The sequence below is a fragment of the Trifolium pratense genome, linkage group LG7 (assembly GCF_020283565.1).
Source record: "Trifolium pratense cultivar HEN17-A07 linkage group LG7, ARS_RC_1.1, whole genome shotgun sequence".
Lineage (NCBI taxonomy): Eukaryota > Viridiplantae > Streptophyta > Magnoliopsida > Fabales > Fabaceae > Trifolium > Trifolium pratense.
The window spans coordinates 24,234,160-24,306,248 of NC_060065.1; the positions used below are offsets into that span (position 1 = coordinate 24,234,160).

The 72,089-nt window shown below is 33.6% G+C and overlaps 2 protein-coding genes and 1 pseudogene across 8 annotated transcripts; 1 reads left to right on the forward strand and 2 right to left on the reverse strand.

Moving 5' to 3' along the window:
* Nucleotides 1-13,465: 13,465 nt before the first annotated feature.
* LOC123895554 (amino acid transporter AVT1I-like) lies at nucleotides 13,466-16,402 on the forward strand. Its single transcript, XM_045945971.1, has 3 exons — nucleotides 13,466-13,592; nucleotides 14,173-14,780; nucleotides 15,663-16,402. Exons 1-3 carry the CDS (start codon nucleotides 13,490-13,492, stop codon nucleotides 16,179-16,181), a joined length of 1,230 nt encoding a protein of 409 aa, XP_045801927.1. The 5' UTR covers nucleotides 13,466-13,489; the 3' UTR covers nucleotides 16,182-16,402.
* Nucleotides 16,010-48,067, reverse strand: LOC123895553 (uncharacterized protein Cbei_0202). Of its 7 annotated transcripts, none has more exons than XM_045945968.1 (15): nucleotides 47,683-48,050; nucleotides 47,537-47,599; nucleotides 46,220-46,654; nucleotides 45,669-45,740; nucleotides 43,189-43,314; nucleotides 42,845-43,057; nucleotides 38,246-38,293; nucleotides 26,729-26,890; nucleotides 26,370-26,531; nucleotides 18,639-18,732; nucleotides 18,432-18,550; nucleotides 18,266-18,310; nucleotides 17,730-18,054; nucleotides 17,408-17,592; nucleotides 16,010-16,148 (listed from the first exon to the last, which is right to left on the reverse strand). In XM_045945968.1, the coding sequence occupies exons 1-13, from the start codon at nucleotides 48,010-48,012 to the stop codon at nucleotides 17,821-17,823; spliced, it is 2,103 nt and encodes a 700-aa protein (XP_045801924.1). In that variant the 5' UTR covers nucleotides 48,013-48,050; the 3' UTR covers nucleotides 16,010-16,148; nucleotides 17,408-17,592; nucleotides 17,730-17,820. The 7 variants fall into 7 exon arrangements, with proteins under 7 accessions (XP_045801924.1, XP_045801920.1, XP_045801923.1 ...); XM_045945964.1 differs by having other exon boundaries at nucleotides 38,246-38,296; XM_045945967.1 differs by lacking the exon at nucleotides 16,010-16,148 and having other exon boundaries at nucleotides 17,254-17,592; nucleotides 47,683-48,067.
* Nucleotides 48,068-54,864: 6,797 nt separating this feature from the next.
* On the reverse strand, nucleotides 54,865-62,793 carry LOC123896102 (annotated as a pseudogene).
* Between the last annotated feature and the right edge of the window lie 9,296 nt (nucleotides 62,794-72,089).

Consider the following 72,089-nt stretch of genomic DNA (forward strand, 5'->3'; position numbering starts at 1 on the left):
ACTTTATTCGTATGCATGAGTATGCCGTTTGATGCTATTAACTTGGATGTTGTGAATTTGTTCACATATGCATCCTTTTTATTTTTAACTTTATTGAATTTGTACTTGAATCTTATGTACTCTATTAATTTGAATAAATGAATATCTTTTCTTTTTGTCAATTTTTTTTTTAAAATAATAATTTCTAAAAGATGGGGTGTTACATCATTTCCACTGGCCAAAAGGCTCATTTCCTTTCACTCTCTATTGTCTTTCTATCTTATACCCTTTTCCTGCAATTACTTACTATACACCCTCTTCACCACATTTTATCCTAATTCTTTATTTCCTCCGTAAGGCCATTTTCTCTCATCTCTTTTCTTATTTTTAATTTCTAAAATTAACTAAAAATCCATCTAGCTATTCCCCCCTGTTACCTCGCTACTCCTACCCCACAAATCAAATAACACATAAACATACTAAAAATCAAATATATTAAAGTAACTACTATTTCCTTCCCGTGAGTTTAACTTAGGTGACAAAGACATTAAATTATATATACAGGGGACCGGGGTTCGAACCCCAATCATGCCACTTATCCAACTTAAGTAGTGTGAAATTTCTAGCTACTATGCTGCTTAACCAAAAAAAAAAAAGTAACTACTATTTCTAAATTTGGCGGTGATACACATGCAACCATCAAAATTTAAGGATCATGTAGAAAGAATGAGACTTGACTCCTATATCTGATTTTCGTTGTAAGAACAGTCTTAGTTTTATGAAACTATATATACTAGTATTTCTGCCCGTGTGATGCACGGGGCAAAAATTGTATTTTTATTGCAAATTTATGAAAAAAAAATTAACAAATTATGAATTTGAATATAATGTTTTTTTAAAATAGTTTAGTTATACTTTTATGTGACATTGATATATAGATAAATTATATATCAAAATAACATATGAATTACTTTAGAATAAATCAATCCAAAACTCGATCCAACAGTTTTCACAAAAGAAAATCCAAACAATCCAAAATATTCAATTTTTTGCAGACATCAGTTTTTTTGAATCGTTTATTTTTTTTTTCTGAACAAATTTGCTGTTTTTATTTGAATCGGTTTGAATTTAAACACCCCTAACAATGTTCAGGTGAGATTTTGCATTTCCATAGCAAAAACAACAAAGCAAATAAAAGAAACAATATCTTCCGATAAAAATACACAACAAACATTGTGAAAAATTAAAATATTGAAAAAAATTGTAATATTTATTAAGCTAAAATCTTTACATGAATTTTTAGGTTTCAAGTTGGTCTCTTATGTTTATTTTAGGTTTCAAGTTGGTCACTTATGTTTATTTTATTTTTTTAATTAAAACCAAATGACATGGAACATGACCGAGACCAAACTTGAGAGACCAATTTGAAACTTTTAACTTGAAACTTAAAGAAAAGATGATGGACCAACATGAAACTTTTAAAATCTAAAATAAAGATAAGGGACCAAAAGTATAATTAAGCCGAATCTTTACATGAATTTTTAAGTTACTGAAAATCACTATTTTAATTTGTGAAAAATGAATTTAAAATAAATTTTACTATTTTTAATTAAAATATTTTTAAAAATATAAAGAAAAATAATTTTTTTAAAGATAAAATAAACATGTCTTGAATGATGTGAAAAAATTAAATTGTATTTTTTTTAACAGAAAATCAAATTGACCTATGAAGTTATAATTATATATATATATATATATATATATAGGGGTTTTCTAACTTAGACCCTAGTTAGGTCTAAGTTAGCAAGGTGCACCTTTTCAATTGGACCAAAATACCCATTCTTTTAATTTTTGAAAGAATAGAGCAACAGGGGCATTTCTGTAAGTTTACATAAAAAAAAAAACATAACAATACGCGCCCCACCTTCTTAAACAATTAATAGACGTGGATCCAGTGTCGCACGCGTACGGAAGGACCATGGTTACAGACCGTTGATTTCCATCAGACAGCCAAGATGTGATCTCATTAAGACTGTCTGATCAATCAGACAGCCCAGATCATCCTGATCTATCAGATCATCCTGTCTGCGCCACACTAGATTATAAGCTGGAGAGAGAAAATTTTGCTTTTGAAAAAGGCAGCCACGTGTCAGCATATGAATGGGTCTGCGTGATTTTTTTCATTTTATACTTTAAACTCGATTATTTCGTCGTAAATTAATTTTTTATTTTTTATACCAAAATTCATAATTTTTTTTTTCTCTACAAATAGAGACTTGGTTCGTTTGATTTGGACACCGAAAAAAAACGCAATTTTTCACTACTTTAAACTCGATTATTTCGTCGTAAATTAATTTTTTATTTTTTATTTTTTATACCAAAATTCATAATTTTTTTTTCCTACAAATAGAGACTTGGTTCGTTTGATTTGGACACCGAAATCCTTCTGAAACCATTTATATGGTAGAATGGTTTCAGAGAGTTGTAATCTGAAACCATTTTGCTGGTAGAATGGTTTCAGTAAGTTGATTATTAGTTATTTGCTTCTGAAACCATTTAGCTTGTAGAATGGTTGCACATAGTTGTATTCTGAAACCATTTTACTGGTAGAATGGTTTCAGTGAGTAATTTATTAATTGTGTTTGCTTCTGAAACCATTTATCTGGTAGAATGGTTTCAGAGAGTTGTAATCTGAAACCATTTTGCTGGTAGAATGGTTTCAGTAAGTTGATTATTAGTTATTTGCTTCTGAAACCATTTAGCTTGTAGAATGGTTGCACATAGTTGTATTCTGAAACCATTTTACTGGTAGAATGGTTTCAGTGAGTAATTTATTAATTGTGTTTGCTTCTGAAACCATTTATCTGGTAGAATGGTTTCAGAGAGTTGTAATCTGAAACCATTTTGCTGGTAAAATGGTTTCAGTAAGTTGATTATTAGTTATTTGCTTCTGAAACCATTTAGCTTGTAGAATGGTTTCAGAGATTTGTACTCCGAAACCATTTTTCTGGTAGAATGGTTTCAGTGAGTTGATGTAAGGTAGTGAAAAATGAGATTAAGGTAGTGAAAAATTGGGTTTTTTTTTCTGTGTCCAAATCAAACGAACCAAGTCTCTATTTGTAGAGAAAAAAAAATTATGAATTTTGGTATAAAAAATAAAAAATTAATTTACGACGAAATAATCGAGTTTAAAGTAGTGAAAAATTGCGTTTTTTTTTTCGGTGTCCAAATCAAACGAACCAAGTCTCTATTTGTAGAGAAAAAAAAATTATGAATTTTGGTATAAAAAATAAAAAATAAAAAATTAATTTACGACGAAATAATCGAGTTTAAAGTATAAAATGGAAAAAAATCACGCAGACCCATTCATATGCTGACACGTGGCTGCCTTTTTCAAAAGGCTTTCTCTCTCCTCCCATCCTTCACACCACGCGCTCTTGTCGGCGCGTGTGATGCACGCGCGCTGATTTTGTCCACTAATAGCGTGACACGTGTCCTGGGGGGGGGGAAAAAGAAGTGGGGGGCGCGTGTAAAATTGCAGAAAATTACAGAAATGCCCCTGTTGCTCTATTCTTTCAAAAATTAAAAAAATGGGTATTTTTGTCCAACTCAAAAGGTGCACCTTGCTAACTTAGACCCAACTGGGTCTAAGTTAGCAGCCCCCATATATATATATATATAAAGTGCTTATTCTTGTTGTCAATGGTTACAATTAATTAGTAGAAAACGATTAGGCAAGTGAAGGCTTGATAGGTTGGTTAAGGGTGGCTAACTCATTTTGGGACTCATTAAACATTGGAGAAAAGAATAAATTGGCATAAATAGGCAACTGAAAGGTTTGATGATCTGGACGGATGATAAGCTAGGCGGGAGGATGGAAGGATTAGGCGGCAAGTTGTATCTTGCCTTAATATATTAAGGATGATTTGTTCTCATATTTTAACTTCCAAAGTGTACATACGCATTTGATTTTGAGAAATATCGTTTAAGTTTGGAACCAGAATAAACTATATGATTTGGTTAGAGACATTTTACATTGCGATACACAAAAGATAATACTCAATATTATAGAGTACATGTCGCTATGATCCATGTATTTTGTTTCTTATTTTTGTGAGTAAAAGAATATGTCAACCAAGTGGAGAATGTTGTATTTTTTCATTTAGATTTATTTACTAATTTAAATAAGTGGTAATTACTTACTAAATGTACATTGTAGTAATTTCTCATTAAGCATGTGACATTTTATCCTTTCCCTCAATTATAGAAACTACCCCATTAACAGATAGTATGCCGTTAATATGTTGCACGTTAAATTATTTCTGTGATGGACAAAAATTATAAAAGGAAGTGTAGTGGTTTGTTTTGGTTCCCTAAGCCTAACAATCTTCTTCAGAAAACTTATATGTGAGACAATGGAATATTTAGAAGAGTAACATCCTCAAGCAAGAGCACTCAAGCAAGAATAATTTTCAAACAAGAGCAATGACTGAAGGTATTTTGGCTATTAAATTCCAGTTTCGTTGCCGCTGTTTTAAGATAGAATTTAACGTATTGTTTTATCGTATGATGTCTTATATATATGAAGGTCATGGAAGTAGAGGAGGAAATAGTTGAGGGAGTATGTGAGATGATGTAGGAAGTTGTGGGATAATGATGGAGTAAATGTAGGGAGTAGTGGACGGAAGAGCAGTTTAGCTTCGGCTTAAGCTCACTATGTGTCTCATGTGCTCCTATCTTTTCGGGCTTATTTCGCCCTCGACATGACTGAATCTCATCCCTATCTGATAAGATAGACAGACTTAATCCTCAGTGGCGGATCCAGGAACCTGGGTCAGGGGTTCAAACTTTTTTATTTCATTAACAATAATAATAATAATAATAATAATAATAATAATAATAATAATAATTGTTATTATTATATTTAAATAAAAATATTTAAGATATCAATTTCATATGCAGCATTTTTTTTCTTCTTATTTTATTGTTTATTTAAACCGTTAAATTTTTATTCTTTGTTATTTTTTTACCGATCAAATAATTCAAGTGTTTTAAAGTAATAATAAAATTTTGAAAAGCCACCAAGATATTGAACTTAAAGCCAACAATAAAAACAAATAATTTAATTTATATATACGGTCGATGTAAAGTTATATTACACATGAATCTAATAATATATTAGATGTATATGACAAATATAGTATTAGATGTATGTGTAATACATAACTTTACATTGAAAATGCACAACAATTAAACTCTAATGGTGTGTTTGGTAGGAGAGAAAAAGGGAAGAGAGAAATAAAAACACGGAAACCAATGCATGTACTTGGAGTCCTGCTTTGCTTTAACCTAGAACATTGACCGGCCTCATTAATTCTTTGTTGCACCGATTCGTATCAGACCCTGATGTTACTACAGTGGTCATATGCATCTGACCCTACCGGTTACTGATCTAGGGTTGTGGTATATGCAATGTCATTAAAATTTGCAATATAGTTTGAGTGCACATGCCTTCCATAAAGCAGCACCCAATGAATACCTTAAGGACTGCTCTTTACTTTACTGTCCTTAACCAGCCAATTAGTTCATATTCTTAATCAGGACATTTTCGTAAGGCAATAAATAAATAGGATGAGAATCCCAATTTAACAATCTATCCTTAAATGCAAATTATCCCGTTCCGTTGCAATTTCGTTGGAACGGTTATACTATTGAGTTTATTTCAGACTGCAATGTGGTTGCGATGCTATCTGCGTCTGCAATATTGTGGCCCTATCCAGTAATGTGCTGCAATTTCAAACCACGCGCTTAAATACTCCCTCAACAATAAAATATAAACAAAATTTCGACTTTTTAGATTCATTACATAAATAATATCAGTATATGTGGTATAAAGGATATTATAAACTAAATATAAATCATATACATTAATTATGTAATAAATTTAAAAATGTGATGCATATTCTACCTCTTCATAATTTATGGTATTTACTCATCGATCAATGAGAACAAACCACGAAAAGATTTGTAATCAACTTTTATTTTACACATGCATATGAGTTTTTCTGATTGAATGATAGGTAATACTCCAAATTGTGAAAGAGTATTTTATAAAATACCATTTAAAAAATGGTTTTTATTTTTATTTTTAGATTTTATCACGGAGAGTAATATATACATATACTAATGGAGGCATATACATAACTTGAAGAAGACAAATATACTACTATTAGAAGGTTTATTTATTTTAACAACCTCCTAACAGAAGTTTAAACTCTTAACGTTTCCATTTTATCCATAAAAGCTTAGTTTCCACTAATAATGAAGTTTTCCTATTTTTTGTTTGTTTTTGTTTTCACCACCAGTATTCGGTTTATTGGACTGCCTAATTTGATTCGAAGTCCGTTTTGGTATTAAGTGGTTTCATTTCCTTTTCGATCGCAATTGCGGAGATCAAAACGTGGTCCTCCTTACAAAGTTCAGCGACAATCATCACTTGAGCAACTAACGATTGATAATAATAATAATGAAGTTTTCGAATCCATTTTCCGAATTTAAACTTTTCTTTTTTCCATCATTTTTTAAAAAATTTCACATATTTCAATATTAATCAATTGGTCAAGATTCAACGCAAGTGACCCAAATATCATAAACAATCCATATATGCACTATATTAAAGGTTAAAAAAATTAAGAAGAAAATGAAGAACATAAACTTAAGTGGACAACCATAAATAAATAGAAATTGTGATTAATTCTGCCATTCAGATTTATCGAAAAATAGGGTTAACATATTATGATTCTTAACTTTAATCACAATTGAAGCACATGCTCTAGTGTTTGAAAGATTTTATTATAAGCAAATGTTCCGCAAAAAGAGAGAGGAAAAATGAGAGAAAAAAAAAATTAAGTTTAATGTTAGTTTTTTTTTTTAAGAGAGAGTTACCTTATGTTAGCAAACTTATAATCAATGTTTTAAAAACCGGACCAGACCGACCGGTTCGACCAGGAACCGGACACAGCAGCGATCTGGATGAGTGCTAAGAACCGGTAGTCTGTAGAACCGAAAAAAACCGTTAGGAATCGCTCAAACCGTCGAACTGGGGGGCTGTTTTAAAAAACCGGCTGGTTCGGAATCTAGCTTTAAAAAAAATAATTTAAATTTCCCCTATTTTTCGTTTCGTTTCTTTTCACGCTCTTTTTTTGTCAAGATTTTTTTTTCCTTTTATCCATTGATTAAGATTTGCCTTTGTCTTTTACGGTAATTAATTAACAGAGTTGTAAAAAGATCCGGACATAGAAATACATAGACCAGAAGGATTCAATTTTCTTTTCCTTTGCTTTTATACAAATAAAAGTAATTGATTTGTTTAAAAAAGTAAACGAAAAGAGAGAGATTTGCTTGAAAAAGAGAAAGAAAAGAGAGAAAAAGAACAAGATTGAGCTTGAAGAAGAGATATAAGAAAGGATGTGCCAATAAAAAATAAGGAAGAAAAAGAAAGAAAGAAAAAATCCCAAGTGATTGAGAAGAGAAAGATGAACAGTGACGGCTGATTACATTTACATATTGTTTGTATTGTGTACTAAGACTATAGATTAGATATTTATATTTAGGTTTTAGTAAATGGGCTTGGGTCTATGTTCTTTTTTCACTAATAAATTGGGCTTATTATTGAGCTAAGTATTATTCTTTTTATTTTATTAAATATTTATTTATTTGTTACTTTCTTAAGTTGTGTTTTGTTAGTTTGTTATAGAGAAAAAAAATTCTATTATATTTTGTTATTATAGTAAAATTATATGAATGGTTCAATATAAACGGTTCAATAACGGTTGAACCAGTCCGACCGGTTGAACCTTGAACCGATGGTTACAACGGTTCGACTTCCGATCAGATTCTTAAAACATTGCTTATAATATAAAGAGATATTAAAATGTTTATGCACTAACACTATTTATTGAGGTGTATGACTCTTTTTTCTCTCGTATATAAGTAAAATTGACTTTTTAAATTTATTAAAATAGTGGTATATCTAATTTATATTATAAATTAAATAGATAAAATGAATTTAAAAAATCAAATTTGCTTTTATCGGACATCGAAGGGAGTAGATTTATATATATATGAAAACAGGCTATAAAAAGGTACTTTATTTCATCCTGCATGTATTTATTATCGTGAAAGAAGAAAAAAAAGTGAACATGACACATGTGAGAACTTCTGTGTATTGTGCTTGCTTACCTCTTAAAACAGATAGAACCGAACACTATTGATAATTGAGATGGAAATTCCCGTGCATTAATAAACTCCACTATTATACACATTGATTTATTTCCACAATTTTTTCTAGAGATTAAAGGGTATAAGTAAATAGAGTAAAACAATGTTACACAAACAAATAATAATGTTTTATTTTTCTACCACATTATCCCACTCATATATGGTTATTGGATGCCTGTGTAAACTTTCATTACAGTGACTGCTTACCATCTTTAAACTCTTTTTTTAAAGTAAAAATGGTGTCAAAGAGATCAGATTAGTTAAAAAAAGAAAAATTCAATCATTTATTTAAGAGATTAAAAATATTTATTATTTAGACAAATTGATTTTTTTTTTTTAATCTTAGCAAGTTTTATCCTGCTAAGTAGAGTCAACCGGACTCTCTCGTACCACTATACCACTATTATAAGTAAAAAATTTCTTTTTTAAATTTATTCAATAAATAATATATATTTTTTATAATATAAATTAGATACATCAATTTTTTCTAATAAACCGATCAGTATTTTTGCATATAATAATGAAAGGAGAGTATAAATCAAACTAATAATGTTCATTTGTTTATTTTTTTGACTAAAGTTATTTATATGAGTATATATTGTGTATATTTATTTAATTTATTGATTCCTAGATTTTTTTTTTATTATGTTCTCTTATAAACTTAAGTTATTTATTTGTAAAATAGTTTGTAACAAAATTCTCACCCCTTAAAGGTAGACAAATAGGAAAGCTTCTAATTAATGTACATTGATAAATTAAAGTGTGGTATATTTAATTTCTAATTCAATAAATTAATGATATTTTTTATGAATCAAAAAGTTATTTGTTAATTATTATATATTGGAAAAAATCAATTCGTAAAAAAAAAGACAATTTAATTGTTTATGAGCATTATACTATTTTATTAAAAAAAATTATTAAAGATAATCAATTTTAACTATTATGATTAAAAAAATATATCTTACCGACCTATTTGGTAAATAATATTTAATTATTAATTTAAAAATTTAATGTAGCAAAAAATTTGAAATTTTCAATGTAGAGTAAATTACAATCCCCTCCTTTGAAAGAAACTTGAATTACACATCCCTTTTGTTTTTTTTTTAGTCAAGTAGTCTAGTGGCTAAAGTCTCACACGTTTAAATGTGGATAATTGTGGAATTCAGGGTTCGAACCCCGACCACTCCAATAATGTCTCTAGTAGCTACCATTTGAGCTACACATCCCTTCTTTCTTATGTTAAAAGATATACAGTTTAGTCCATATTAACATAATTAAATATTTTTATTTATTTATCGTAAGAAGATTTTTATGATAACAATTAACTTTAAACTATTATTTTACGTCAAAAAATTTAAGTCATCATTAAAGAAATTAATTTTGCTTTCTTTGAAAGTTTAATTATTAATCTAATTATTTTAGAATACAAAATTTAATATATAATAATTTTTTAATCAACTTTAATAATTTATCCTTGTATTTTATTTTGTATAGTTTAATAATTTATAACAAATATGTTAATAATGTGAGACAAATGTGGGTTTTAATATAAGAGAAGAGAAGAATGAAATTCAAGCTTTTTTCAAATACCGGTGGTGTAATTTTCTCTAATATATTTTTGATGAACTAAATATAATAAATAAATCTTGAAACTTGGGTATTTTACTTTTTAAAAATATAAATAATGTTTATTTCAACATTAAAATTACTTCTTTTAAGTTCCTTAACTTGTGTCTCGTGACAATAGTTAGGATGACTCTAAAGAAAAAAGAGATGACACGACTGTTACTTTTTTTTTTTATCATGCAACATGACTTTTACTAAATTATCTTTATAAGTATTTGTTTTAAATGTTACTCCCTTCAATCCTTGTTACGAAGAAAAACTGAAGCCGCTCTCTCTCTCTCTCTCTCTCTCTCTATATATATATATATATATATATATATATATATATATATATATATATATATATATATATATATATATATATATGGGGAGGAATCAAATTACACCAATGTAATTTTTAAAAAATTACACTCATTAACAACCCTTGATTTTATTTTGATCTAGTGGCTATTAAAGAGTAGTTTATAAACTCACATGACTCAATTAATAAGTGAAAGAATTTTCTTTTTTAGTTTCTTACTTTCCTTTTTTACTTGACTAATCATTATTTTCAAATTTCATTTTAGGTTAACCTAGATAGAAGCTAAACAACAGAAGAAGAAACATCAACCCTAATCATTATTTTCAACCCTTGATTTTATTTTGATCTAGTGAATGAAAACCTAGATAGAAGCTAAACAACAAAAGAAACATCAAAATTGAAGAAATCAAAAACCTAAATAGTTCAAGTGAGATTCAGTGAATGAAAACCTAAACAACAGAAATTGAAATTAGTGAAATCGAAATGCAAATCGGCGAAATCGAAGAAATCAAAATTGATGAGAAATAGTGAAAGTGAGAGATCGAAATTTAAATCGGCGAAATTGGTGAAACTGAATGAGATTAGTAATCGAAACATTACCTGTTGTGAGATTAGAAATCGGTGAAATTGACGAAGGCAGATAAGCGGAGAAGCGGCGAACTGTTTTCACGGCGGCGGAAGCTTTTGCAGCGGCGGAAGCTTTTGCGGCGGCGGAAGCGGTGAAACTGAATGAGTTCACGGAGGCTTTTGCGTTTTCATTGCTTCTGCGTTCTCCCCAAACAACTTTTGCGTTTTCACTTCTCTTTTATTTTTTTTATATGAAATTTGAAATAAATTGAAAAGATGAAGAAAAAAAAAAAAGCGCCAAAAAATTTAATAAAAATCAAAGTGCCAAATTGAAACAAGAATGGAAAAATATTACTTAATTTTCGGGGGTTTATAATCCCTCAAATCTAAAGGATCGTTAATTATTTAATATATTTTTTATAAAAAACTTTGTGAGTTTTATCAAACCCCCGCTAAAAACCCCCCATTAAATGGCATATTTTTTGTAGTGGTTTTGTAATGATGAATTTAAACACTATGAATTTTTCTGACGTGATGATAGAGGTTGTTTCTGATGCTTTTTTTTTTTAAATGGTGATCCGGCGAGCATAAGAAATGTTAGTATCACCAAAAGATGCAAGGAACGGAGCATGGAACTCTAAACAACCGTAATAATAGAGTAACACAACAGAAAAATACAACAGAGGAATACAAAAATGATGAAAAATTAAGGAAACAAAACACAACAATGTTGTTTCTACTAATTGGTAACCTCTTATGATATTATGGTGTGAGCCACAAATTACTACTGTATGTTGCTGAAGAGAAATATATCAAGCCTCAAGTTAGAATGAAATTTAATTCATTGGAAGAGACTACAAAATTTTATAAATTATTTGCTAAGACAAAAGAATTTGTGATTCAATTCGTATACGTTCTAAAAAGCCAAATTGATACATGATAGGGAAGGTTACCTGAGAGAAGTAAATAGGTTAAACCGTCACTCATTTATTGTAACGAAAATGAAAGTAAGAAAATAGAAAAGGAGATTCTTTTATTTATTAATTGAGTCATGTGAGTCTATAAACTACTCTTTAATAGCTACTAGATCAAAATAAAATCAAGGTTTAAAATTACACTGGTGTAATTTGATCCATATATATATATATATATATATATATATAGTTTATAGTAAGGAATGAAGAGAGTAATGTTAAAGATGTTGATTTAAAATTTATAAAGGTAATAATGATTAGAGATGGTGTTATTATTGTAAATTATTAGGAAAATTTTCTTTGACAAATATATAGCTCACAGCTCACTTAATACAGGACGGAATGAGTAAGAGAAAGTGACATGGTGGTGAGTCTGATTACTCATCTTTATCTTTATTTTCCTATTTTCTTGTAAGCACTTTCTTTCTTGTAAGCACTTTCTTTATTATCTTTATTACGGTGGTGAGTTTGATTAGATAATTACAGTATCATTTTTTTCTTTATTTTAGTATTTTCTTTTAAGCACTTTTATTTTAGCCCACAAATTTTAAGAGATGCTTAAATTTTCAGTTGAGATACTCTATTTGTCGGCAATTTCTATCATACATTGACAGTAAATTACACTCCTATGTTAAAGATATGCTTAATAGTGTCCCCAAAAGGCAAAAACTACTTAACGGTCTCCGTCCTAAATTATAAGAGAAAAAAAATTAATTTCTTTGTTACAAATTATAGTTGAAAAAAATATCAACATTTCTCTTTTCCAAGAATTGTTATTCTCATAAAATTATTTTTACATACTCCTATGAAATTTATTTAGAGAAAAACACAAAAAATATATACTACAAATTGTCATGTTTTAATTTTTCTTAATACGTGTAATTTTTATTTTTCCTTTATAATTTAATACGGAAGATATGAAATACTTTAAGGAAGTATTCTATCTTCTATCGAAGTGCATGATGAATCATTATTTAAGAATCATCTACGGAATCTATACCACTTAACACTATAATCACCAATTATTTTTTTTGAAGAAGCTAAATTAGCCCACTCAAATTAGCGTCAGAGAGAATCGAACCTCAGACCTCAAGAGGAACACACTCTCAGGTCCCAAGTCAATACCAATGCACCAACCCAAGTGGATATAATCACCAATTATTAACTACTATGTTCTACTACAGAAGTACAAGAATTAAAAAAGAAAATAGTTTTTTTTTTTTTTTATAATTTTTTTGAAGAAGTTAAAATGAGATATATATTAACTAAAAACAGTCTCTTAGCACAAGGTGTGCCGAGATAGACTACCAGAGTTTACAAAGAGACAAAAAAGAAAATACAGTATAAAGATCAAAATCATACAAGACTCAAACATAATAAAGGACTAGACCACCAACTATGGTAGTTTAAAGACAAAGTAACATTCTTCGACTTCAACCACCTATATGAAAATAGCTTACCTTATCCACTAACTGGTGAGAAGTACTCGTTGAGTCTCCGAACAATATGTGATTTTTTAATTAAATTTGTCAACCTTTCTATTTTCAAAATTACTATTCAATTATTAAAAAAAAAAAGAAATAATGGTCTTATAAATGCACCTTATACTTTAAATAATGCACCTTATACTTTAAAAAAGTCTTATAAAATGAGACAACAAATTTTTTATAAAAAGATGTTATATATTGCAACGGATGTAATATATATATATATATATAGAGGCAACAAGGATTTGCTTATTGCCTAATTAGCTTGAGAGAATATGGAGACAGAAAGCCAGCTCCAAGTTTCATCAAACTCAGGACAACCCAAAGAAGGAACCTCTTTTTTCAAAGCTTGTTTCAATGGTATCAACACTTTGGCAGGTCTCACATTTTCTCATTCCAAACTGTTTTATTAAAAGTTAGTCACAAATCACATGCATCATCACCCACTATATCATCTTTAGCAAAATGGAAAAAAGGAAATAACTATTTAATAAATAGTTCAGCAATGCATGTTAGTTAGTAAAACTAAAACATGTTTGGGAAAAACTTTCTTTGAATATATTTGCAGTGTCAAAAACAATGATTATTAAAATATAATTTTTTAGTGAAAAATTGCATATTTACATGCCTTTTGTTAGTTGCAATCTAATTCAAATCAATGTTTTAAAAATCGAATCGGACATCACATTCACTTGAACCAGGGCAAAACCGCTGTTGAACCGCTCAAATAACTAGTTGAATCATCTAGTTTGATTGAGCTTTTAAACCATTTCAAAGGAAATGACTTCTAAAACATATACTCCCACTTTTCTTCGCTAAAAAGGAGTTTTTTTTTATTTTTTTTAATTTATACTGACTCTGATTCAGATTAGGCAGTTAAGTGGGTGGGCAGAGTTTTTTTTATCTATAAATGGTTATGTGCTTATAATATTCTGATCAAGATATTATAATTTTTCAGGAATTGGGATGCTCTCAATGCCATATGCAGTTTCTGAAGGAGGGTGGTTGAGTTTTATGATGCTATTTATTTTTGCCATGATATGTTGGTACACTGCTTTACTTCTAGAAAGGTGTATGAATGAACAACCATTAATCAAATCCTATGTTGATATAGGTCAGGTTGCTTTTGGTTACAAAGGAAGAGCTGTGATAGCAAGTTTTATATATTTAGAGTTATTTTTAATTGCTGTTGAGCTTCTTATATTAGAAGGTGACAATTTGGAGAAGTTGTTTCCAAATATGAGCCTTACAATTATTGGATTTAAAATTGGAAGTAAAACAGGTTTTGTGTTAATCACAGCTTTGGTAGTATTACCAACAACTTGGTTGAGAAGTTTAGGAGCTTTGGCCTACATATCTGTTGGTGGTATATTTGCTTCTGTTATTTTAATTGGTTGTGTTTTGTGGGTGGGAGAAGTTGATGGTGTTGGATTTCATGAAAGAGGGAAATTAGTAAATTTGGAAGGATTATCTACTGCTATGAGCCTTTTTGCTTTTTGTTACTGTGCTCATGCATTATTGCCAACAATATGCAATTCTATGAAAGATAGAAAGCAATTCTCCAAGGTAAGTTTTCTCCTAATCCCATTTTTTTTTAAGGTTAAATAAGTTTTTAATTCCTAAAAATTTATTAAAATTTTAACATAAAAGACTAAAAGTAGTAACAAGCTTTAATTGCTGAATTGACACCTATTTTTATTATAAGAAAAAGTTATATACGTTTTTAGTCACTACATTTTACCCTATAGTCAAGAATAGTCCATACATTTTTTTTATGATGAAATAAAAATTCTACAAATTTTAAAGTTACTACTTTAAATCCTCGTTAAAATTTTAACAGAAAAATAAATTTAATTTATCTATAAACACAAAAAAAAAAAAAATTGTAAAGAACTTTTTATAAAGAACTTTTTGTAAAGAATACTAACTAAAATTTTGTAAAGAACTTTTTATAGTATTTTAAAAACATGCCTGAAAATATTATTCATAAATTTCAAAGTTTAAGGATAATTAAGAGGTAAATGCTTGTTGTGAAATTGTAGGCATTGAATAATTTGATACCTAAAATTCACTTAATTTTAAAATGACACGTCCTTCTCAATCATAAGCAAAATTTTACTCTATAAATTTATTGAATAATTGATATATTTGATCTATGCAAAAATCCACTTTTTAGGTTTATCGAAAAACTAATGTATCTAGTTAATTTATATTAGTCAATTTAATCCCTAAAACTTTCTCAAGAAAGATTGAAGATTTTAAATTTTAGGGATCATTTTGAAATTGTTATTTGCAGAGACTAAATTCTCTTTCTATAATTTTAGTGTTTAACCATTTTTTTAATTGTCCAAATTCACCGATAGCAAAACTGGTCCTGGTCCAAGTGATAAAGCCATTTTACCTACTTTCCTGACTTTTCTTATAGAAATGATATTATGCCTGTTGCAGGTTTTGCTGGTTTGTTTTGTTGCAAGCACAATTATCTATGGAACTGTAGCAGTTTTAGGCTACAGGATGTTTGGAGATCATTTGAAGTCTCAGATCACATTAAATCTACCAACAAATACAATAAGTACAAAAATAGCTATATATACCACAGTAATTAATCCTTTCACTAAGTATCCTATTGTAATCACTCCAATAACCAATGCCATAGAGGAAAAATGGCATCTATGCAAGAGCAGACCAATTAGCATTCTCTTTAGAACAACCATTGTGGTCAGCAGTGTACTTGTGGCACTATTTGTTCCATTTTTTGGGTACATTATGGCGTTTATTGGTGCTTTCTTGAGTGTGGCAATCTCATTGTTGTTTCCTTGCCTTTGCTACTTAAAGATTCACAAAGCTGCTAGGCGATTTGGGTTAGAGTTGATCATTATCATAGGAATTCTGATCATTGGTACACTTATTGGAATACATGGTACCTACATTTCACTTGTGAAAATAGCAAAAAATATAAAGTCATGATGAAGGTTATATATGCTTACAGTGTCTGAAAAACTATTTTGGTAACTCTATTACTGATGTACAATGGCAACTAATGAAATACATTTGTCGTTAATTTACTTTTTGTTGATGAAATAAAAGAGATAAAGGGAGTCTGCTTGTGCCATTTGATGCATATAATATCATCTTAGTTCCAATGTGACTTGCAATGTAAGCATTTTTTCTTTATTTATCATATAATAAATGGCTAGACTAAACAAATCCAAGCAAGTTGGTGTGGTATTTCAGAACAAGTACTTGTATTATAACTCCAATTGTGTATCAAATTAAAACAGTAATATAAAACCTTTTTACATATATATCTAATTAAATCATATCAGAATACCTTGTACCAAACAACAACAAAAAAAACTCATATAATACCACTTGATTGATTCTCTCCCTATTGATTCTTCTGTTTGATTCTCCTTTCCCTATTGACCGACTCTTCGTTTTGGTTGTTTCTCTTAGTTGTTTTCATTTGGTTTATTTGGTTTTGATTTGATTTGGTTTTGTTTGGTATGTTGGTTTGGTTTGATTTGGTTCTTTTATCTGATGATTTCTCTCTTTGGCTTCTACTCCTCTCTATGAAGGTTTCTCACTTCGGGTGCTCTCCATTGGTTATGATAATAATTGGTTTGAAAGAACAACAAAAAAAAAAAAACAAGAAAATATATCAGTTTGTTTGGTTTTTTTTTTTTTTTCAGGGTTAATTTTGTAACAAGCTTAAAGCTTAAGTAAGCTTTAGCTTGAGGGGTAGTGTCAGAATATTAGATTTTATGGAATATTTTTTTGTTTGACAAACTCTCGATGCATCGAGAGTTTGAGGGGGAGGTGTTAGATAATAATAATATATTGGGCTTCTATTTTTATAAGTTAGTGGTATAGTCTTTTAGGTTTTACTATATATTCTTTGTGTAATCCTTATTTTCATAAGTAAGTTATGATGATATTCACATTACTGGAACCCTAGCCTCTTTGTCATTCCCCTATTTTTGTAATCTCTATTGTTCTTTTCATCCTTCACAGTTGTAAATACTGGACTAAATAGAGCTGAAAGAGTTCTAAGCATTTCTTGTCAATTTAAAAAATGAATGTGCTTTACAGAAAACATTACCATGCAATTAGGGTTTAGTGTTGCCACAGTCCCCAAATACATTTTAGCAAGTTCTACTTTCTATTTCCAGATAGTATCGGTAGCTACATACATGTTTCTCATCATCATCCAAAATTGCAGCTGCCAGATTTAGAGGTCCTTACTTCAACCTCGAAAAGCAGCATCTGGATCTGGTATGCTATTCTGTGATCATAGGGGAAAAGGCAGCAACAGGAATGAAGTTTGAAAGTGCTCAAGCCAGTCTCAGAGCATCACCCTAGAAGACAACTTTGTTAGCTGCACAATTTCAACAGAGAGATACTAGTTAGCAATAGCATTTCTTCCTAGAAATGCTGATGCTGGTAACTTTTGTTGAAAGAGCAACTACAACTTTGTGGTGTGATAGAATAACAAGAGCAGAAAAATAGCATTACCTCAAATATTCTGCAGTGTAACTGGGATGCAAAATCTCTTCACTATCTACTGATTTTCGTACCTGTGAAACTATGAAGAAAACTGATTTTACTAGTACTTGACGAGTCCAGCATTATGAGCCTTGCCCAGAACAGACTTAATATCTTCATGAAATAAGTTGAATTTCTTTGCCACAGCAAAACCGGCATGCATTCCATCTACTGCGGCACTAATTATACCACCAGCATAACCTGCTCCTTCGCCAACTGGATATAGTCCTTTTACAGAAGTGCTTTCATAAGAGTCAGCATCACGAGGAATCTGGATTGGGGAACTGGTCCTAGTCTGGAACAAAACATTGCTTAGGGAAACGAATAATAGTTGAGACGCAAAGCCACGATAATCAATAGCTTCATACAGGTCTAATTTATGACTGCAAACTAAACCAGGAGCTGGGGAATAATACTACAGGGTGTTTTAGTGAACATGTAAACACAATGGAGTATTATTTATAATTATAATAGACCAAATTGAGAAAAGAAAAAACTTTAATTACCTCTACACCATGAAGGAGAGCCTCGTTGCAGATAAACCCTGGTAACTGAAAAGTTTCGAAGTTTTAATTTAAAACAGAAAAAAAGAAGAAATGATTAGATAAACTTTACCAGAAAATTTTATGAAAACTGAAGTAGTCTAATTTGTAGGACATAGAAACTGCAAACCTCCTTGTCAAACGTTACAAGTGAATGCTTCAGAGCTTCAATTATGTGTGTAGGAAATAACTCATTAAGATTTGATGCTTTCACACCCAAACGATAACTTGACAGTGGAACCGATGTACCTGGCACGAATGAGTTAAGCTATGTTCATCTACAGAGAGCCTGAGAGTAACATACAAATGGTATTATGGTAATGATCCATAATTTTACCTGACAACTTATTCTCAAGAAAGTCTGGAACCGTCTGAACAGGCACTACAAAATTTCCTCCTCCCATCGTAGCAGCTCTTCGTTCAAACTCTCTCTAAATAATAGTAGAAATAATAGACAAAAACAGATAACGTCAAATGTATAAAATTTAGGACTGTATATGGCCATCAAGGACAATGTTGTTGCAAATAATCTCATAAGATGCAACACTAATCCATTTCTAAATCACTTATGCCTAAATGGCCAATAAACATAATATGAACTTATATATTCTATTTGATAATTAAATAGGTAAATATCACTCTAAGTAATGAAAGTTAGATTTTTTATTATGGAAAAACCTGAACAATGAAGTCCGCTACATTTTCACTTCACAGTTTGCTTTGGATAAATATAAAGATGAAATTGGGAATAAAATAAAAAGACATTTATATCCAAATTTTAAATTAAAAGTCTCAGAATTGGGTATTGGGCCTAACTCAACCCAACAAAACCGCCTTGTAAGGTGAGGATTGCCTCTTGCTTATAAACACACATTCATAGTGAAATTCTGGTACACAGTAGACAAGTGTTTTCCACGATGTTCAGACACTTGTCGTAACATTTGTCTAAGCAGTAAGAACAATAAAGCAGGGCATTAAAAACATATACCGAAAAGCATAAACAACACACCAGAATTGTTAACCCAGTTCAGCATAACAGCCTACTCTAGGGGCATACCAAGCCAGGGATATAGTCCACTAAATAGTATCAATTCAGAGCTAAACTCCCTTGTTTACAACTCCTCACTTAATCACTACCCGTGCTATACTTTCTACCTAAGACTCACCTAGGTATGAGGCCCTCCTTAACTCCCTCTTCAATTACAGACAACGATTGGATCAACAGAACAATTCTGAATAAACTAGAAGACAAACTTCCATGACAAATACCTAGCCAACAACTAAGTTCACAATTTGGAGTTGCTTCAAAGCTTCCTCTAAGTACACTACTCAACTCGTTACCTGCAGGTTTCTGAGTGAGGACACGTGACCATCTCATAACCCGAGTGGTTCACTTACACCAACTCTCCTAGAGAGTGGCTTAAAGACACGAAACCCTAAAAGACTACATCTTTGATATTCTATATTGATTCTAGTTTCGATATTTAAAACAGGGTTAGCAGCACCCTTTATATAGCAAAAGAATAGCTTGAGCTCCAAGACAGAATTAGGTCTTCAAAACCTTGTGGCAGCAACAGACATATTTTTTAATCAAATAATATATTTTCTAAAAGTTATTTTATTCCTTTAGAAAATAGAACTAGGGTTCGGCTGCCTTCAGAAACTACTTGACCACGTGCATCTTGTTGTATAAGAAACCACGAAATAATTCTTCAATCAAATCTTCGAAAGATTGCACATAAAATATAAACGCAAGCTGGCGCGCAGTCAGACTACACAGGTGTTGTTCCAATGTGTACGTACATCTGTCTCAACACTTGATGTATGCACATATGTCTCAACACTTGGCTAAAAGATGTTTTTGCAAAATGTAGCCAATATACAAAAACCCAACAATCTCCCCCTTTGGCAAATTTTGGCTAAAACAAAATTAGACCATTATTAAGAGAGATACAGTATCACCTTTCCTTCGAGTCAACATGATCACACAACTAAGAAAGAAAGTAACACATAGTAAGACTACTTCCAAGTAGTATCAGAGGCAATGCAACAGCGGAAATAAACACATCTAGCCTCATGGAACAACACAAGGGAGAAGTAAACTCCCATAGTGGATTCAAAGATAGGAGAAATAAACTCCTATTAGTTAGAGCGCATCCATTCAACATAAGATCATCAGGAAAAAATAAATTCAAGAGAAACTAGGAAAATAAATTCCTATATACAGTATATCCGAGAAAAATAAATTCTCACTCACAGTGAATAGTGGATTCATAATCAGATGCCATCACACTTGGCATGACACTTGTCATCTAACATATTCAGGCGATCAAGAGATACAATCACTCACACTCCCCCTGAATTCATGCAGACTAAAATCATATAAAGAAAGAATAATTTTCTACTCTCCCTCAACACATGCATATAACTCACACTCCCCCTCAATACGAGCATAGAAGCATAAGCACAAACTACTTACACCAGATGTAAGCACATTTGTCAACACACACACACTACTCCCCCTTTTTAGCCATAATTTTGACAAACATCATACATATCAGAACATAGAGTAGCAGAAACAGAAATTCCAGAGTGCATATATTACAGACCATAATGCACACAGAGGTGCTAGAAACTCCAACAATATAGCATGAATATCATAAGTCATAAGGGATAAACCTATACTATCTTCATCACATCAACCACATCGTGCCCGGAGCTACTACAACCGAAGATAACACCATGGGATACATACCTCATCATATATAAATCAGTAGTGGAGGAACCATATCATATCCACCACATCAAAAATCATAGTCAACACGCATAAAATAGACATTTTCTTCAAAATGAATGAAACAATTTCAAAGAGGACAGAATAGACATTTACATGTCAACTTTCTTCCTGTCAAGTGACATGATGCCCAAAACATCATCCTCAACATTTGGCTCATAGTTACACCCAATATGGCATGCTGGTGACAGATGTTGTACACAATGTTGGAACACTTGAGTATTATTCAGTTTCAATCTCAAGAGACATATACCAAAAGCATCTTCAACAATAGATATATTGTCATCACATAAGAACATCAAACTAGAGGTTTCAGAAACAGGTCTGAAACAGTCACATACAGTAGTAGTAATCACCTCTGATCATCACATATTTGATCATTATCGCATCTGATCATAACACATCTGAACACATATAGTACTTCTTAGCATAATGCACATTCACACAAACAATGATACCATGCTAGTTTTCTTTCAGTCACACTTTGAGCAACAACTTTGGTCAAGTGGAAGATCATCAGTGTCTTCATTTTCCTGACTTCAAGAGTTCTGCTAGACTCAGACACTTCTTCAACACTCCTCTCCAGATATTGATCGATAAGAGTTGGAGAGAAATTTATACACTTGCCACACACATATACCTGCATATATTCAGCATTTACAGGATCATCACAATTCTCAGCAATATTGATTATAAACTCTTTAACAAGTCTGTCATAATATTTGCCTAGATAAGAAACTGTCTTCGTTAAACCTGCAACCTTTATACCATCAACAACATCTTGACATTTAAGAATGTCCTCTTTGAGATTCTTCTCAAGCGCCAATCTCCTGTGGAACACAAACTTCCATCTTACAAACCCATTCTTCAAATGAAAAGAAACATTATCCAGAGGAGCCGGGGAAACAAACAAAGGAATTTTCTTCCTTCCTACACTCTTCCTAGATGTGCCACCAGATGCAGCTACATCTGTCTCCAGTTCAAACTCAGAATCACTTGTAGGATGATCTTTTCTTTTCAGACTCTTTTTCTTCTCCTCAGTAATAGATACAGTCTTACTATTTATCCTTGGTGGACCATACAAAGGTTTCTTCCCAGCAAGATCTTGTCACCTTTCATGATTTAGATTTCTTGACAAGTGTACTGACAGTTGTCACATTCTTACCAGTCCTACTTCTGATTCTTCCTGCAACATTAGCACTAGGTGTCTTCTCTAGTAACTTGTCACCAGTCACTATGTCATTCACAATGACAACATCAGGGTCATCACCCACACTTTTGTCAACAAAAGGTACTTTATCAGCAGACAAAGACTTAATACTCTCATCAGAGTCAGAATAACCCACAACATTATTACCAGAGTTATTGTCAGTCCTTACTACTACTGGAATTCTTTCTTGCTCAGTAGTATCCACCTGGTTAGGATTATCTTGATCGTTCTTGCCTACACCGATATCAGGTGCCACAAATGTATAAACATCTGGCACAACATTAGTCTCAAAAACAGTTTCCTTCATATACTCATCAATACAGTAACTATTGACCTTAGTAGAAGCGTCAACAGCAGAATTAACATTTGCAAAAGAATTTAAATCATATTTCCCTTGATTAGTATGTACCATACAATGGAGAGAGGGATACAAGACATACCTTCTTTCACTTCAACACAAACACACACCAGATGCATGCAGTAGCGGAATTGGGTTCACCCAGCCCACAGAGCACATTGACAGAGAGAAATAAATTCACACAAGAACAGATTAGATCAGGATGACTAGATTCATAGCAGAACACATCCACAAACATCATGACAAAAACTAGCACACTACTAATCAGAGCATGAGCTACAAGATCATTTTAGACACAGTCTTCATACTCTCGTCAGATTGAGAATTCACAACACTGTGATCGGCAGAATTATTACCAGTCATCATTACTTTTGTAGTATTCTCTTTCTCAGCAGTATTCATCTGGTAAGCGATATTTGAAACATTCTGATCTATTACAGTTTCAGGTGCTACAAATGTATCCCACTTGGCACAACATCAGTCTCCAGTGCCACAGATGTGTCAACATCTGACACAACATTCGTCTTAGGGACGAGTTCCATGAGTGAATCAGCAGCAACTCACTTGTGGTCTTAGTGGAAGCACCAAAATCATAATTAACAACAACAGGGGGACACAAGAGAATCAACCATTAGTAGTTGATCAACTTTCAATACCAAAGAACAATAATGCTTTGCTCCCAAAAATAATAACTCCTCCTTGCTAGAAACAACTGAAATGCCTATCGTAGGTGATTTGGATGACACTCCAAAGTGAAGATAATAATTCAACCATTGGACATAGGTTGAAGCAGCTCCAATGTTCATAATCTCATGAAGCTCTTTTTACTACAACAGAGCAAGAGTTCCATGCTTTCAAAGACTTGATAATATCAAGTTAGAGTAAACAACCTCCATCCTGTTTCAGAGAAATACCACCAGATATATTGAGAAAAATAAAATCTCATTATAAAGATGTCAAAACATTACACCTGACATGTCTTCAAGATCTCTCAGCTTCAGATTAAGGACTCCTCATTAATAACTTTTCAGAGCACTCTAGAGAATTATACATTCTCCCCTTCAATAGTTGCACATCTTGTGGTTGGTATACACAAGTTATTCTCCTCCAAACAGAATCTGTTTCATGGCCATAAACAAGATTCCATAAATCTGGCCATAAACAAGGATTCTCCAGATGTCAGAGAAAATGTACTTGACATTTGAGCTTGACCTCCACGTAAAGAATCTGAATGTGATACCTTTATCAAGCTTCCACAGGAAAATCAAAACAAATATCTGCACTACCACTTACTTGGATCAGAAATAAACTCACCCAAGAAATCAACCATAAGTTTCTAGCGTAAAAATAAATCCAACAAGATTCTGCATACTGCTGGTCAGATGTACCAACATCTGGGATGACATCAGTCCCCTTCTCAAGGAACACACCAAGAGATCCTTTATCAAAGTCACTGGAGGTTGGCTTTTAGGGTTGGAAGCAAAAATAAATTGCTCATAACTTCCTTCAGATCTCTCTTCAACAAACTCATATATGAGTGCCTTTATGAGTGGACTTGAGATCACCCTCAAGTATCGTTGGCATCTCCAACAAGTTAGTTGAACCTCTCTAGAGGAGAACAAAGTGTTGCACACTCAAAACCACCGGGAGTTTTCCATCATATATATATATATATATATATATATGCAACGAAATTCAAACCAGAAAACTCCTCAACAAACTTCAGGCACACCATAATGACCTTTGCACAAACTCCACACTCCAGGTGCAACAGGTTAACATAGGTTTAAAAATAAATCAAACCATATAGTAGCTCAACACCAAAGCTACACATCGTGCCATTAATAGTCCATCCTCCACTTCTAGGGACCATCCAAACAAATATGAACTTCTACAAGTCCAAACAACTTTTTGGTATTCCTTACTTGTTCATAACCAGAAAGTATCTTCCCTCGAATCTCACCCAGATACAAAACAGGGTGCCTGCTCTGATACCAAATGAAATTCCTGGTACACAGTAGACAAGTGTTGTCCACGATGTTCAGACACTTGTCTAAGCAGTAAGAACAATAAAGCAGGGCATTAAAAACATATACCGAAAAGCATAAACAACACACCAGAATTGTTAACACAGTTCAACATAACAGCCTACTCTAGGGCATACCAAGCCAGGGATAAAGTCCACTAAATAGTATCAATTCAGAGTTAAACTCCCCGTTTACAACTCCTCACTTAATCACTACCCGTGCTATACTTTCTACCTAAGACTCAAGGTATAAGGCCCTCCTCAACTCCCTCTTCAATCACAGACAGCGATTGGATCAACAGAACAATTCTGAACAAACTAGAAGACAAACTTCCATGACAAATACCTAGCCAACGACTAAGTTCACAATTTGGAGTTGCTTAAAAGCTTCCTCCAAGTACACTACTCAACTCGTTACTTACAGGTTTCTGAGTGAGGACACGTGATCATCTCACAACCCGAGTGGTTCACTTACACCAACTCTCCTAGAGAGTGGCTTAAAGACACGAAACCCTAAAAGACTACATCTTTGATATTCTATATTGATTCTAGTTTCGGTATTTAAAACAGGGTTAGCAGTACCCTTTATATAGCAAAAGAATACCTACATGTTTCTGAGTGAGAACACGTGATCATCTCACAACCCGAGTGATTCACTTACACCAACTCTCCTAGAGAGTGGCTTAAAGACACGAAACCCTAAAAGACTACATCTTTGATATTCTATATTGATTCTAGTTTCGGTATTTAAAACAGGGTTAGCAGTACCCTTTATATAGCAAAAGAATAGCTTGGGCTCCAAGACATAATTAGGTCTTCAAAACCTTGTGGCAGCAACAGACATATTTTTTAATCAAATAATATATTTTCTAAAAGTTATTTTATTCCTTTAGACAATAGAACTAGGGTTCGGTTGCCTTCAGAAACTACTTGACCACGTGCGCCTTGTTGTATAAGAAACCACGAAATAATTCTTCAATCAAATCTTCGAAAGATTGCACATAAAATAAAAACGCAAGCTGGCACGCAGTCAGACTACAGAGGTGTTGTTCCAATGTGTATGTAACATGTCTCAACTCTTGATGTATGCACATATGTCTCAACACTTGGCTAAAAGATGTTTTTGCAAAATGTAGCCAACATACAAAAGCCCAACACATGCCATCTCGGAACCGATGTGAGACTCTTAACACAACCCTCACGCCCAGCATTATTGGGCTTGGTGCGTGGATATAAATGGTAGGTGGCCCGATAGTGGAAATCTTATAATAGGTGGCCTAATGGATCGTGGAGAGGCTCTGATACCATCTTAAAATTTGGGTATTGGGCCTAACTCAACCCTACAAAGTAAAACTATTAATGTGGCTCTATCCTAACAGTTTAAGCTTTTGGGATAATCGGTTATTTGACATGGTATCAGAGCCTCTATGACTAAGTGGTCTAGAGTTGATCCTCGCTCCCCTCACTTTCTAATTAAAAAGTGGAATTTAAGCATATGGTAGGTGGGCCTATGCATTATCCACGCTTCAAGCCCAAGTGGGCTCTTTCGTGAGGGGGCGTGTTAGAAATAATATAAAACCATTGATGTGGCTCTATCCTAAAAGCTTAAGCTTTTGGGATAATCGATTATTTGACAAAAAGCATATGAATACAACAAACATGACAAGAATTCAGACCAACCTGAAATTCAACACCAGCAAGAGGACCGTAATAATTCAAAGCTTCAAAATCATTCTTTGTGACTGACACTACAAGTGCAGCATTTGCCCACCTAGATGCTCGCCGAGAAAATGACATGCCATTGATGCATATCTCGGATGGACTTGTACTTGTGAGAACAACCTATAAGTTCCAATATTTCATACATCACTACCAGTTGATTGCTTCGGGAAATTAAAACAAAGAAAAATATTTTAATGTGCTAATCCTTCCGATTTAATCAATTGCAAATCAGTCAGCACTGTATGTTCATGGAATCAACACTGCAAAAAGATTAGGTCCCAATTCATCTGATATGCAAGTAAAAGGAAAATGCTTACCTGCCCACCGGGACACATGCAAAAAGAGTAGCAACTACGATTTTCTACCATTGAATCTGATGGTTCATTGAAATCGCCCTTGTCAATATAATTTGCAACTTTGTAATCTGCCACTGGGACTTTACCACGTCCATGAGAAACTTCAGATGCCAGTTCAGCATACTACACATTTAAATTTCCATATATTATAATCGTAACAAATAATAAAATTCTGAAATACAGCTTTTATGATAAACAAAAGAATTTATAAATTGAATTGGAGCATATTATTCATTGTTTATTCTAATAAAGATAGGTTAGGCTTATACAAAATCGGCATAGATGGAAAAGTGAGTACAATAATGTCAGGTGCAATGTTTATTAGGATTTTCTGATTGAGAGGAAACTACAATTAATGTGCACAATGCTATGAAGAGAATCTGTTAAAAGATGCAATACATTTCGTAATATATATGGCGCTTGGGACAATTAGATCTTAGTTTTCCATACTCCCCGTTAGGTTGATGAAAGCAGTTTCATAGAGCACCAATGAGTTACTAAAGTATAAGTAAAATTTTGTTACTGATCATAGAAATCACACCCAATACAGAAATACACTTTGTGGTATACTGTGACCAAAATACAGAATAACAATCCTACCTTCAGAACAACAAATCATATTAGCACATATAATAATTTTTTTTTGAAACAAACAAACTTAACTCATATCATTGATTAAAAAATTTTGAATACAAGGAGGACTCAAATCATAAACATGACGACTAGCATTTGAAAAGGCCGCCTTTGATAGACAATGAGCAACCTTATTCGCTTGACGTCAAACAAACTTAACCTCAAAGTTATTATTTAAGTCTAGTAAATTACAAATATTGGAAACTATAATTCCACACTCTGACACTCCTGCTGAACGTGCTTTGATGGCATCCACCAACGTCTTTGAATCTGTCTCAAATTGGACGTTATGCAGTCCCATGCTAATAATCCAGACCATGGCATTCCATAAAGCAATAGCTTCTCCCTCATGTACTTCAAGCTGCGGCCATCTCCATCCTGTCAAAGCTGACATAAAGTTTCCTTCTGCATTTCGAAGGCAGCAACCATAGCTGGTTTTGTTAAAGCCTCGACTAAATCCTGCATCGACATTACATTTAACCCATCCTTGTCTTGGTGAATTCCATTGCATGGTGTTGTCGTTACGAGTCTGTGCCTCTACCTCATGTGTGCTACGATACTTTTGAGCAACATTCCACTCCTCTAACATAGTGAAAACACCAACACAAATCTGATGCACACTAGTCTGCCTTTGATTCCATACTTCATTGTTTCTATTATTCTAAATTCCCCATATAATCATTAAAAACCTGCATACCACTATGTCAGTTTCCTTTGAACAAACATCTAACAACACTTCTGCCACATCATGCAGCCTTTGAACACGCGTATGAACTGCATGTTGCAGCCCTGCTATGGCCCAACATTGTAAACTAGTCTCACAACCAAAAAACAAGTGCCATTACGTCATCTCTACAAACTGGACAATTTGTTGGGCACTGCACATGTCGTGAAAGCAGATTCTTTCAAGTCGGTAAACAACCTCTGATAGGATCCAATTTAGTAATCTAACCAAAATCAGTAAGGAAACAATAGAAATAGGGAAATCGACTTAATATTATTTCTGTAAAACCAATTAGAGTTCAAATGGGATCTAATTGTGAAGTACAATGGAATAGTAAGAAAAATACCAATGAATGAAAAACATAAACTGAGTAATTCCAGCAACTCAGGGTCTCCACATGCATAGAAGCATCTAAAATTCAGACATGATTGACTCCAATGATGAGTCCATTATAAATAGTGCTCAGATCTCCATTCTCTCTCTGTCATCTGTATCATTAATAGTATTAATAGTAGTCAACTATGTTTTCTCTCTCTGCCATCTGCATCATTATTAGTGACAAATCAACTCTATTTTCTCTCTCTGCTATCTGCCCCTCACATCCCTTATTCACTACAACAGAATTATTCTCCTACATTATTCTTGCCACATCTCCTAGAAAAAACTCTATCGAAACTATCAATTCCTCCCCCTTCAAAACTCTCCTTGACCTCAAGGACAAATCCTGGATACGCTTTCGTCAACTTATCTGCTAATTCCCAAGAATTTTCAAAGTCTGGTAGACCCTTCTCCTTCACCAACACTTCTACTTCTCTTGCTTCATTCCTTCTGGTATCCATAGCGTCTTCAGGTTCTGGTGCTAACTGCCAGTCCTCGTTCATACAGCTAGGCAGGGGTTGAGGTTCAACATTTGGAGCTACAACTTTCTTTAGTAATGAAACATGAAAAACTCGGTGGACTTTACTATCTTCTGGTAGCTTTAACTTATAAGCTACTGCCCCTATCTTCTGTAAAATCTCATAAGGACCATAATATCTAGGACTTAGTTTCTGATTAAACCTCTTAGCCAATTTTTGCAACTTGTAAGGTTGAATTTTTGGATACACCATATCACCAATCTGAAATTCAACATCTCTTCTATGCTTATTGGCTTGGCTTCTCATCATATCTTGAGCCTTAAGCAACTGCTCCTGCATCTCATTCAAAGCTACATTCCTCTCGGCAGTTAACCTGTTAACCTCCTCTACTGCAAATAGTTGCACATCACCTTTCACTAACATTGGTGGACTTCTGCCATAAAGAGCCTCAAAAGGAGTGGATTTAAGTGAAGCATGATAATTGGTGTTATACCAATATTCTGCCCATGATAACCACTTAGGTCATTGTTTTGGTTGTCTACCAGTTAAGCATCTCAAATATGTCTCTACACATCTATTTACCACCTCAGTTTGGCCATCTGACTGTGGATGGTAAGCACTGTTGTACTTCAATTTTGTACCAGCCTGTTTAAATAATTCTGCCCAGAATGTGCTCAAAAAAACTTTGTCCCTATCTGACACTATGGATTTTGGGAATCCATGCAATTTCACTACTTCTCTAATAAAGATCTCAGCTATGTCGTTAGCAGTATAAGGATGACTCACAGGGATGAAGTGAGCATATTTAGTCAATCTGTCTACCACTACCATTATTGTATCAATGCCATGTACCTTAGGTAGTCCTCCAATGAAGTCCATGGAGATATCAGACTAAACCTGTGTAGGAATTGACAATGGTTGTAATAGACCTCCTGGGCTCAGAGTTTGATACTTATTCCTTTGATAGGTCTCAAAGGCTTGTACATACTCTTGAATTCTTCTTCTCATCCCTTCCCAATAAACAATACTAGCCAATTTCTTATAAGTCCTCATATATCCAGAATGTCCACCAAGGGATGTATCATGAAATCCATGTAGTAACCAAGGAATTTTAGGAGACTGCTTTGGAATAACCACCCTTCCTTCATGATATAATCTACCACCCTTCAACTGGTAACCAGGATGACTAAGGGGATCTCCTACCAAGGCTTGAATCAGTCCCCTAAGTTTCTCATCTTGCTGCACTTCTTCTTCTAAACCATCCCAAGCCTCACACTACACAGTTGTGATAGTGTTGTACTGTATCTGCCTGGACAATGCATCAGCCACATTGTTCTCTTTTCCTGGTTTATATTTAATGTCAAAATCAAAGCCTAATAGCTTTGCAATCCACTTCTGTTGATCTTCCCCCATGCTCTTTTGTTCAATAAAGTATTTCAGATTCTTCTGATCAGTGTGAATTTGAAAATGTCTCCCCAGCAGATAGGGCCTCCACTTCTGCACTGCCGCCACTATAGCTATCAGCTCCCTCTCATAGACTGATTTCTGTTGTGCTCTGTCAGATAAAGTCTGACTCATATAAGCTATTGGCCTTCCTTCTTGCATCAACACTGCCCCAATACCTTTACCCGATGCATCTGTCTCTACGATAAATTCTTTGTTGAAATCTGGCTTTGCTAATACTGGTATAGTAGTCATTGCCTGCTTGAGTTGATAAAATGCTAATTGAGCTTCTTCATTCCATTTTAAATTATCTTTCTTCAATAACTGGGTCAAGGGCCAGGCTATCTTGCTGTAACTCTTCACAAATTTTCTATAGTAACCAGCCAAACCTAAGAATCCCCTCAAACTCTTAAGTTCCTTAGGAATAGGCCATTTCAACATATCTTCAATTTTTTTAGGGTCATCAGACACCCCTCTGCCTGAGATTAAGTGACCTAAGTACTCGATCTCGTCTTGGCCAAATGAACATTTCTTCTTATTAGCAAATAACTTGTGGGTTTTTAGAACTTGCAGAATTTCTTTTAAATGCTTCACATGCTCATTTTGGTTGGTACTATAGATCAAAATATCATCAAAAAACACCAAAATAAATTTTCTCAAATAAGGCCTCAACACTTCATTCATCAAAGCTTGGAAGGTTGAAGGAGCATTGGTAAGGCCAAAAGGCATAACCAAATACTCATAATGACCTTCATGAGTCCTAAAAGCTGTTTGGGCAATGTCATCCTCCCTCATCCTAATTTGATGCTACCCAGACTTAAGGTCTAACTTGGAAAATATAACTGCACCACCTAATTCATCCAAGAGTTCATCTATAACTGGAATTGGAAATTTATTTAGGACAGTTACCTTGTTTAGGGCTCTGTAATCAGTACAAGATCTCCACCCTCCATCTTTCTTTTTCACCAATAAAATTGGGCTTGAAAATGGACTTGTACTATGCCTTATGATCCCAGCTTGCATCATCTCCTTCACAATCTTTTCTATCTCATTCTTCTGGTAGTATAGGTACCTATATGGCCTCAAATTAGGAATATTAGCATCTGGTTTGAGTAGAATAGCATGGTCATGCTCCCTTATCGGTGGTAAACCAGAGGGCATATTAAACACTTCAGCAAATTCCTCAATTATCTTCTCCCATTCATACACATCTTCGTTTGTTGAGGGTACTGTTTTGACCTCCATTAAAGTATGGATATAGAATCCTATACCCTCATTTGACAGAGCCTTAATCATTGCCTTCCAAGTAGCTTGGTTGTTACACGTAGCTGGATCCCCTTGAATGGTGTGCTTCTGCCCATCGACTTCACATTTCAAGCACAAGTCTCCAAAATTAGCTTCTATGTTTCCCAAACTAGCTAATGAATCCATTCCCAGTACCATTTCTGAACCACTTAGCTCCATTAGGAAAAAATGTCGTTTGAAATTTACCCCTTGAATCTGGAATTGCAGCCCTTCACACACACCTTGATTCTTCACCTTCTCACCATTACCTACTTCAACAACATAAGTAGGTGTGTTCTTCACATTCAGTCCTAACTCCTCCACCAATCTGGTTGCTATGAAGTTGCTAGTAGCACCAGAATCAATCAATGTGAGGACCCTTCTGTTACCAATCATCACCCAGACTTTGAAAGACTTGTTTGAAGTAAGTCCTTCCTTGCTATGTAATGATAGCTTCAGAGTCTTTAATTCCACCACTACTTCATTATACTTCTCTTCCTCCTCTACCGCAGGTACTTCTTCATCACTACTCCAATCACACAACCTCAAATTCATATGTTTGAATTTACACATGTGATTTCTACCCCATTTCTCACCACATTTGAAACACAACCCTCTCTTGGGTCTGTCTTCAAGCTCAGCCGAACTCAAGCTCTTTCCTTTCCATTTATAACCACTACTAGTTCCACTCCTCTCCACCTCCTTCTTAGCTCCACCAAAATCCCTAGGATCTCTAAACCTGGTGGTACTGCTTCTATCCTTCCCTTCAGCCTTTTCTCTACCTCCAATACCTCTCTTCAACAATGCTTCATTTTTTTCCTCCAATAATAAAGCACAATCCATGAGTTCAGCTAAGTCCTGACACTCAAATAGTTTCAATTCAGCTTGTATCTCTTCCTTCAATCCATTCAGAAAAAAGCTATCCAACATCACCCTTTCTTCCCTTCTAATGGGTGCAACCAACATCTCAAATTTTTCTCTATATTCCATAACTGTCCCTCTCTGTTTCAGATTCAACAAGGGTCCTAACGGATTTTGCAAAATCCCTGGTTGAAATCGTCGTATCAGGGCGATTTTGAACTCATCCCACGCTCGCGATGGAGTTTGCTCCTCCCACCATTGAAACTAGTTTAAGAGCTTTCTCCTCCAAGGGAATCACTGCAGCATCTAACTTCTCGTGCACCCTTACTCCATTCAGACGAAAATACCTCTCAATACGTACTAGCCACCCATACGCATCATCACCTTTGAAAATTGGAATCTCGAACTTCCTCCGATTTCCCTAATATCGATGCGTGTGGCTAACACCACCTCGCGACGCCGTACTCCGGTCGCTATCATCGTCCTATGTCCGTGGTGACCTCCGACGTTGAAGTCGTCCTCGCCGGTGTCGTGGACGTGTTTGTTGATCCACCAACATCGCACGAATCTGTTCCATGGTCGCTTCCAACGATCCAAGTCTCTGCTCGACTGAATCTGATCTAACGCCTTCCATTTTGCAAATGGATCAACCAGCTCTTGATACCAAATTGATAGGATCCAATTTAGTAATCTAACCAAAATCAGTAAGAAAACAATAGAAATAGGGAAATCAACTGAATATTATTCTGTAAAACCAATTAGAGTTCAAATGGGATCTAATTGTGAAGTACAATGGAATAGTAAAAAAAATAACAATGAATGAAAAACATAAACTGAGTAATTCGAGCTACTCAGGGTCTCCACATGCATAGAAGCATCTAAAATTTAGACATGATTGACTCCAATGATGAGTCCATTATAAATAGTGCTCAGATCTCCATTCTCTCTCTGTCATCTGTATCATTAATAGTATTAATAGTAGTCAACTATGTTTTCTCTCTGCCATCTGCATCCTTATTAGTGAGAAATCAACTCTATTTTCTCTCTCTGCTATTTGTCCCTCACATCCCTTATTCACTGCAACAGAATTATTCTCCTACATTATTCTTGCCACGTCTCCTAGTAAAAACTCTATCGAAACTATCACCCTCTACAAATCCTCCATATAAGATTACGAACTTTGGGTGGAACCTTCGCGCGCCATAAACTGTCTCAGTCACCCTCCACAGCAAACTTATCATTACCTATAATATTTCTCATCACATGAAACCCTATCACACAGTATACATCCCACTCCTATCATGTTTCCAGGTTAACTTATCCTCATCACTGAATGAAAATAAAGGCACGAAGATGATATGTCGAACAGTCGTACTGTCGAAAAGCATACGTAGTTTCGCCTCGTCCCATTTCCTTTCACTAGTGGCCATAAGGTCTTTCACATTCATCTCATATATCTCCTGCCTTTGTGGTGCTTGTACCAATGCAGACTCTTTTGCTCGTAACCAGGGTTCTCCCATCACTCTCACACTAGATCCATCACCAATCCTCCATCGACAACCATGAACAAGGATATGAAGAGATGACCAAATACTCCTCCAAGCAGAACTGGGATTATAGCCTAAATTAGAATCAAGAAAAGAAGAGTTTGGAAAGTACCTTGCTTTTAAGATTCTCGCCATAAGAGTATTTGGGTTGTTTATTATATTCCAACCTTGTTTAGCTAACATAGCCGAATTGAAAACTTTCATGTCTCTAAAACCCATACCTCCTCTTGTTTTAGTGCAAGTCAACTTGTCCAATGCCATCCAACATATACCTTTGTTACGACTCCCTCCATCCCACCAAAAGGCATTTAACATTCTCTCTATATCATTTACAATCGTTACCGAAATGAGATACACACTCATGATGTATGAGGGAATAGATTGGAGAACTGACTTTATCATAATTTATTTGCCCGCTCTTGATAATTCTCTACCTTTCCAAGCATTAATTCTCTTCCATATGCGATCCTTAATATGAGTAAAAATTGCCTTATTGCTTCTCCCTATCATGGAGGTTAACCCAAGGTAGGTACCAGACCCCAACGATAGACGAACACCAAGCATATTTGCAAGATCATCCTTCGCCGCTTGACTAACATTATTACTCATGTACACTTCCGACTTGGACAAGTTAATTTGTTGCCTGAATGCCTCGTTTGCTTCAGCCCTGCAAAAAAGAAAGCAATCATCTGCAAATAGGAGGTGAGACACCAGTGGAGCTCCCCTACAAATCTTGATCTCATGGATCTCGCCTCTGGCAACAGCTTGGTGGATAAGAGTTGATAGCCCCTCAGCCACTAGAATGAATAAATACGGCGAGAGAGGGTCTCCTTGGCGCAGCCCTCGCCCCGGAGAGATCGGCCCCACTCTATCAAAATTCACAAGAACAGAGTAGTTCACCGAGCTAACACAAAGCATCATCCACCTTATCCATCTCTCATCAAAACCAAGTTTAGTTAAAACACCCCGCAAAAAGCCCCAATCAACTCGATCATAGGCTTTGCTAATGTCAATCTTGAGAGCAAGATCCCCTCTCCAACCCCTTGTTTTCCTCTTCATAGCATGTAACACTTCTATAGCTACTAGAGCATTATCAATGATCGATCTCCTTTCCAAAAAAGTTGGCTGTTCCTCCGATACACATTTTCCTAGACACCTCTTCAACTTGTTCGCAAGCAGCTTGGAAATCATTTTGTAGAGCACATTACACAGAGAAATAGGCCTTAAATCCTTCATGGACGTTGGGTTGTCACATTTTGGAATCAACCAAATATTAGTATCAATCAGAGTTGCCGAAAAGTACCCTCTAGTTAGCCACCCATTCATAGCAGAAAAAATATCATCACCACACATAGCCCCAATCAACTCGATCATAGGCTTTGCTAATGTCAATCTTGAGAGCAAGATCCCCTCTCCAACCCCTTGTTTTCCTCTTCATAGCATGTAACACTTCTATAGCTACTAGAGCATTATCAATGATCGATCTCCTTTCCAAAAAAGTTGGCTGTTCCTCCGATACACATTTTCCTAGACACCTCTTCAACTTGTTCGCAAGCAGCTTGGAAATCATTTTGTAGAGCACATTACACAGAGAAATAGGCCTTAAATCCTTCATGGACGTTGGGTTGTCACATTTTGGAATCAACCAAATATTAGTATCAATCAGAGTTGCCGAAAAGTACCCTCTAGTTAGCCACCCATTCATAGCAGAAAAAATATCATCACCACACATAGCCCAAAAACGTTGGTAAAATGCCAGATTAAATCCATCCGGACCCGGAGACTTATCTGGGTGCATTTGAAATAGAGCTTGCCGTAATTCTTCCTTGTTGAATGATGCCATCAAGAAATCATTATCTTCTTGCGTGATTTTTGGTTGAATAAGATCAAGTACCCCAACATGGGTACAATCGTTATATACCTTCATAGTAACGCCTAGCCACATCACATAAGTCACCCCGGCGCTCACCACCTCTCCGTCTTCGTTCAATAGCTTCTCAATTTTATTCACCTTGCTTCTAACCGACGCTGATTGATGAAAGAATTTTGTGTAAAAATCTCCATCCTTCGGCCAGTGCATTTTAGCTCTTTGTCTCCAAAAGATCTCCTCTTGAATTAGTAAATTTGCATGCTTCTCACGAACATCTCTGAATCTGATGTTGCTGTTTTGGTCACGCAAGTATTCAAGCTCATGACCACAATCAGTGATTTCTTCTTTAAATCAGACTCGCTTAGTCCATGTATAAGGATGACCCTCCAGTCTGATATCATGCAAATCACAGTCAGTCACCACTTCTCTAAATCCCGTACAAAACCAATTAGGATGAGGATTTTGGCCCTTTTTGTCTTCCTATGATAATATATCATTGAAATCACCGATAATACACCACGTTAACAGGGACATATCTCGCAAATCTCGTAACATATCCCAAGAGTTCCTTCTTCGACTATGCTCTGGATAACCATAAAAACCGGTAAGCCTCCAATTTCCTTTGTCCCGATCCTCCACTATGAGGTTAATATAGTTTCTGGAATAATTAAGCACCCTACAGCAACTACTTGCTTTCCATAACACAGCAATACCACCACTATGCCCTTGAACATCAATCGAGAGACATGATTCGTAGCCTAACTTCACCCTAAGAGATTCCAACTGCCTTGCATTCGACAGAGTTTCAAACAAAAAGATAACATCTGGTCTGTGTCCTCGAGCGAGATTTCGATGATTTGGAACTGCATTCGGTTTGGCCAGGCCCCGACAGTTCCAACTAAGGATTATCATTGATCAATGAATGTTGCAGCAAACACAGTGAGAAACATTATCAATAACAACAAGAAGAGATCACTGATCAAGCAAACAGTCACCATTACCACACAAAATGGGGCAGGGACTAACACATACGATCACGATACGTATAACCCCACGAATCGACACAAACACTCACCAGGATTGACTTGCAAGAGAACCCTGGGAGAGACTACACTGAACAAACACCACGTTGATGGGTGGACAAGATGGTGATGATGATTTGTGGACAAGATGGCGATGATGATCGTTGGGGCACCAGAGTCAATCTGCGATCAATCGGTCGTTTTTGGGGTGAGTTGGATCATGGTGGCGGCTGAACCCTTGGAAATGCAGAGAACAAAGAGAACGACGGAGGAGGGTTTGACAGATTGATGATCGAAATTAAACGGCGGCGAAGGAGAATGAACGGCGGTGGAGGAGTGATTGAACGGCGGAGGACAGATTGAATGTGTTAAGAAGTCCCACATCGGTTGCGATATGACCTGACTAAGTGTTTATAAACTAGAGGCAATCCTCACTTTACAAGCCGATTTTGTAAGGATGAGTTAGGTCCAATACTCAATTCTAAGATGGTATCAGAGCCTATCCACGATTCGTTGGGCCACTTCGTCGGGCCGCCTGCAATCAGGTTTCTGATCGAGCCCTCCGCCATTCATATCCGCGCCTCAAGCCCAAAGCGCTTGGCGCAAGCAGGGTGTTAAGAAGTCCCACATCGGTTGCGATATGGTCTGACTAAGTTTTTATAAACTAAAGGCAGCCCTCACTTTACAAGCCGGTTTTGTAAAGATGAGTTAAGCTCAATACTCAATTCTAAGAGTATGATTAGGGATTCGGCGGAGAGAACTCATGTCGGCGGAGTGATTGAACGGCCCATAAAGATAGATTTTAAAGACCTTCAATTTAGTCCGCCATGTTTAGGCTTTGAATGCAGGCAAAGGGCACACCCAAATATTCAAGGGATTAGATTGAGAGTTGTAATAAAAACAATTTTCTCCAAAAAGTATTTAGGTATAATTTTCCAAAAAAGTAAAGCCTGGATAATTTCAAGATGCCTTCTTCTCCCCACTTTTCCATTTCGCTGTGGTGTTCAAACAAATAATGACTTGTCTATTCTTCACTCTGTCTAGAAGAACGACAAAAGGGTTTGACTGAAACAAACCATGGCATTATTTATGATTGTTAAGTAATCATTGTTTCAAGAATCCCTGGGAACTTATTCCAATAATAGATAAACAGGAAGGGAGAAGTAGCAATTTCATGAGGTATATGCTTATCAAAAAACAAGGATGCAGAAATATTTTATTTGGACAATATACAAACCTGTATTTTGTTTATTAGCTCTTGAGGGTGCTCAATCCGTAGCCCTACCTGCTTACAATTTATAAAGGGAAAAAATTAAAAAGAGAAAAAAGGGACAAAAAACCATAACATGAACAAATGTCAAAGCAAGCATCACATTATCATTTTATTCTATTGATAAGAAAATTGCACAGATAGGCCAGAACAGGGGGCATCATGTTAAAACAATGACAATTAAGAATTTGGCAATTAAAACAATAACTTAAATGCAAATTAAAAAATCTAAAAAAAAAACTACAAATTAAAAATCAGAATCGAGAAGAGCATTGATTGCAAAAGCAAAAAACCAAAAGAAAAGTGGGTGCCACACGCAGAAGAAAGAGAAGCAGAAGACGCAGATGGCTTCACACACAGATGAAGGAGAAGCAGGACAAATTGAGAAAACACAGAGCTTGGCAGAAGGACAAGAACAGAGGGCTTCCTCGCACCCTCGCATGCAGAAGGAGAATGGGACGTATGCGCTTGAGAAGAAGAAATATAAAATAGGTCACTTACAATAATGGAAATGATATGCCCTTAAAAAATAAACAGAACCGTTAAAAAAGAGGGTGAATTGAGAGATTTCATCTGTCAACCGTAACAGCAGATGCGAACACACAAAGGGAATGCGATTTTGACGTGATTCACAGCCCTGGCTGCGGTACTTATTGAACATGGCTCGCTGGCTGAATGCCGCGGAGTAGACGCTGATGCCGCTCCGCGGTCGCCCGCTAACATGGCATGATTGACAAGATAGTTCAGGACAAGGTGAAACTTTAGCAGGGTATGAACACCTTTAATAGTTGATGGAATTAAAGGTGTTATGGACTGGGCCAAGGCCCAATACATGCGGCCCTAGTGCTCCGGATCTAAATGATACGATCATGAGTTCCCTAAACATGTGGAAGGGAACTTATAAAAAATACACAAAATATCTTCGATGAAGATGCTTTGAGCCCAACTTAAAGCCAATTCACGTGATAAGAAGCATCCTTGGACTGATTTGTGGTCTAATAATATTAGACTAAATAAAAAAAAACAATTAAGTCCAATTTTCTTTATTTTTATTGTAATTTTCGTTTTTGGTATTAGGAGGGTTTTTAGATAACCTTTAGTTGCTCCCTAGGCTCTCTAGATGCTTCCTAGTGGTGCACTAAGTCATTATAGTGGCTAGTGAGAATTTATAAGCATGTTAGTGGGAATTTTCTAAGTCCTATGATGAATGTATGGTGGTGGACAATAAATCCTACTATGTAAGGATATACTATAAATAGGGTTATCATGTACTTCTCAAATCACAATTTGAAGTTTAATATAATTTGAGACTTTTCTTGTGAGAACTTTTCCATTGTTCTTGAGATAAGAACTTTATAGTGTTGGTTCTACCGGCAGGTCGCGGTTAGGGTCGCTCTTTGTTTGATAACTTTGGTTCTACCGGCAGGTCGCGTTTTACTTGATAACTTTGGTTCTACCGGCAGGTCGCGGTTAGGGTCAAGTTCCTCTTTTTACTTGATAACTTTGGTTCTACCGGCAGGCCGTGGTTAGGGTCAAGTTCCTATACCTGTTTTACAAGACGATCCATAAGCAGTCGCTTATCAGTTGGTATCAGAGCTTCGGCTCTTGAAATCAGGTGATATCTATCTTTTTAATTTTGTTCTTTTTATTTTAGTGTTTGAAAGAAAGAAAAAAAAAAGTGCAAAAAAAAATCAAAAGAAAAAAAAAACGTGAAAAAAAAAAGAAGAGCAAAAAAAAAAAAAAAGAAAGAGGAATAGAAACAGGTGCGGCAAAAACAATTTTGCAGAAAGGTTTTGAACAATTTAATCATGAGTGGAGGAGGAGAAGACAATGAATTTGATCTTAAATCGTTTGCGGCGGCTGTCACCCAACAACTCCAAGCTTTAAACATGAGAATGGATAGCTTTCAACAATCAAGCCGAACTAACGGTTGAAGACATCCAAGTTCAGAGGAAGAGGAGTATTCCGATAGAAAAAGTAATGAAAGGAGGCGAAGAGTTGAATCAAGAAGAGATAGCCATGTGGGAAGCGTTAAGATGACGATTCCTTCATTCAAAGGTAAGAATGATCCTGAGCTATATTTAGAGCGGGAGAGAAAGATTGAACATGTGTTTGATTGTCATAATTATTCTGAAGAGAAAAAAAATTAAACTAGTCGTTGTTGAATTCACTGATTATGCTAGTATTTGGTGGGATCAACTTGTGACTAGTAGGAGGAGAAATGGGGAGAGGCAAATCAATACATGGAATGAGATGAAAATTGTGATGAGGAAAAGGTTTGTTCTAAGTCACTATCATAGAGATTTGTATAGAAAAAAATTATGAAAGAAGAGATAGAGAAAAGATAGAAGAATGAAAAGTGAGGAACAAATGAAAAAAACATATTGCAAATTTTGAAGTATTTTGGGATAACTTCCAAAATAAAGAGAATGGTAGAGAGAAAAGAAAACAAGAGAGCAAGGAGAAACTTGAAAGTGAGACAAAAATATTTGTTGAAGAGAGTGAAACAAAAATATTTGTTAAGAACTACGTGATTGAGGAAAAACAAGAGAGGGTGTGTGAGAAAATAGAGAGTGAGAGAGAAAATGAAGAGATTGTTGAAAAAGAAATTGAGAACATTTTTGTGGCTATAAAAAATGTCACCATTCCTAAGAGTGAGAAAGAAAAAGAAGTGTCACCATTCCTAAGAGTGAGAAAGAAAAAGAAGAGATTATTGAAAAAGAAATTGAGAGCGTTTTTGTGGCTACCGAAAATATTGTTATTCCTTCCCATAATGTTTCCTTTACTTCTTGTGTTCTTGAGTCTTTATCTCAAAAAGAAGTTGGTGAAGAAAATAGAAATCTCACTTTTGAGAGAAATAAAGAGAAAGAAGGAGAGATGATGGAAAATTGTGAAAGAAAATATAGTGATGTGATAGAAGTGAAGGAGAAAGAAAATATTGAGAGAAAAGAAGAAAAGAGAGAAAAGAAAAATGAAGGTGATGAGAAAGAAATTTACGAGAGAAAAATAATAGAGGAGTTTGAGAAAGATGACAACTTCGAAAAGATTGAAGAAGAAAAATTCAACTTGCAAAAAAAAAGGGAATATCCAAAAAGGGAAATTTGTTTTACTAATCCATTAGTTATTTATACAGGTATGGATTTGAGGACAAATCCTCTTGAAGAGGGAGAGAATGATACGATCATGAGAGTTCCCTAAACATGTGGAAGGAAACTTATAAAAAATACACAAAATATCTTCGATGAAGATGCTTTGAGCCCAACTTAAAGCCAATTCAAATGATAAGAAGCATCCATGGACTGATTTGTGGTCTAATAATATTGGACTAAATAAAAAAAAACAATTAAGTCCAATTTTCTTTATTTTTATTGTAATTTTCGTTTTTGGTATTAGGAGGGTTTTTAGATGACCTTTATTTGCTCCCTAGGCTCTCTAGATGCTTCCTAGTGGTGCACTAAGTCATTATAGTGGCTAGTGGGAATTTATAAGCATGTTAGTGGGAATTTTCTAAGTCTTATGATGAATGTATGGTAGTGGACAATAAATTCTACTATGTAGGTATATACTATAAATAGGGCTATCATGTACTTCTCAAATCACAATTTGAAAATTTGAGAGTTTTCTTGTGAGAACTTTTCCTTTGTTCTTGAGATAAGAACTGTATATGTTGGTTCTACCGGCAGGTCGCGGTTAGGGTCACACTTTGTTTGTTAACTTTGGTTCTACCGGCAGGTCGCAATTAGGGTCAAGTTCCTCTTTTTACTTGATAACTTTGATTCTACCAGCAGGTCGCGGTTAGGGTCAAGTTCCTATACTTGTTTTTCAAGATGATCCATAAGCAATAGCTTATCACTAACCCAATGCAATTCCCTCGTGGAAGCTTCTCTCATACGCCAATCATAACGGGCACGATAATTACTGTACACCACCTGTAGAAGATACGCTCCTTATACGCTCACCGAACCGTTGGATTAATCTAAACAACGCTCATTATCCCAAATGCCAGCTGTTGCCAGCTGGCACAAACGGTTATAATCGTCTCCCCCTATACAAAGGCAAGCTTTGGCGCCAAGGTACACATTTTCAATCAGTTTTCACTTCACTCGCTCTGATCACATACTGACATGAGCGTTGGAGTGCTAACGTGATTTGCAGGTACTTTCACCACCATGATCCACCGTACCTAAGCGCTATCACCACCGTAACTACCTCAGATCTCAGCATTGGAATCATCTAGTTCTGTTTTTTATTTTTATTTTGACGTTAGAATCATCTAGTTCTGTTCGCGGCAGCACAAAAGGTGATTTAGTTAGTGAGTTAGTAGCAAGATAGAAGAAATAATGCATGTCGTCTTTAGATAAGATGAGGGATTGGGAGATAACTAGGTATCATTTGAGTGGATTGGAGCCATTGATAAATGACATTTTCCCTAGACCCTTGTAATAAAAGACAAGCATTTGATATATATCACAGATAGACAAAGCTTACACGAGGAAATGCAAAAGACAAGCATCAGAGTTTCAATATATTGAAACTGATATTAAAAAGAATGATAAGTAAACTCACAGCAAAATCTTTGGGTACCAATTCCACATTGTGGGTAAGAAGCATTTGATATATATCACGAGCAGAATGACCAACTGCCAGAATTACTGCATCATATTCCAACTTCTGGCTTCTTAAACGGTACTCATCAGCTGATTCGGATACCATCACCCCAAGAACACGCCCGTCTTCTATATGTAGATCGTCTACTCTTGTTCCAAACTTTATGGTTACCTACAAAAAAGAAGCAGCAGTGTTAATTGGACAGTATGAAGACAACTGCAAGAAGAAAAATTAAACTAAGCTGGATAAAAAACGAGACTGAAATGAATTTATTTCAATGCAAATAAGTTATTGGAACTCACACCCAAATCCTGCAGATGTTGCCTGAAGTTGCGAAGTAACGGAACCAACCTATCTGTTCCTAAGTGAGGCTTTCCATCAATCAATATCTGTTTTGTAGCTCCAAACTGCACTAGAGTTTTCATAACCTAAAATGAAGATACAAAGTCAACCATTCCATGACATATAAAGTTAGGCATAAGGATGTAACCAAAAAAAAAAAGTTAGGCATAAGTGTAATTGGTAAATTAAACCTACACAAATCTTGTTGATTTAGCTATAACTCTCGTACTAGCTAATAAAACCTTCCAAAATAAATATCTATGTTTGGGTCAAAACCTACCAGAGAGAAAAGTAAACAGGCTTTCCCTCTTATTGCTTTTATTATCAGGTTTACTTTAAACATCTAGTCACAGATTTCCTAATATTCGGGGTTATAGGGAGTAAAAGTAAACTGGAGATTGTATACGTGAATTAAAAAATGCCATAATGTCTATCTAAAAAGGAGGTCTAGAGTTCAAATCCTGGAAACTAAGATAACCAATAACTTACAAACATTTGTCTATCTAAACAAATTAAAGATCAGTTAAATTCATATTTCTCCAAATGGTTTGGCATATAGTTTTCCTTGATCTTCCTCAAATATTTGAGTTAACTTTTAGGGTATGTCTGGTTGGAGGTAGATAGAGGGGAGGGGAGGGGAGGTGAGGGAATATTTTAAATTTTTTGTGTTTGGTTTAATTTTTAGTAGGGGAGAAGAGGGAAGGGGAGGGGAGCAAATTCCCTCATAGATCCATTTTTTGCTTCCCCCCAATTTGGGGGGATTTGGAGGGGAGGGGAGGTGAGGTGCTCTATTTACAATTTTATTACATTTTCAATATTACCCTTACTTTTATTTGTTTGTTCCAAAACTGTCCCTCGTTTTTTCTATTAACTTATTTTCTTAGTTTATTTCTTTTATAAATTTTGCATTACGTCAAGTAGCCTGCTGTCTGCAATGATATTACTTTGCTGCCATATATTTTTTTAGTATTCATTCACTTTTTTGATACATTACGTTTGTATATTTTTTTTTCACACATCATGTTATTATTATATTATTTTGACAAACATTATTGTTATTTCCATCACAACTTTTTTTTTTTTTAAGATATTTTCAACACTTTTATTTCTATGTTAATTATTTCTTTCACACAATACGTTCTTGTCATTTTTCTTTTTCTATCCTAGTTTAAATTCATTAACGTTACATTTTCTTTTATAAGTATATATAAAATTTAAATTTTATTAATAGTTTCTTTCATAATGCAATAATATCTTCTAGAAGTGCTCTAATATTTTGTAATACAAAATATTTCGTTAGTAATTTTGTATTTGATTATTTATAGAATTTTCCCGGTTATGTATTATGTGTTGTTGTAAGATTATAAGGATAAAAGTGTAAATTAGTTATAAAATCTCTCCCCTCCTTTTGTGTGAACCAAACATAGATGTAATAAAAATCCCTCCCCTCCCATCCCCTCCCCTCTTTGAACCAAACATATATATAATTAAAGAAGTTTCCCTCCCCTTCCCTCACCTCCCCTCCCATCTATAAAAATCCCGCCCCTCCCCTCCATTGAACCAAACAGACCCTTAAACTCGTCTGAGTTCATGTAAGGAATTATAGCAACTCACAAGCGGGATAATTTTTTTATGGACTAGCTCAGACTCGGTCACTGGAATTCTTCTCTTCTCTAAACTGTCCTTCCCTAAAATTACCTCACAACTTCAATTGGTCTACAGCATAGGTCACTGGTACAGTTGAGCTCAACTGTTCTATTTTTTACTTTAAACTCAGTCTTGTGTGTAACTAGTTGTTCTTTTGATATTGATCATCCCACTAATAGCACTCTAAAATGTTCCACAATCTTTAGTTTTGATACCTTTCACAAACTAAAGTACAAGACAAGTCGATTGGAGCTGGAGATGAATAATCGACGTCTCTACTAGCTTGAACCTTCCTCGTCCACCATATTCGCTATTTCAGGGTCTCCTAACTCCTTCATTGTTGTTTGCGTCATTCATGTTTGACCATTGGACAAATTAAAGGAGGTGGTTCCAAATCTTTCACATTCTCTAGTTTAGCTAGGATCCCCTTCATTTGTTTGATTCCATTTGGTTTATTCATAATAGTTTTTCAAACCGTGATAAAATTGTCTACTCGGGTTGCAAAATAAATATTTATTCATTGATTGATTACTCTCAACTTCAAAAGAAATATGCGATTTGCAAATGATACATTCTCATAATATTAGCATACATCATTCTTTGCATAATTATTTACGTCTCACTCTAATTTGTCTCATGTATCGCCCATTGCTAAGTTTGAGTCATATCTCTCTATCCCCTAAGCTCCAAAATTACAACAGCACAATTCATTGCATTGAATTGGTACTACTTATGTAGAGTGCTTTGTAAACAATGCAACAAAATAGAAATCTTAAATTCAAGTGAAACTAACCGCAATGACACTGCCACTATTGCGCCCAATTCTAGTTACCAACTTTCCATCACTCCAAGTACCTGCACCACCCTGCCACACATAAGTCCATGATAAATGACAAAGTAAATAAACAAGTAAATCAACATGGGTGAAAAGTAGTTGAATGTAAAGCAACATAAGAAAATCACATGCAAGCTGAATCAATAAATCAACTCATTGATGATTTTTATAATCTTTTCAGAATCTCCTAGAAAATCACATCCAAACTGACCAACTATCTGTAAATCTAATAACATTTCATAACAAGCACCTTGCCTATTGGCTAATGTAGGGAAAGTTTAAACTATAGCAACAAAGCAGCACGAATGGCACAAGCACACTCCCGTGTGTTGTCTTTTGAACAAATTTTGTATATTCTTAATAACCTGATGCTCAAATAAATAAGTGGATGACTTTGTAATCCAAAAACAAAATCACTTTATGTCAGAAGCAGCATGAACGCAACCAAATCTATTATACAAATGCAATAAACCATCACTCAAGAAATAAATAGACATGAATAGTACAACCTCTCCAAAGCAGAAATTACTCTCCAATTCTAAAATTTTCCGAACTACAAGAGCACCAATATCACGCCCCCTCTGTTCAACTGGTTGACCTCTTTCTATTAGGGTGACATCTGCACCAAGCTCTCCAAGAACAAGAGCAGCAAATAGGCCAGAAGGCCCACTACCCACTACAGCAATTTTTGGCTTTCTGGTATCCAGCGTTTTATACAGCTCTTTTGAGAGGATGTTGTGTCCATTTTCCCCTTCCGCTACACCTTCCTTATTTTCTTTACAGTCTCGTATAATACTCATCAGATCGCCAAAATCTCCTCCGTCTTGCACACGTTCTACAAGGCCAACTTTAGGTTGCAGCTCAGAAATAAAGTCCCAAGAACGAGGCTCGAGGCTGAGGAGTTTCTGGACATCCATTTCCACAGTATGCACAAATTTGGGCTCCTTTATTAATTTATAAAAACCATCAGCAAAACAATGTAAGAGGATGCAAGTGCAACAATGACAGAAACTGCACCACAATTGAAAACAACATTTCACTCGTTATAACCCAAATTCAGATTAACTTTTAAAACATTATACACATCAGAGGAGGTTTTCACTACTTTCATTTGCAACCATGTCCTTTATGTTGGGTAACATACATATCCTTATAGGTCAAAACGAAATAATTAAAATATAAACCAGCGTGATTGCATTCATAGCCGCTGCATTTGACCTCAATATCAAGAGTTGCGACACAACCAGGATTTAAAACCTTGACTATGACTATGTTAATGTTATCTCATTTTATTTCCTGTTTCCATTTCCACACATAAGATAAACATTACATAGTGCATTATGAAATTTTGTTGAAAATGCTGGAAAATTTCAAAACTAATGTTTTTAGAAATGCATTCTCTCTAATCAGCTTACGTCTTCTCTCTATCACAAAAAGTAAAATTCATAACTGAATGGCATTCCAACCATACACATACAAAGGTTTTGTTTGGATAAACAACTTAATTAAACACTTATAGCATAAGCATAAGCTATTTCTATAACAAAGATAGAATGAAGTCAAACAGTTTTCATAACTTATCATAGAGAGCTTATGAAAATAATTTAAAAACAACTTAAACTTATGGACATGTCATAAGTTGTTTCCAAAAGCTCTCCCAAAAGTCTCAACAAGTGCTTATGTAAATAAATAATCTCAAATATATCAATTTACATTAGAAATTAAATATTGAAAATGTTGTCAAGTAGTAAGTAACAGACCCTAATTATTTCTCAAAATCCAAAACATTCTCCAATATTCCCATTCAACATTACAAATTTACATACCTTCCTAGCATCAAACGATTTTCTAACAACCGAGAACGGTTCTCGCGGCAACATGGAAGCAACCTGAAAGAAATTAAATTCATAAAGTAAAAATGAAGATGAAACAACAAGCAACAAAAAGTCTTAAAATGAGTTTTGAATTTTACCGGAAACTTAAGAAGTTTAGCGATTTCTTGAAGAAGTGCATCGGAAACTTGTAGAAAGTCTTTACCAGGGTCTTGATCGAGTGGAACAGCAAGGTTAGATAGTCTCCATGTACCCTCAAATTTGGTATTATCATTAGAATAAGTAGACAAAAGGTCTTTGTGCTTAGATTTCATCTTTTTCTTCTCTGATGGGTACCGTTGTTTTCCGGTTCTCTTGTTGGCGCACTTTATGATATTAACATTGCGGTGTGCTTGGTTGTTTCGGTAACAGGGAGCGCAAAACCAGAAAGCGCTATGCAGCTTCGAGGAGGAGAGAACAACAAGAACCATGGTCGTTGTGCTTTGTGATTTGTTGGCCGTATGGATAGATATAGTGTGCCGTTTAAAAATTAAAAAAAAAAATACTACTATTGAAATTATATATATGAGTTTCCAGAGTAAAATTATTTTCTATATGCATTTTTTTTTCTCATTATATTATACTAGGAATAAACTCGTGCGTTGCACGGGTTCGATTAAAATATATAATTAAAATATTTTTATAAATAAAAAAATAATGATTGTGATAACTATAATCACATATAGTTAAATAATATATATTATTTTAAAATATGATTATGTTTAATATTAGTATATGAGTAAAAAAAAGGTTGTTTAGAAATATTAGATTTTTTATTATATCGTAGTTTTTTCATATTTTAATGTAATAGATCTCTTATAATATTTCATAAGTTTGAAAGGATGTATTATTTTTTATTTTATTAGTGTAATCATATAAGATTTTAGTTTTCTTTATATGAGTTGCAATTTTATAGTCAAATGTCACTTTGTTTTTTATTTTTGATGTATCCCTTATTTTATTATTTTCAATAAGAGTTTGAGGCATACCTAATTATACTTGTAGACAATATTGCTCATGAGAAATGTTAAAATAAGTTTTGATTATAGAATATGATTCATATATGGTGGCTTTGACTATTTGTTCCACGTGATCTCATTTTTTGAAAATTATGTCTCAAACAGCGTATTTGCTTACTACGTTCTATTCAATTTAAGGTTCCAAATAGCTTATCTACTTACTCATCTCTCGTTCTCTTGGAGTTTATTCTCACTTATTCACTTGTTGAAATTTTATTCCAACTTTATTAGTCCCAATTTTTTAGTCTATTGTTTGGTTCACATTTTTTTTTGCTTGGTCCTTTTGTTTTTGGTTTGTTTTTCTTTTTCTTGGTGAGGTTTGTGTCTCTTCAAAATTATTGTTAGTTTTTGTCCCTCTTATTTAATATTTTCTTGAACGTTTATTTTATTTTTCTTATTATATTATATAAACTTGAATATTTGTTGTTGTCAATATATAACTTTGGACGAAGATTTTATATATTTGAATTTATGTTTAGTTATTTGGTTAAGGTAAAGAAAGTCTTATAGATGAATTTAAGATTTAAAATGTGTCATTTTCTTATTTGCTTAAAAAAAATATCATCTTATTCTTATAAATATTCCACTATTTTATTTTCAGCCGTAACGTAAACATTTTTTTAGAATATGTAATTAATTTATCCAAAAAGTTATATTATTACGTAAATTAAATTAATAATTTTTGAATTATTGGTGAATTTTAGTTGTGTGTAAATATGTTTAAATATATGTGTGATTATATTTTCTAAATATATGTAAATATATTTTAACATCTACGGTTTTAATAATTTCTAAAATTTATTTTGACAAATGAGCATCAACAATTTTTATTTAATAATTTTTGTCTTTTTTTAATTTAATTTAGAAAGTTTTTAGTACAATTCTAAGTGGGAGGAAAAAGTATTTAGCACAATTTCTAAACTAACATGTTTTTGGCACAATTCTTTTCATCGATTCATTTTATGGTTGTAAGAATAAGATGTCATGCGTAGATTAAAATAGGACCATCTATTAAAATTCATATATATTCATATTGAACCATCCAGATTTAGGCAAGTGTTATACGATAAATGCATGAAGATTATATATTTGGACAACCTCTAAGTCAAGTTGAATCAATATACTTCTTGCATGTATTACAATTATAAGAACCACATGACTTGAGTATCAACTACAAAAAAAAAAAAAACTTATTTTAATTTCTACTTTGTTATTGTTTCTATATTTCTCTTGATTGAGATCAAGTAGATTACCTACACATTGTAGACAATATAGTATTTAAAAATGAGACACATATTTATATTTCTAAATTATTTGGATTGTCTTCTTTTAATTGAATGCCTCCAACATCAATATACCCTCGATCTATATAAATTTTAAGGGAGTTCAAAATCAATAAATAGAAGTCTCTTTTATCCTCTTCAACTTATTCACATGAAAAAAATTAATTATATTCCCATTAATCAACAATTTTTTATACAAATCTTTTACCTTATATAAAATAATAAATGAAAAAGAAAATAAGAAACAAATAAGCTAAAACATTATACTAATAAAATAATAAATGAAAAAAGAAAGTTGTTTAATTACAAACATTATATCAATTAAAAAAAATGATGGTTTACAAACTACCATCAGAGTTAAATACACATCCTCACATGAGGTGCCATTTCATAGGTTTACAAACATTCATAGGATGCAACGTAAGCAAAAATAGAAGTATGTTTTATCCTGTTCTCCTCCTTCACATGAAAAAATAGTCATATTCATATTAATCGATTCAACTCAAAGTTTAATTAATCATCGAACAAAACACCGGTTGATATTTAAAAAAATATCCAACCTAAAAAAGAAATATAAAAAATGATTAGAGATATTCTAAACTCAGAGTAATAGAAAAATTTCAATTTACAAACATATTAATAGGCAACTATCACATATATGTATATCAATTTCTTAATCAATCAAATGTAGACATACCTGATACTCTAAGAGGTTAGACACCATCACATACCAAGGACAAAACCAATATACTTATGATGTAACTATATATATGCACACAATAGCTTTTAAATCAATTCAAGACACTATAATGTGTAACTTTAACATATGGAAGGTGAAGAAGCATAACTTTTTCTCATGGAGATGTTAGACAAAGAAACCATAGAGTTTTTGCTATGAGATAGATAAGTTTAATTTTTGTTAAAACATAGAAGGTAGACTTCCTGATATGGTGGTGGTGATAATTAGCTTTTGGGTTAACTTTATATAGAGCTTGTGTTTGATAATTAGCTAATTAGCTAAATTAACGTATTCAATATTAGTGTCTCCAAGAATTCTTTGTTTTCAATTGCATTAATAGGGAATTGTAACATACAATATATATTTTAATAATATATTGCAATGCAATTAAAACAATAACATGATGCACCATTCCACCTTTCATTGCTTGCAATTCATTTTTGTCTCAATTTAACAACAATAAATTGTGTTAGTTTTTTTTAATATATTATTATTATTTATTATTTATTATTAGAGTAACTCTATTATATGAAAAAATATGAAAAGGTTTTAATAGAGATTGTAAACTTTTCTTATAGAGTGTCACATCATCACAATGCTTGCTTGTGAACAACTCAATCTTCCTTTTAAAGGATTGTTTGATAAATTTATTTGTCATAGTTAAAGAATAAGAGTTAAGGAATACGAAAGAATGGTAGTTTAAAAGTTGGTGTGACAAAATTTTTTTTTTTTAAATAATAGCACAATAGTAATTAATTAATAAACAATATAACTAAAGTATTTTTTTTCATAAAATTTATTTATTTATTTTGTCAAGCATGGAATTTTTTTGAGGAGTAATTTTTTTATTTGGTTTATTTATTTAAAGTAAAATTTTACAAATTGCAAATCATATTTACGCATGCATGATTTATATTTTATGTTTGTTAGTGTAAAATATGAAAGAGCATATATCTATTCATTGTTCTTTTGTAATTTGATCTTTTTTTTCTTTTCTTTCTTTCATTATTATTGGGAGTCATTATTATTATAACATATAGATAATTATTTTGGAGGATGAATGAACATACAAAATAAATTGTGGGACAAATTTTAAATAGATATGAGAAGCTCTCTAAAGCATGCCACATCATCACAATGCTTGCTTTTGAGCAACTCAACCTTCCTTTTACTAGTAAAAGATGCTACTATAACTTTTGGATTTAATTTGTAACACAGTGTAAATTTTCTTTACACATTTATCCGATTAAACGATATTATTTATGATGTATTTCTTTTTAGTAGAATGGAGATGCATCCACAATATAAGATAAGATTTTTTTAGGAAATGGGAGCAATGCGGAGAGTTCATAAGAGCAATTTTCTTAGGGAATTTTAGTGACTTGAGTCCTGAACTTCTATATACTATAAGTTAAGATTTGTCTTTAATCAAGATTTTTTGTATTTTTAAACTTTATTATGAATTTCTAAGAAATCCATGAGAAGCCTAACAAATATTTGTACCAATAGTATGTAGAAAAATTATCATCATAGCATAGAAAAATATCATAAACTAGAAGATCTATGAATTCTTACTTCGAATTGTTTAGGTAGAGACTTCAAATTGCTTTCTAACTTCTCCCTCTTCTTTATAAGCTCTCTCTAATCTCATAAGATTTTCTCTCTATTTTGTTTCTAAATGTGAAGTGTATGTTTGGTTCGGCGTTGATAAAAATTGAGTTTGGTAGAATTGAGTTTGACATAATTGATTTTGGTTAAAAGTGAGTTTAGTTAAATTGGTTTATGTTTGGATACATTAATGTAAAAGTGATTATCATCAATTCATGTTGTTTGGATAATTTGAATCAAAATTACTTTTGAATTTTGATATATGTATCTTTTATTTCTTGCTTTATGAGAGAGAGAGAGAGTGAGAGAGATTACTAACTTCGTTCCAAAATAAATGGATTATATAGAGTGGAATATGGGAGTATAATAGGAAAAGAGGAGTGTGAATACTATGCATAACCAAATACGTGTGCTTCTAATGGGGTCCGATTAAGGTGCATAAGCCCAAGCTTATGCACCGTGCATAATTGCTGTGCGCGCCCCCCATATTGCTGCGCGCGCCCCCCAACTGCTACGCGCCCCCCCCGATTTTATAGCCCCCAATTTCTAGCGCGCCCCCCATATTGCTACGCGCGCCCCCAACTGCTACGCCCTCCCCCCAATTGCTACGCGTCCCCCCCATTTTCTAGCCCCCCAATTTCTAGCGCACCTCCCCAGGTTTTTTTTTTTAGATTTCTAGCGCACCCCTCAGATTTTTTTTATCACGCTTTTAATTTTGATTGGTTGAATTTGATTTTATTTTATTGATTAGGGATAAATTTCAGAGTATTATGTATGGTTAATTATTTTAGTAGTTAGTTTTAAACTAAAATCATGTCAAACCATCATCGCTGTAACCGCTGCAAGCTCTTCAATCTTCTTCGCTCTCGCTATCTTCGTTTTCCAATCGGAATCTTACAAATTGATTCTCTTGAATCGAACGAAAACGAGAACGAATTGCAATTTCTTAGATGAATCGGAATCGGAATCGGAGTTTTGCAATTTCTGAGATGAATTGAAATCGGAGTTCGTGAGAGAAGGTGTGAGTTCGTGAGAGAAGGTGAAGAAGATGAACAGTGATCGCGGATGAACAGTGATCACGTTTTCACTGTTTCGCGTAGGAGAAGATGAACAGTGAATTTTCGTTACAATTATTCTGGAAACCATTGTGCTGGTTAAATGGTTTCAGAGAGTTAAAAAGTGAAACCATTTGTATTATAAATTGGTTTTATGTGTTTATTGAAATCAATATTGTGTTTTTATGGTTTTAAAAATCCTGGAAACCATTATGCTGATTAAATGGTTTCAGAGAGTTAAAAAGTGAAACCATTTGTATTATAAAATAGTTTTATGTGTTTATTGAAATCAATATTGTGTTTTTATGGTTTTAAAAATCCTGGAAACCATTATACTGATTAAATGGTTTCAGAGAGTTAAAAAGTGAAACCATTTGTATTATAAAATGGTTTTATGTGTTTATTGAAATCAATATTGTGTTTTTATGGTTTTAAAAATCCTGGAAACCATTATGCTGGTTAAATGGTTTCAGAGAGTTAAAAAGTGAAACCATTTGTATTATAAAATGGTTTTATGTGTTTATTGAAATCAATATTGTGTTTTTAATATTGAATTTATTGTATTATTGAAATAATATTCCTTCATTATTATTACTATTACTGAACCAAATTAACATCTCAAGATTCTCTAACCAATAATCACTCAACAATTATAAAAAAAAAAAATTAATCACTCTACTTTGTCTCCATTCAGCAAAAACACAAATATTTTATCACTAAAAAAAACCTCATCACAAAAAGAAAAACCAAGCTACCCAATTCGATTCTAATTCATACGTTCTTCATTGCCGTTCAAATTCGATTCTGAGGGGTGCGCTAGAAATCTAAAAAAAAAAAAAACCTGGGGGGGTGCGCTAGAAATTGGGGGGCTAGAAAATGGGGGGGGGGGCGCGTAGCAATTGGGGGGAGGGCGTAGCAGTTGGGGGGCGCGCGTAGCAATATGGGCTTTCAGGCCTAGTAGGCTAAAAATAAAAACAAAACGTGTGCATCAGCAGAAAGGGGGTGGGGATAGCGAGCCTTTGGGGGGGCTGGGGGCGCGCGCGAGAAACTTCTGGGGGGCGCGCGAGTAATTCTGGGCTTATGCACCATGCATAAACATCCCCTTATGCATATTAACTTTTGCCCTTCTAATGTAGTTCGTTTTTTTTCCCCTACATGAAAATCTCTCTGTCTCTCTTAGAAAATAGAGTTGTGAATATTTAAATTGATTTAATAAAATTATTTCTAAATAATAAAATGAAAACAAAAAAAAACTGAAAAAAAAAACTAAAAAGTGTTTTTTGGGCCAGTAAAAACATCTGTGGGCCAAGTACCAAAAAATGTTTATGAGCCCATTAACATAAAAAAATTATTATTTAATAAATAAGTATTTTATAATTTATTTATTATTAATTTAATTAATAACTAGAACATCGACCCGTGCGGTGCATGGGTCTGATTAGCTGTAAGATATAGAATGATTAAATAAGATATGATAATTCCAATAATGTAAGGTATATGAAAAAAGTTGAGTAACATTAAACGATAGTTCAACAATAATTTTGGAAAAATATTCATACAAAGAAAATTATGTTATATTACGGAAGACTTCCTTATAAATCGCATTCGAAGTCTTAGTCGTATCTTCACCGTTGTCATCGATGATTAATATTTTTAATCATTTTCTAGAAGTAACTCTTGAAATTGCAACATACAACTGACCATGTGAAAACACTGGCGACGGAAGATATATTCCAACATGCTTTAAAGATTGTCTCTGACTCTTATTAATAGTCATCGCAAAAGAAATCATTATAGGAAATTGTCTCCGTTGAAATTTAAAATGAATTCTCACGTCAGATGGCGTCAGAGAAAATCTAGGTATGAAAACCTGATCACCAATATTACTTCCTGAAATAATTTTTTCTTCAAGAGCACGTTTTCCCAATCTCGTAATAATAAGTCTTGTTCCATTGCATAATCCTAATTTTTTATTCAAATTCCTTAATATCATAACTGGAACTCCAACTTTAAGTTTCAACTTGTGATTTGGAAGTCCCGACGTAGAAATCGTGTTCAAAAATTCGGGAGTGTGAACATCATCCACTATTTGACCATTTACATTTTGTGTGAGTGGAGTATCATAACTCAAATATGTTTTTTCTTCACCAGGAATTAAATCCAACATATAATCATTTATTGCACTACAAGAAAAATTGCACATACCCACGGCTTTTTTACCCAGGGCTGTTTTCCGTGGATAATACCCACGGCTTGGCCATGGATAAGGTAAAAATAAGAAAACTATTCTTTCCCTCTAACTTTTTTTCACGAAAATGTTGTTCCCACCTAAAAAAGATTGGCGCGAAAATAGACTTTTTGTTACCCACGGCATATCCGTATGTAAGTATAAAATATAATTTTTGGTATCCACGGCATTTCCGTATGTATGTATAAAATATAATTTTATCTGTCTTTTAACTGTTCCCACGGCATATCCGTCTGTATTGATAAAAAATAATTTTGGTTTCCCACGGAATTTTCGTATATAAAATTATAAAATATAATTATAATTAATTTTTATCTTAAAGTTATTACTTTATACCCTTTCCTTTCCTTTCTTTTCCTTTTCACTTTCCCATTGCAACACAGCTCGCTAGCACCGTCTCCCTCTCAGCTATACGGCGATAACGCAGCTCAAGCACCGTCTCGCTCTCATCTCCGACGACCCACTCAGTCGGCGCGACCGTCTCAGCTACTACGAAGACCCAGCAGCGCCGTTTTCTTCCCTCTCAATTCGAACAGTGAGTTTAATCCTTACTTCTCAATCTTCTTATTCTTCTACTTGAATGATATAATGTTGTTCTGTGAAGGTTAGAATCAACTTTGTTGTTGTTGGTAGACATGAAATTTTATGGGATTTGCTCTTAGTTAATTTGTTGGAATTTTATAATCTGTTGTTTAGGTTTTTTTTAGCATTTTCCTGCATTGTTTTGTGATTTGGTCTTGGTTTCATACAATAAGATTTGATCCATGTTTCAATTGATGGAGAAAGATGATGGTCTAGCTTTTTGCTGCTGTCTAGGTTGTTTTTAGCTCTTTAAATCCTTTTTTTAGTAACTTAATTTCACTATGTCCCAAAAACACTATGTCCCAAAATAACCAACACAGTCACATGAATTAGTAATATTGTTGAGTAATTCAAAACTAAGTTATTAAGGATTTGCTGAGTAAAAATTGAGGGATTAGATTCTTTTTTCAAATGTGTAGTACAATTGTATCATTCATTGTCGACAAGAAAAAGACTGGTCTTTATAAAGCTGCTTTGAGCCTTTAAAAAACAGCCACAAACTTGGAAATAAGACGTTAGCGTTATCAGTATGTTGAGGTGTAAAAAGCAAACAAATCAATAGATTATTAGTATTACAGTACATTTTTTTCCCAAAACATTATATTTTCCGATTAAAAAAAAGAACTATCATTTTCTCATCATTTGCATATATTTATCCATCCTTTGACCATTTGCAAATTTTGCTTCTACAATTGCATTAACACTCAACTTAATCATGGAGATCGTTGTTCATACTATTTATTTGTACAATCAAGTTTCAGCTTATTCAGAATCTACTTAGAAGAAAGTTATAATCCATTACTGTGTTTCCCCCACCAAGTTTCCAACAACTTCATTTCTTCTACAATGAAGCACTTGCTCTCTTGTATCAAGTTTTCTACCTCTATTTCCTCTTCTTCTCAGTCTAGTCTCCCTCTATATTACAACCATTTTGACAAAAGCTGCTAAATTTTCTAGTAGATCAGCACAGAGCCACTAAAGTAGTTTAATTATTAAGCAAACTTAATGTATGTTACTGTAAAAGTATAAAAATAGTTGTGTGTTTGTATGTGACATAATGTAGAACTTTCCCTTAAATCTAAACTGAGATTTTGAAATATCTATGATTTGAAGGCTTTATGAAATTTCTAGATACTTTCTCATGTAAATCTTCGATTTTTACATCTATTTTTTCTTTTATTTGTGTGTGTTTGTTTGTTTTTGTGTAATTGTGTTTATATGTTTATGTGTGTGTGCTTATGAGGTAATGATATTGGGAAAAAAAAGTTCTGGTTTTTTTTCTTTTGGGCCTTAGAATTGGTAGCTCTTCTTTCTTGACATCTTATAACTTCAGCCTTGTGAGTTGTTTTCCTATTTAGGAGCTTCTTTTGAAAATGAATGGCTACCCACCTGATCGTAGTTGGGTATATGATAGACTTAACCCTCGTAGAGGGGGGTTGAAACCCGCCTTTATATCTGGTGTTAAAGAGTTTGTAAGAAAGGCAAAGAGTCGACTTCTGTTTCGTCCCGACATTCTCCATCACAGCCGTTGACTTCTGTTTCGTCCCGACATACTTCTCTTTCAGCAAATCTACCACCTTCAATACCCGTTGGTAGTGGCGATAGGACGCAGGGGTCACGATACTCTCGTCCTATCCATGAGAAGGCGAGTGATGGGAGGCCAATGATTCATCCAGATGGCCGAGGGTATGGAACTAATTTATTTTAACTTGTCATTGTTTCATTGTATACTTCGATGATATATTTTACATATTGCTTATAAATTGTTTGTAGGTGGGAACCTTGTAGGGTGGCCTCCAGGGCCCTCACCAAAGCAATTCAAGAAAAATATCAAGATGCATACGCCAAATGGTCAGATATTCCACCAGACATAGTGAACTTATGGTATCAAAAATTTGGTGTAAGATTATATTTCTCATTAACTAAGTTCATTTATAGTGAATATTAATGAATATACTCTAATTTTTTCAAAATGTAATATTGTAGAGTTATGTTGCTTGGCTGCCTGAGCATGATTATCAGATTAAGAAAATCTTTGAATCCAAAGGCTCGAGGCGTCTTTCTGAGATGTACATGGAAGCGAGGAACAAGCGTGAACGCCCATCTTGGATAGGTGAGGATGCTTGGAAAGAGCTTGATATTGAGTGGAAGAAGCCAGCCTATAAAGCGATATCACAGCGAAATAAGAAGAATCGTAATTCTGCTAAAGGTGGGTCTGTCCATACTGGCGGATCCATAACTTTCACCGAGCATACCTTACGGATGGTATGTTTTCCCTTCTACATATTGTAAAACTGATTTGCCTGAAACGATTTGCCTGCCATTAAAATGCTGAACTGTTATGATAGGCTGAACTTGTGATAGGCTGAACTGTTATTATTGTTATTATTGTTGTGATAGGCTGAACTTGCCTGCCATTAAAATCAGGGCCGTCTCCGAGTATTTAGAGGTCCCGGGCCAATGATAAAAATGGGCCCCTTATAAAAATATAGTTTTTTAAAAAAAAATAGAGTGATTGTATTTGTAGGGAAAAAAAAATTTAAAATAGTTTGTCTGTTTGGCCCCTTATAAAAATATAGTTTTTTTAAAAAAAATAGAGTGATAAAATAGTTTTTTAAAATAGTTTGTCTGTAAAAAAAAAAAGAGTTTATGTGATGTATTGTATGAATTGATATATATTATTAAAATGACACAAGGAATTTTTTTTTAGACGTATACACAATTCAATACAATAGTTGTTTAAAATTTAAATGGTCATTTATTGAAACAATATTTAATATTATTGGTTCAATTCCCCATTTTCTCTGATCTCTTAAAATGAAAAAAAGGGAAAAACTTTGTTGCTAGTTGGAATCGAACACATAACCCACCAGCCTTCAATGACTTCGGACTGAAACCCAAACCACTGGGCCGAAGCACATTTCTTGTTACATTTTCTCCATAACAAGTACTTGTCCTAAAATCTAAATGCTGGGCTTAAAAAAAAATAAAATTAAGGCCCCAAAAATGTTGGGCCCTGGGCTGGGGGCCTGGTTGCCCTAGCCCAAAACCGGGCCTGATTAAAATGCTGAACTATTATGATAGGTTGAACTTGTGATAGGTTGAACTTGTGATAGGCTGAACTTGTTATGATAGGCTGAACTTGTGATAGGCTGAACTGTTATTATTGTTATTATTGTTGTGATAGGCTGAACTTGCCAGCCATTAAAATGATGAACTGTTATGATAGGCTGAACTGTTATTATTGTTGTGATAGGCTGAACTTGTCTGCCATTAAAATGTTGAACTGTTATGATAGGTTGAACTTGTGATAGGCTAAACTTGTTATAGGATGAACTGTTATGAATTCTGAACTTGTTTTTATGCTTTATGAAAGGCTGAAGAGTTGGGTAGAGAACCCACAGTGGATGAGGTCTTTTTAAGAACTCACATTTGTAAGAAGGACTCAACTTGGGTTGATCTTAGATCTCAAAACACTTATGTAAGAAAAATTAAAGCATTGATTCATTATTTTTTTTGTTTTAGGTTTTAATATTAGTACTGTAGCATTTACATTGGTTTTTTAAAATTTTGAACAGGGTAGTTTCCAAAGTAATTTGAATCAGGCCTCAGAAGGTGCAGATGAGAGTGGCTCCCAAATGGTCGACTCTGCGACTCGTTTAAAACTGTGGGCCAAATCTGTTGGGGGGAAAAATTGAGGACGTCTATATGGTGTAGGAGATAGGTCCTCGAATTATAGACCAGGTGTTTCAAGTCTCGCCCCAGACACTGTTCCATCTATGGGTTGCAGCCAAGTTTCATCCCATTATTCTCATGAGATGGCAACACAGTTGGCCACACTTGAGGAGCGAGCAAAGGCAGCAGAGGATGAGGTTCGGAATACAAGGGAGGAGCTTAGGCAAGCAGAGCTTAAGCGACAAAAGGAAGCTCAGCAGTCAGAACAGCGTGCTGCAGAGTTCCAAATGCAGCTGATAGCGTTGACAAAAAGTGTAGCTGCCATGCAGGCCGAGCCCTCCCGTCGTCGACGTCGTCATCCAGATTATGATGAGGATGAGTCAGAGGATGAGTCTGAGGATGGGTCCGAGGATGGATCCGAGGAAGGGTCTGAGGATGAATCCGAGGATAACGAGGAAAATTGATATTTAGTTTGTGTTGTTATTATGACTTCATCTTATGCTTAGATTATTAACGGTGCATTTTGTTATTATTACCGATTAAGCTTAGACTTGTGGCTACATCTTTTGTCGAAATTGCTAGTTTCTAATTTGGTTATTTTGACACTTGTTATAGTGTCAATTTTTGTTAACAATACATTTTAGTTTGATGAAGTGATCTTTTGATAACACAATTTGATTAATTTTAAATTTAGTTATGGTTTAGTTTGTTTGGAATTGGTTCTGATGTTGGATGAAATTGGAGTAAGCAACTCTTGACAATTGTTTCAGTTGTTTAGTTTTTTTGGAACAGGTTAAGAAAGTAAAAAAAAAAAAAAAAAAATTGACATTACCCACGGCAATACCGTAGAAATACTGGTCTAAACCTTTTCTAGGTTCTGATGGTAAAGCCGTGGGAAAGAGACATTGATGGTAATGCCGTGGGTATTAGTCACGGCTAAGTCTCGAGTAATAACGTGGACTAGGCCGTGGGTAATGCGTGGGTAACTTTACCCACGGCATTTTCCTGGATAGCGAATTACCAACGAAGCAAAATGCCACGGACCGATGCCGTGGGTATGCCGTGGGTAACTTTCATATACTCAAGGCTAAGCCGTGGGTAATGATAAAAATGGCCGTGGGTATACACTGTTTTTCTTGTAGTGTTGTGTCGACTATTGAATTTTTAGGAGGTAGTATAGCTCTATTTTGGAAATACGTTATATCGTTCATGTTTTGTAAAAGTTGGGGATAGGTGCTTTCAACGATAGAAGCAAGATGATCACCTGAATTTGAAATCAATAAATCTAATGAAATGTCAAGTTCTAAATCATCGTCGTTGTCATCTCCAATTTCTCCATCGCCAACACCCAAAACCCATTCAGAAAACAATCTTTTTTGTTCAACGTCTGCACTCGAAGCACCACCGAGAAGCCTCGTGTTTTTACTCAATGTTAAAACTTCACAAAAATTTCAAAGAACCGAAAAATTAATAGTAGCATGAACAACTGCTGGCCTTGTACCTTTGGGTATTACTGGTAGAATTTGTCTATAATCTCCGACAAAAACAACAACTTTTCCACCGAAGGGAATGCGTTTATTTTTTTCATCAACAGACTTGAGAATATCTTTTAAAGTTCGATCAACAGCTTCGAAACAGTGTTTGTGCATCATTAGTGCATATTGGAGGATATTTTTTTCATCAACAAACTTGAGAATATCTTTTAATGGTGTGTCTGCTCTAGGCATTGGAGGATAACCTTATAAACTCTTCTCACAACTACGTAACATCATCTCAATATCTGCTAGTGCATATTGTATCAATTGATCATTGGTTAATATTAAATCTACAATGTTAAAATCAAAATAATGAATGTGATTAGTGACATGACTATGGTTGTGTTTGGTTGTATTGCAAAAAAAATTAATTTAGCAGAATCGAGTTTGATAGATTTGATTTTGGTTAAAAGTGAGTTAAACAAAATAGATTTATGTTTAGATACATTAACGTAAAAATAAATGGTATTTATAAAAAATATCAATTCTTTTTCCTTTTTTTTTGACAAAATTCTTTTTCCAATTTTAAAAAACTACAATTTAATAAACTGCATAATAAATAATTTAAAAAGTGATATAAGCAAGGTTACATGAGTAAAAAAATAAACAACTAATAACTATGGTTTTATAGAAATAGGTGAAAATATTTTATACCTGGAGCACCAAGCAAGTGTCTCTGTTTGTGCAAAATGTCATATATCAAAAGATGTGAAATATTTGTCCAAACTATTTCTGGTCTGGTCGGTTAATCTGACACCAATAATATTGCAAACATTGTCCTTAAAAAAGTCTCTGAGACCCAGTGACTTGTCTCTTTTATTGCCTATATATACTCCTTATCATCATCCAACAAACCTCTTGCAAAACAGGTTTCCTTGAAACTATCATATTTGAAATTATCCACTGTTTTTAATTCATTAAAAGAAGTAGGACCTTTGACGTAGTTTAACAACGTCCTCAAATAAAATCTTTCACCCGCAGCAGGTGGTGCAAAGTGAACTATTTCAATTGAAAAACCTCTTTGTCTTGGAGCCCACTGATGCAACTTTTCTTTCCACACAAACTTAGTTGGGAATTGACTATATGTTAAATTTTTCGCCTCTGGAAAATTCTTGTTTGCATCCATCCATGCCAAAATTTTTGATGTGCGACTCTTTGGTTTGTTTATAACGTCTTCAATATGCTCGTTATCTTCAAACAAAACAGTGTGATCATCTTCAAGATGATAATTAAGTCGCTCAGCCGTAAGCTCTTTATAGTGTATATCAAAAGAAAATATCCTCCAAGCAGTTTCACATGCCGACAAATATCTACAGTCATTATACATCTTTATTTCATCAAAACATTGTGACTTGTCACTTCCATTACCAGATGTATAGAAATTTGATGTAACACAATCATTGTGACTTGTCACTAAATGCAAAATTGTGTCGTGTGTGAAAATCCTAATATCAATACACGATATCATAATTTTAATAGAAATAACATATAAAATAAAATTAAATATAAATAATTGAGAATTTTGGTGTAAAAAACAATCTATTCAAAAATTTGGAACTATACTAACTTCGGTTACGCAAAACTCAACGCAGTAGGTCCGATATCTAATTTGCAATTCATTAACCAACTTCTCCCAATCAGATAAATGATTGGGATTCAAAGGACCTGTATATATATATATATATATATATATATATATATATATATATATATATATATATATATATATATATATATATATATATATATATATATATATATATATATATATATATTATATAGCATAAAGTTTTAAAACAATATCAATTTCAGGAATAAAGATAATAAGTCGAATTGTGGTGAAGTTGTTAACATGAGACATTGAAATGTGAAATATGCTTTTTTTTTTTTAATAGATTTCAATATTGTTGAAGATGTTATAGTATGAGAATATATATATATATATATATATATATATATATATATATATATATATATATATATATATATATAACTTTCCAAATCTCACATGATAATTATTCTCTAAATTTATGACCCGGTAGAAAAAAAATCATTGATCAGGAAAGACATAAAAATATTTCGTGATGAATAATATAGTCAACAATAATTTTGATATGATATACTTTTAAAATAGATGGTGCTTATGAATTATTGCACATAATTTTAATCACAATTGGTATACTTGCCATAATGGTTGGAAATATTGCCTTGCATTGAAGGGTTGTGGGTTCGAATCCTAGTCAAGAAAAATTGTATTATTTTTTAATAAAAATTGCAAGATAAAATGGAGGGAAAATGGGGAAAACAAATTAGGGTTTAGGGTTTGCTTGTGTATACAAGCTTATAATATAAAAGATAATAATAGTATTTGTGGTGTTCGGAGCATCATCGGTCAATGTTGGAGCTCCATTGTCATCCATAGCAAGTCGCCGAATAATTGTCGGATATCTGTCGATTGCTTCCTGATCTTACCAAATCAGAAGGACGACCGCATCAGTGTTGTTCCGTTGAGTGCCCTCGGTGAAACGGAGGGAGCTGTGTACCCGCAGACACTCCGACGCTCAAGTCAGTTTTGGTGTGGAGTATAAGTTTTCTCTGAATAACAATATGTACCTTATGAATGATAGTGAACTATGTATATATAGTTCCCAGCGCTGGGTCAATGCCCTTAATGGCATTAATGGCCATCAAGTGGCTACCGGAAAACAACTGGAAAGCCATGATGAGTGGTTAATGCTCATCATTCCGGTAAACAGCCGTTACAATGTGTCGGGCATTGAGACCGTTGGCGCGTAAGTGCCTTTCATGGGTTGTTCCTCAATTGGGCTCGTGCTCGATGATCCAAGGAATTTTCCTCTGCAATTTTTTTTTTGAAGAAAATTTTCCTCTGCAATTGAGCTCAAGGCCTAGTCCAGAACACTTCCATTGTGGTCGCCAGAGCTCCGCCATGGATGACCACCAACAACCACTGTTGCAACCACCAATATATATATATATATATATATATATATATATATATATATATATATATATATATATATATTTATAAAAATCATTAATATTTAAGTATGTTTTAAAGTATGGTCAAAAACATGTTTTTGCGCCATTAAAAGAAAAGTTTTACTTTTCGCACCCCCAACAGATATGTGCCCCTTGATATTTTAAATTTATCCCTCTGATCACATAGAAAGTGAGTGTGTAAATAGTAAAAATTGGGGGGAAAAAAAGAGTTCGCTTTCTAGAATGCAAATCTTATAAAAATCAATTTTTTTTTGTCCTCTTCACCCATATTTCATCTCCCATGAAATAACTTTGAATGATCACACTTCACAAGTTAAAGTGTAAACCATTCATTCACCTAATTTTCTATTTTCTGTCAAACTTATCAACTCTATACATGTCTATTGCAAGTATAAATGTAAACTTTGTCATATTGAATAAAGTAACAATTCGGTATAGCTATGTTTTACGGTGTCTGTTATTGGTAGATCATGTCACAATTGCTCTAGTGGCAAATTAAAATATGATATGAGATAGTGGCCACATTTTTATAAGGTACATTAATTAAAGTGTAAATTGAGTTCGCACTCTAAATAGCGAATTGTGTTTCAGTTCGCACTCTACATAGCGAGTGACAATATTTTACACTCAAACTCAACGTCTGTGCCCCCCTAGATGAAAAAAATCTTGAAAAAAAGGATTCACTTTCTAGATAGCAAACTGCAAACTGAGTTCGCTTTCTAGATAGCAAATTGCAAACCGAGTTGACTTTCTAAAATGCGAACAGTTTTTTCATGATTTTTTTTCGTCTAGGAGGGCGCAGACGTTGAGTTTGAGATAAAAATATTGTCACTCACTACTTAAAATGCGAAAAGTGCTCGCATCCTTAAAAGCGACGGTTTAGTTCGATAATTTCAAGGGATGAGTAAGGAATTTCAGGAAGCGTGAAAAGCAAATCTCATAAAAGAAATTGTAGTTGGCCTTGTAAAACAAAATCAGTTTTGGGCTAGTATACATGTTATGTTCATTTATTGGAAAGTTTTTTTTCTACCCCTAAATTTATCTCTTTACCCCAACATATTTTTAAATATTACCAATATACCCTTCTCTTGCTCTAGTATATTTTATTTTTATTTTTTACTATACCCCTTCAAACACTGTTCCGGTAAGCTTTTTTTCTTTTCCGGTATGTTAATTTTACCGGAACATTTTTTCAAAAATGTTCTAGTATGCAAATTTTTTTTTGGAATCGTTCTCCTTTCTACCGGAACACAAGTGCTTTGGTTAAGACTAGTTTTAGTAAAAGTGTTCCGGTTTGTATTTAAGTGTTCCACTAATTTCAGTACAATGTATTTCATCATGTTTCATGTGTCTCCTTTGATTTCAAAGCTTATAGTTATCCAAAAAGCAATCCTCAAGCTTCAAAACAACCTCATCATCATCGCCCTTCATCACCACACAACCACCACTAATTCCACCACCACTACAATTCATCGACGTCAATCCAAACAAAACCAACACTACCTCCACCATCTTCAAACTAACACCATAGCCAATACTATCACAAAATCAATAATAATCACCATAACTAATACTATTATCACGAAATCAATAGAACCACCATAAACACTTCATCATCACCACCATTCCCAAATCATAAACAAAAGACTAAGAGTCTTTAATTATCAAAACTTATAACTCATTCCATCAAAATCAGAAACCATCAAACAGAACAAGAGAAAAGGAAAAGAAGGGAGGAAGAATATTTGCCACCACAAACAGAACACCGCCGCAAATCCGGCCGCTGCCACCGAATCCGCCCCAACATCATCTCCGGACAACCTCTGCTCCATTCGGACCTCTACCGTCGGCCTTCCACTGATCTCTCTCTCTCTCTCTCTCTCTCTCACCCGATCTCCTCTCTCTCACGGTGTCTATAACACTTTAATACATACCAGAACACTTTAAAAAAGTGTTACGGTAAAAAAGAGTGATTCCAATTTTTTTTTGCCACATCGGAATATTTTTGAAAAAGTGTTTCGGTATAATTAACATACCGGAAAAAAAAATACTTAAACAATATTTGAAGAGGATGTAGTAAAAAATAAAAAAAAAATATACTAGAGAAAGAGAAGGATATAATGAGAATATTTTGAAATATGTTGGAGTAAAGAGATAAATGTAGGTGTAGAAAAAAAAATCATCATTTATCAAAAGAAAATAAAAATCTCGTAATCCAAATCTATAAAAGAAAATAAAAATTTGTAAAAAAATCTATCTAATATAAAATCTGTCAAAAAAAAAAAATCAATATAATTTAATTGTTGGGTAGGATGCATATTCATTTATTTAAATTATAATATCTAAATTAAGACATTGAGCTCAAGTGGTTAATTGACTCCCCTTAGAACGAATCGTTTAGGAAAACCTGAGTTCAATTCCCGATGAAAACAAATTTTAATCAAACTTTATTACTTTACTTACAACACTGCCGAATTCTAGATTATAATTATCGGACCTCTTACCTTGGAAACCAAAAAATTAAAAAAAAAGTTGACTTAAATACACTTTTGATCCCCCTATTTTCAAAAAAATGAAGTTTTGGTCCCCCTATTTTAAAAACCAACTTTTTAGTCCCCCAATTTTAATTTTTTTTTTTAGTTTTGATCCCCCATTCTATTTTAAGGCTAATTTTGTTGATGCGGCATTGTCACTAATGCATATCAGCGTCCACGTGGACAAATTTAATATCCATGTCATTATTTGTTTTTAATTCAATAAAAATTATTTTGTAAAATAATTTAATTAAACCTAAGAAAGTTCATTAAAATAAAAAATCCAAAAATTCACAACCTCTAATTTATTAAACCTAAGAAAAAACAATCACAACATGGACATGATCCTCTTTGATTCATATCAAACAATTGCATATTGAAAGCAAGTTTTGTGTTTCAAGAACCTTCAACTTTCATCATCATCCAACTTTATATAAAACCAATCTAGAATTAAAACTTCAAACTTAAAACAATTTTTGGGTTTTCATTCAAACTCATCCAAAGTCATAGATAGTTTAAAGAGTATGAGTAATTTCTATTGAAACACAAAATCATCTCTAATTTCTTTTCGTTTTTAAAAATCCAAAAATTGTTGAGTTTGAACGGGGATTGGTGAAATCCATAAGGAAGGATTCTCTCCGACGGTGAATAAAATTCTAGTAGTTGAAGGTTTGATAATTAGGGTTTCAAATTTTATATTTTATAAGATTTAACAATTATTATTTCAGTTGAATATATAATTCTAATAATTAAAATATTTTATAAATAAAGTTGTATTGAATTTAAAAATATATAATAATGACATGGATATTAAATTTGTCCACATGAATGTTGCCACATCATTAGTTACAAGGTCACATCAACAAAATTAACCCCAAAATAGGATGGGGGATCAAAACTCAAAAAAAATGAAAATAGGGGGACTAAAAAGTTGGTTTTTAAAATAGGGGGACCAAAACTTCATTTTTTTGAAAATAGGGGGACCAAAATTGCATTTAAGCCAAAAAAGTTTATACTAATCTATGGATTTGATGGATTTTATGTTTAGTGAATGCATTGCATTAAATTTTTTAAGAGAATTTTAAGTGGATTAATAGATTGTTTTATTCCATACATTATTTTTCTTTTTTTTGTTTGCTTATAACTCTCTGATTCTTAGGAGAAAATGACCCTAGTAGTACAGAGTTCGGTCACGAGGTAAGTAAAGTCTGACCAAGTAAAGTCTCCCGAAATCCGTCATTTTTATTAGCCAAACATAAATCTATTTAATCCATCCAATTTGCTGCCCCCCACCCCCCACCCACCCCCAAGCTATTGAATGAAAAATTTATATATCTAAGTTGACAAAATTTTGTACGTACTTGCTTACAAAAAAATGTGCGTACTTTTGTTTTAGCTGCATTATTTTTATTCGGCTCCGTTTGGTTGAACGCAAAAAAAAAAAAAGTAAATTATAATTTTCTTTCCGCTCGGCCAAACATAAGTGTTTGTGTTTAGATGTTTATAGTGTAATATGTTAATTGATTTGTGTTGTCCTTTTTGAATATGCTGTAGTTAACGTGAAGTAATTGATTTGGCCGGTTGACAATGTTTACAATTTTGGTGATTTGGAAGACTATGACAGAAGCTCGTTTTAATATAAAAAAATAAACACTCTTGTAAAAAAAACAATATATATAAATAAACACTATAGTTGATGGGAACTTTTCAACGGACAAAACAAAATTAATTTTTAGCACAGGTATATTCATGAGAAATTCTAAACTCAGTTTTTTTTTTTTTTTTTAAAAAGGTCAAATTTGAGAGCATATTATTAGTACTAAAAATCCAATATTGTAGGATTAGGGTGGTTGAAATCTACAGCAGCACTTGCCTCAACAACAAACACAAGTTTTTTTTGACAAAAACAACAAACACAAGTTGAGTCATACATTTTTTGCAATCACTTATAGGTATGTAACATTGAAAGAACCATAATCAATAAACAACTTGAAAACAGCAAATTGAATCAAACTGATTCTAGACACATCAAATCCTTGTTTTGATAGATAATGCAATTTATGAAAGATATTGTTATAAAGTCTCATATCAAATGTGAAATATTAGATGTGAGATAGTCTGAATATAAGTTTATAAGTAAAAAGCAATTCTTAACTTATAAATTGATTTTCTAAGGTTTAGTTAGGTCAAACTTCCAATTATTATAATATAGTATAAAAGTCTCTAGCTTTAAAATCTTTTGGACCACATGTTGTTAGATCAACCCACCATTTATATCCACGTATTAAGCTCAAATGCCCAATAATAATGGACGCGAGGCGGTGTATCACAATTCTTACAAGATCCGTATTTTCCATAACAGATTAGTCACTAAATTTTCATATAAAAAACAAGTGTATACTCATCTCAACTTAAAGGAAGTGTATACAATTTTTGTAGCCTATTAACACATAGTTGCATGTAGTCACACAACCAAGATATGTTTTTCAATGCATTTTCTTTTATTTGTTAAAATATATAAGGATGCTACCAAAATTATATGAGATCCACATGATTTGGTGAGTTTCGTATAAATTTTAATCAATAAAAGTGAATGTTAAAATACAGGGTCAGCTTTGTTAAGATAATAAGTTGTTAGGCTTTATATTATTGGGCCCGTTAGGCTTATAGTCCACTAGGTTTTGCTGTATAATCTCTTGTAACTCTATTTTATTAAGCAAATGTAATTCTAATATTATGTAACCCTAGTTGTCACCTTTGTTATTCCCCTAGTTTGTATCTTTGATTCTAACATGGTATCGAGAGCTTGTTTCCATCCTCCTTAGATTGTGTATTGTTATCCGCAGCCGAGTTCCCAATAGTTTGGGAATGTGATTATTCTATTGAGGTTGTGTTGCTGCGTTTTGAGTTCTCTTGGTTAATTTCTAGGTTGGTCAAAATTGGTTTCTATTGATGGTTTCTATTGAATCAAATGAATTTGGTTCGGCGGAGTGGAGATAATTTTCGTCTGCAAGGAATCAACCTTTTATGGCTTATTGGAGATTTATAGGTACCGTCACTAATATCAAATTTGGAATTGGCAGTGCAAGGTACTTTGGTTATTGGAATATCTCTATTAGGCACATGATGTTCTACGGGTTGAAAGTGGCTTTTTGATGGTGTCATACATTTGTATTTGTCTTCCATTTCCTTTGAATTAGTTGATTTTTGCTTTGATTGTTGAGAAAATTTATTGAGTCGTCATCATCCATAATGTCTAGTGTCCTTTTATGGTACTGTCTATTGGTTCCTATGTGTGATTTATGTTGGGTTTGTTTGTTTTCTTAGAGGAAATGACACCGTGTGGGTGTTTGAGTTAGTAAAAAAAAAACAAAAATTGGTTTGTTGGTTTGTTTGTCTTGATTTGATTTCTTTCAGTTCCACTTGAATTGGTTTCGTTTCCATATGTTTCAATTCGGTTATTTGGTGAGTCAAAGTGCTCACAATTTGATTATTTGGTGAGTTGAGTGCTCACAATTTGATTTCTTTTGATTGATTGTTGGTCTCTCTTGTTTGATTGTTTCTCTTCCCCTTTTTTGATTCTTCTTTGTTTGATTGTTTCTCTCTTATTAACTTCTTTTGTCTGATTACTTCCCTCTATTGGTTCTATTTGATTGAGCTTATCTCCCTATTGGTTTCTCCTTATTAGTTCTTTTGTTTGATTGCACTTCTCTCTTCTAATTGATTACATTGCACTTCTCTCTGTCAATTCTTCTGTTTGATTGCTTCTCTCTAATGATTTCTTCCGTCTGATTGTTTCTTTCTAATGATTTCGCTTCTCATTGATGATGGTTTTGTCTGGATCCTGTCTTATTGCTTCTCCCTGCTGATTTTCTTATGTCTGATTGCTTCTGATGAATTCCCTTCTCTTCTGTTGGATTGCTCCCCTCTGTCTGTTCTTCTATTTTAGTTGCTTCTCCTTCTATTGACTGATTCTTCTGTTTGGTGATTTAGTTCACTTTGGATTGGAACAATTTGGTTTGGTAAAGTTTGGATTTGTCGGATTGGTTTGGATTTGGTTAGCTTGGACTGAATTGGATGAAATGGATGTTAGCTTGGTTTGATTTGATTCTCCTCTCTATCTCTGCAGGTTCCTCTTTTGGTACTATTTGTGGCTCTTGATTATGATATTAGTTGATTTAGTTTAATTTTATGGGTTAATTTTGTAAAAAGCTTAAAAGCTTAGTAAACTTTAGCTTGAGGGATAATATTAAGATAAAATATTGAGTTTATATTATTAAGTATGTTTTGTTTGACAAACTCTCGATGTTTTTTGTTGTTGCATCGTGAGTTTGAGGGTAAGTGTTAAGATAATAAGTTGTTAGGCTTTATATTATTGGGCCCGTTAGGCTTATAGTCCACTAGGTTTTGCTATATAATCTCTTGTAACTCTATTTTATTAAGCAAATGCAATTCTAATATTATGTAACCCTAGTTGTCTCCTTCGTTATTCCCCTAGTTTGTATCTTTGATTCTAACAAGCTTAAGGGTATGACAACTCAAGTAAGAGTTTTAGGCTTCCAAAAAAGAAAAATAATTATTACAGAAGAAAAAAAATCCCTTATAAATCATAAGTTGATTAGTTTATGACTTTATGGTAGAAAACGTTTCGAAGAAAAACATAAAGCCCTATATAAAAACAAATTATAAAAATAAGACAACAATTTTACAATTCCTCATATAAGATTTACAATTACAACTCTTCAAAAATTGAACAACATTTGTTAAAATATAAATAAATTGAACAACATGGTAATAAAGTTTGTTTAAGATCAATCTATCGGGCTGCTTAATATATTAGGTTACTCGAGTCACGTTCATTCATCATATAAACTCATTGTATAGCTTAGAGTTCGAGAGCATCTATTCTCACTCCCAACATTTCTAAAACACCACTCATGTGAATAAAGTATACTTCCGAACCAAAAAAAAATATATTGTATTTTTTGCTGAAAATGTATTTTTGGACAATATAGAAATTGTGTTTTTTTCCATAAGAATATTTCTGAAGCAACTTTGGTGCTGGAAAAAGAAGCTCCCTAAAATCAAGCACAACCTAAATTGTGAGACAAACCATCGGGTATCCATGTCTATTTGATAAAAAAAAAAAAAAAAGAAGAGATTAATGGAGTGTTTAAAAAACAAAATTATCTTGTTTGTGTAAAGAAGA

Bases quoted from the DNA above. Each gene is read 5' to 3' on its own strand.
- LOC123895554 (XM_045945971.1), top strand. From the start codon at position 13,490: ATGGAGACAGAAAGCCAGCTCCAAGTTTCATCAAACTCAGGACAACCC. The intron at 13,593-14,172 runs GTCTCACATTTT...ATAATTTTTCAG, and splicing joins TGGTATCAACACTTTGGCAG to GAATTGGGATGCTCTCAATG. The intron at 14,781-15,662 runs GTAAGTTTTCTC...TGCCTGTTGCAG, and splicing joins ATAGAAAGCAATTCTCCAAG to GTTTTGCTGGTTTGTTTTGT.
- LOC123895553 (XM_045945964.1), bottom strand. From the start codon at position 48,012: ATGGTTCTTGTTGTTCTCTCCTCCTCGAAGCTGCATAGCGCTTTCTGG. The intron at 45,741-46,219 runs GTTGTACTATTC...TATGTGTGGCAG, and splicing joins GTAATTTCTGCTTTGGAGAG to GGTGGTGCAGGTACTTGGAG. The intron at 26,532-26,728 runs GTAAGCATTTTC...TGGAACTTATAG, and splicing joins GCATGTGTCCCGGTGGGCAG to GTTGTTCTCACAAGTACAAG.